Raw genomic sequence first — 72,089 nt, forward strand, 5'->3', positions numbered from 1 at the left:
ACGGAATACTTAATATAAGTATGAATATTATATTTATTATATTATATTATATTCGTAATATTTATTATATTCATTTAATATATATAAATTATATTATATATATAGTTCTGATATTATCTTCCAGTATTGATTCAGCAAGAGACATATGATGTTGTAGCTTTGTGGAGATTCAATACCATTTAATGATCTTTGTTACGTTACCATGTCCCATTATATGGCCATTTTACTAGAAATACCTATTAACATCTAAGATGTTTCTATTATATATTGACCATATAATATGAATTACTTATTCTCTTTAATTTTTACTTCATTTTATTTCTGATCACCCCTCTTCGTCTTTGCTTCAAGCCTAGTTGACAAAATTTTCTGCCCTATCCTATATATAATTCCTTTAGCTGAAGTTAGATCATCCCTACCTGGAGGGACTTCTGTATATAATATTGCTTCCTGGTTTTAAACTCTTTATTTTTACTTTCCAAATAGCACTTTCGCTTTACCTCCAGATTTATTCAGAGCCTTCCATTTGTAAAGAAAATTTTTTCCAACTCTTGCTCCTATTTTATGATATTCTTGCTTTAATTGGCCAATTTCTCAAATAAATGGCCAAACCCATTGCTTATACATCCTGATATCTTTTCTTTCCTAACTCATTGAAATTACTAAGGGAATGTCAATATCTCGGGTTATCAAAAAATAATACTCTTGCAATAGCCATGACCATGTTTCCTCATAATCTTAACATTTATCTTAAGGACCCAGATAGTAGGTTCCATGAAAATAAGTACTGTGTCTGTTTTATTTTTCAAAGAGGCATTATGGAGTAGATGATAAGAGTGTAGGCTCTGAAGCTAGACTCCCTAAGTCCCAACCCTATATATGTACTAGCTGAATGTCAATGGGGAAGTTTCTAACCTCCCTGTTTTTGCTGCCTCAGTTATAAAATGGCAAATAATGATACAGTTCATAGAGCTGTTGTGAGAAAAAATGAGTTGCTATATGTATAGAGTATGTGAAAAGCTTAATACCTAGTAAATGTCCTATATATTTTAGCTACTGTTAGTATTATTTGGCTATTATTTTTGCCACCCCTCCAATCCCAGAAAATAGCACTGTACCTGATACATATTAACTTTCAACCAATATTTTCCAGAGGAATGAGTGAAATGAATTAATGAGTATTACACTTAACACAACTGATATTACATTTTTAAAACATTTATATATTGGGGTGCCTGGGTGGCTCAGTTGGTCAAACTTCCGACTTCGGCTCAGGTCACGATCTCATGGTTCGTGAGTTCGAGCCCCACGTCAGGCTCTGTGCCGGCAGCTCAGAGCCTGGAGCCTGTTTCAGATTCTGTGTCTCCCTCTCTCTCTGCCCCTGCTCTGCTCACACTCTGTCTCTGTCTCTCAAAAAGTAAATAAACATTAAAAAAAAAACCAAAAACATTTATATCTTTTGACTTCCACATCACTAAAATATTACTGCTCAAAATACAATCTTTACCCATAAAACAGAATTCCATTTCCAGATCTTCTATGTTAGTCAGTGGAAAAACTATTCTGCAAAGTTACATCCAGGGAAAAGAGAAGATACGTAGGAGTGGCTGGAGATGAAGTTACTACTGCAATGGTTTCCTCTCCCAACTTCTATTTTTATAACATTAAAATCCATTCTTCTCACAGCAGCCAAAATAATCATGTAAAAATATGTCAGAGCATGATTTCCTCTGCTTAAAACCATTCTGTAGCTTCCTAATACACTAAGAAGAAAATCCAAATTTCACACAGCCTAGCCAGTAAGACCCTGCTTGACCTGGCCCTGACTATTTCTCTGAGCCAGTCTGCAACCATATGTTTTACCTAGCTCATTCCTGCCTTTGACATTTGCTGTTCCTCCTTGTAATACTTTTCCCTTGGGTTCAAACTTGGCTTAGATCATTCAGGCTCTGTTGAAACATCCTTTTCTTAAAGATGTCTTGATCCATCCAACCCCTCCCTTCAACTCTGTTATATATTCCTGTTTTATATTCTCCACAGCACTATCTGAAATTATCTTCTCAATGTATTTTTTGTATTATCATCTGTCTTTCCCATTAGAATGCAAGTTCCATGAGACGTCTGGCTGGCTTAATTGGTACAGCATAAAACTCAATCCCAGGGTTGTGGGTTTGAGCCCAAAGTTGGATGTAGAGATCACTTAAAAAAAAATCTTTAAAAAAGAAAAGAATGCAAGTTCCACAATGAGAGAGACCCTGCCTCTCTGATTTATCATTTTGGCCCACTGCCTGATACATTATAAATTATTATTAGTTATATTAAAATGTATTCATAATTGAGGCTAGAGCCATATCACAAAGACCCTTGTATGCCATGTTGTGGAGATGGAATTGTATCCCAAAGGCAACAGAAGCCATCAGGAGATAGTAAATAGAAGATTGGCATATGCATTTAAGAAAACTTTACATAGGAAGGAATATCAGAATTGGTACCATGAACCACGAGATCATGACCTGAGCTGAAGTCGGACACTTAACTGACTGAGCCATTCAGGTGCCCCTCAAATATATTTTTTTTAAAGTGCTCCATTTCCCACCAAAAATTTCTCAGTAATAGGTATAGCCACAATTTCAAAACTGCTTTACTAGGTGATTTTAAATTTTATCATATACTGATACTGGGTGTTCTGTGATAAACCTAATGGGCATGTTATTCACAGTGGAGATATAGAGATACTAATATTGATTCAGGCACATCTATCAAACTAAAGTATCTTTACCTTTTTAAAAATCTTTGTGAGGGATAATAAATAGTTCTTCTGATAACTACTATTGGCTACGGGAAGTTGTTAGGGGCCCCCACACTATGTAATATATATTACAAATCATCATCCATGTTTATATTTGTAATTTTAAAAATTTTATTGGAAAACCTGTGGAATACAAAATAACAAAAGATTCAAAACAGAACATTCTTTCATTTAAGGGAGAAAAATAGGATGCATGAAGAACTCTATTACAAGAGCAAGGGGATTTTTGGATATATTTATTATGTGTAAAGGAATTTTTTGAAAATGAATGTCCACATATCTTCTAATAAGCAATGTCCAATATAAATTTACACTATCTACAACATTTATTCTAACACTCGATTTAAATTCTCATACAAAAGAGCCGAATGTATTAATTACAGACATCAAAAAATCTCTTTAACACAAATGAAGGCCACTAACTATTTGAAATTTCCCCTTTTGACTAGCACTTTAACTAAAGATTTCAAAAAACAACTTCTTGTTTTCCTAGTTTACTTACTCCATTGCATCAATTTGTTGTTTGGTGTTCCTTTGTTTTGTTTGTTTTCATTTTTTTGTTTTGTTTTTTTTTTGGTTTGTTTTGTGTCAAGAGTTTATAGTTATGATTTCAAATTTAACTTGGGGCTTCTAAGTTTTCTGCTATATTAGTATGGTAGCTGTGGACACAAGATGATCAGTATGCAAAGGAGGAAACTGTTTTGAAAATATTTAAAATCCCTTTATAAAATTTGCTTTGGAGGAAAAAAAAATGACTGTGCAAGTGGTTTTTTATTTATTTTTTTAATTTTATTTATTTTGAGAAAAAGAGAGAGTGTTAATGGGTACGGGCAGAGAGGGAGAGAGAGAACCTAAGCAGGCTCCACTTCGTACAGAGCCCGACATGGGGCTTGCTTGATCCCACGAACCATGAGATCATGACCTGAGCCAAAATCAAGAGTTGAACACTCAACCGACTGAGCTACCCTGGCGCCCCAATTATGCAGGATTTAATAGCATGAAGTGAATGTCTTTTCTTTCCTCTGTTTAGTGCGATCCTCCCTTTCTTCAGTCTCATATGTAGCTGAATACAAAAACAATACCACTGCCTTAGCTCAGGCTGCTATGACAAAATGCTGAGACTGGATTCTTCAAACAACAGACATTTATTTCTCCCTCTTCCCTGGAGGCTGGGAAGTCCAAGATCCAAGTGCTGGCAGGTGTCTGGTGAGGCCCTCTTACTGGTTTGCAGACAGGTGACGTCTTGTTCTAACCTCACAGCAGAAAGAAAGAGGACTCTGGTCACTTCCTCTTCTTATAAGGACACTAATTACATCACAAACCCTCAGGGACTCTACCCTTATGATTTCACTTACACCTGATTACATCATAAAGACTCCACCTCCAAGTGCCATCATTTCGAAAACTAGGTCTTCAACATATGAATGACGACCAGAGTGGGAGGGCAGACATTCAGCCCATAGCAAGAAGCAAGTGCATATTTTGTTTTCTGTTTTACATGTTTCATCCAGTTTGGTTTTTATATGAGAAATAGTGTAGAACCTTGTCCCCAGGAGCCTGAGGATTCTGCCACTGAGTGACATGGTGACCACTGAAGGGATGAGGACAGGCACCTAGCATACTCTGGGCCTGATTCTAATGGAGAACTTTTGCTTTCATCTATTTTTATATTGGGATTTCCAGTAACATGTCATTTAAGTGAAGAGTTTTACTATCCAGGTGAAAAGAAACGAACATTGGAAAATCACAGGTATTGCGGTGTAGTGCCTCATCTGGGATCTGCTCCAGACAGCCTTGCGACTCAAAGTTGTGTGACCTTGGGCACATCTTGGGACCTCCAGAAGCCTGAGTCTTTCCTTGTGGCCAGGCTCTCCTGTAGAGTTGCGAGGGGTGGTAAATGCCTATGCACTTCATATTGCGGTCAAAGAATCAAAGATGGGTACAAAGATGGGTATTTTTAACCAACTCACCAGTCTTATCTGTGTAAGCCAGGTGACTGTAATGAACATGAAGTTGGTATCTGTATCCCTCATCGTTTACTAGGTGTGTGACACAGAGTGGAGGTTTCATAAACATTTTGTGAAGGAATTAGTAAATGAACAGACACAGTTACAGTAGAAATGGAAAATTGCTGGGGTGCCTGGCTGACTCAGTTGGTTGAGCATCTGAGTCTTGATTTTGGCTCTGGTCATGATCCCAGGGTGATGGAATTGAGCCCTGTGTCAGGATCCATGCTGAGCGTGCAGCCAGCTTGAGATTCTCATTCATTCTCTCTCTCTCTCTCTCTCTCTCTCTCTCTCTCTCTGTCTCTCCTCTTTCTCTCCCACCCCGTCTCTTCTCTCTCTTGTTCTCTCTCTAAAATTAAATTAAATTAAATTAAATTAAATTAAATTAAATTAGGGGCGCCTGGGTGGCTCAGTCGGTTAAGCGTCCGACTTCAGCTCAGGTCACGATCTCACGGTCCGTGAGTTCGAACCCCGTGTCGGGCTCTGGGCTAATGGCTCAGAGCCTGGAGCCTGCTTCCGATTCTGTGTCTCCCTCTCTCTCTGCCCCTCCCCCGTTCATGCTCTGTCTCTCTCTGTCTCAAAAATAAATAAACGTTAAAAAAAAAAATTAAGAAAAAATTAAATTAAATTAAAAATTAAAAAAAATGGAAAATTGGGACCGGATACAGACTCCTGGACTTAAAATGCCACTGGGATTTGGATATCCCAAAGTGGTTAGGGGACATTTTACTGCTGTCTCACAGGCTCCTATTCCAGGGGCAGCAGAACTGCCAAGATGTGTAATAGGTCCACACTCCTTTGGGTTTAGGCAGCGGTGAGGAGAATCTGCTGGGGACAGTGACCCTTGCGCAGAGCCCTTCTGGAGCTGTTGTGGAAGGGCTGTTCATCTGTTGATTAAATATGGATGCGGCACAAGCGAAGACTCGGATAAAGCAGGACAATGAGATAATGGGTTAGAGAGATCTGAAAAATATCTTATGCTATTTAATGTGCATCAAGGAAGTTTTCCATCTAGCTAATAATTTTTACGGCTAAGTATAGTTTAAGGTATACTGATTCCCAAATGAGCTCCATCTGCCTTTTGTGGGCCAGGTGAGTGGCTCCTAACTCTGGGAGCACTCAGAGCTTTGTCTTTGATGGTAATTTGCTTTCTGGCTTTTTTCTGGGAGTAGAATTTCCTCTGAACTCTGGCCTTTGGTCTTCTGTCCTCAGTTTGGAGTTCTACCTTACCTGTAATGAAGAGTGTGAACATATTCCACGAACCCCAGCCTCTGATGTCCTCATACATCCTCACTAGTCCCACCCCCCCACCCCACTTCTTTGTCAGTTGTATTGAGTATATACTTCAGGCAACCAAACCAATCATAACCTAAGACCTTTCTGTGAGAACATAACCCCAGATAAAAATTGAGGTCTGAGAACTTACGTTTTTTTACTCTCTAAAATAGACACGAGGCTTGAATCTCATACTCTATTGAATCTACAGAATATAGAGTTATCACTAACAGTACACACCATAGCAGACATTACTAAATCATACATTTCTTGGGTTGCATGTTACCTCTGCTTAATGCTTGAATCAAGATTATCTTTCACTTTTCTTCTTCTCCAAGTACATAAACAGTTTTGTAGTTACCGTCACTATTCACTAGGCATTCCAAATGCTTTTATCAGAATAAAATTCTCCCCCCGAATAACATTTTATCCTTCCCTTTGCATATTCTCATCAGAGTCTTCTAACAGCCATCAGTGGCTGGCATCATCATCGTCCACACTTTATAGATGAGGCAAAAAGGACTTAAGGAGAGTAGACGATGTGTTCTTCTGATAAGAAATGTTGGCTGTGGGCAGTTATTAGGCCTGCCTGTGCTGTGGAACCAAGTATTGCCAAACCAGCATCAAGGATAATACTCACATTTAAAATTTTTATTTTATTGGGACATCTGTGTCATGTAAAGTAACAAAAGACTCAAAATAGAACTTAACGGAGTGAACACTGGACCATGTTCCCTGGTCCTAAAGAACATTCTGGTGTACCTGTCATCTCCTGAAACAACCGTTTTCTGATACGTGGCCAGTTCTCTCTCACTTGCGAAGAGCAGTTCTGTCAGCCCAAGGAAAAAGATCTTTCAGTATAATTTCCTACCCTGACCACCTGTCTTTTTCCATATTTAGACATAATTTGTGCTGCTAAATAAGGTTGCCCCCTGGCCGTTGAGACTAAACTCTGAATTTCAAACAGACACGTTGTTTATCACTGCCTTAAGTCATTAGCTCTGAGGATGACAAGACTGGTTATTTTGAGTATAAAAAAAAAATTGGTAAACAGACGGGAGGAAGAACTTTCCCCTCCTTATTTAATGCCCCTGAGTGAAACCTCAGGATGTTGCCATCTGAATGTCACGGCCACCCTGTCATAGCCTCACCAGATGAGCTTTCTGAGCTTGCTCTTGGATGAAGACTGGCACTCCAGTGCCGTAACCACGGGGCCCACAGATGGCGGCCTGCCAGCGCCACATCTGAGGCGTCCGGGGTTTGCAGGACTCGACTGCTTTCCATTCCTGCTCTTTAGTGGCTTTCCTCCTTCACCACCTCTGAGAAAGCCACAGTGTCCAAAAGAAGGAAGCAGTCCAGCATCAACAGTCAGGGGCCCCCACAGCCTCTCACCACTTTCCCTTCACCCTCTCCTCCATCTGTGAGTCAAGAATACAGAATTAAAAAAAAAAAATTCTTCCATTAGTCCAAGCCCTGTCTATGCTTTTGGCATTTTTGCACACTGTTAATGGTATAGAGAGAACAGTCCCTTGTCTTATCCCATTTCCCTTATTTTTACCCTGCCTTAGACTTACTTTGTCCTTTCAAGTAGTGACCTAACACTATGCACTATATGTAATAATTTCCTCCAGTCCCTTCTTTCCTCCAGCATGGTCTTGCTTTCCTTTGGGAAGCACTTGCTAACATAATGCTAACTAGTTAGCACTGTTAGTGATTGTTTATACAAATATTCATGATGTGTATCTGCATGTGTGTGTACACACCAAAAACTTATACAACTGTGTATGTGTGTGAATACACACATGCTGTCCACAAAAATACACAGTATATATTCATCTTTCATTTTGTTAGATTAACAGCTATTTTTAGCCTCCCTTTCCAAAGGCTAACCTTTGGTAACATTTTTGATTCAATGATGGAGTTGCCCATAACAACCTGCCCGTTTACCACAATGTCATTCCGGTTATTGAGAGAGTGGCACTATTCTAACTTTACTCTGGTGATTTGAAGGTTTAGCAATGATTCTGCCATACTGTTTTATTTTGCGTCATCTCAGAACTAGAAGTTGGAAGGTTCAGAATGCCAAGAGACGATTAAGACTGTAATAACCATTTCCGGATGCATGAGTATGTCAATTCCAATTGTGGAGAGACCTTGTAACAAGGAACCAGTAAATGCGTCTAGAAATAATGGAATAAAATTTACAGGTAGAGCCTGGGTTCTTCCTGCCTATTAGGAAGAGCTCAGGAGTAAAGGAGCCTTGAACATGTTTATACTACATGATTCATATGTAGCCTAAAATAATTGTAATAAATCTGAGAAAAAAATTATATAATCCTAAAAAAAAATACTGAGGGAAAGACAGTAAATGTATGTCTTTCTGACCAAAAAAAAAAAAGAGGAAAGATCCAAACGGCTACTAGAAGTCCTGCTATTAGGCTTGAGAAATACCAAGATGACTAAAATACTGTACCAACCCTGAGAAAGCCCACATTCTGGTTTGGGAGAAAGAGAAATAAATAATTACAATCTAGACACATGACCCAAATTCTTAAAAATGTTGACCAAGAGCCATTAACTCTCTTGGGAAAGTTGTAGGATTTTTTTTTCCAGAAAGGAGTTAAATATAACTCCTTCCTACGTGTGAGAAAAGGAGGTAGGGCAGCACCCTGAAGAAGACATTCCTTCCTGTAGGCTCTACCTTTAGATGTGTCTGTTCACCAGATTCTTTCCTTATGAATGCAGCTTGGAGCAGTCATCTGTGCTCCGGCCTCCAACTCCAGATTGTTACTAATTTTAAATACTTTTCCTAGAACATCATTTTTTCCCTCAGTTATTACTTTTATGTTCGTTTCTCTTGGCTTCTATCCCATTTTCTGAGTTGTCTGCCCACTACAAGCACAAAGTGATAGCTTATTTAATAATGACTTATTTTCATAAAATACTTGTCAGATTTTGATAGTTCTGTATATGTTTTCTATCTTTATGCGTGTGTGTGTGTGTATGTGTGTGTATTAAAACAAGTCTGCTTATTGAAAGGATCTGAAAATAGTAATAACTCTTTCAACATTTAACAAATTTTCAGGATGTTAACAATGTGAAACATGAAGAATTCACTTCAAAAAATCCAGACTTTTCTAGATCATTCCAACATCATGCTACTTTCAGACTTGGTTAACACTTGCTCTTTTCATCTAAATGAATGACCCAGATTCTGAATACCACTCTCTTCTGGGCCCATGGTTGGGAGTTTTGGTTTGGCTCACTCTCAGTTCAAGGAAGGTCAGGCAGGCAGGCCCTGTAACCATGCCCTGTGCCCAGGGGCACGTGGCGAAAGAGCCCACGTCTGTTCCCAACACCAGAATGACTGCCAAGCACCCCACTGAAGGCCACATTTATGGTTTCCATTTGTTTTCAGGGTGATTCTATTTATCAAGCTATTGATCACCTATATCCCAGAGAATGATGTACTTCAATTCCTCAACTCTATTAATGAAAACTGCTTTTGGTGATATTGTTTGATGATGAGCATTAAAGACATGTTGAAACACTGCCAAATCAGAAGGTTTGGTAGAACATGTGGTATATATATCTGGGAATATGATTTGCTCCATGAGCATCTGTAAGGGAAATTTTTTACTTTGAATATTCTGAATCTGAACCATGGTACCAAAAATGTCACAGTTGGATTTTGGTACAAACAGAAAAAATTAATTGAAGAAAAAGACTCTACAGACTAAGTTATCTAACGTTTTCTAAACAGTTAATTTAAACATATATGAAAATTCTTTAACTGCAGTAAATCCAAAGCTGCAGAACCACTGTGTGGTCCTGAGGTTTATTATTAATTCTTCCATCTAGGGTATTTTTGAAACATTTAACTGGGAGAGATTTCTTTTTAAGGCACTGTTTTCTATGTCTGTATGAAACTTCCTTGTTTCTGTGTCCCCACTTGATCTTCTTTCTATGCTCAGTGCCAACCCTTGTGCTATGGTAATCTGCATTGAACTAAAAGGTTGCATGCATAAAATAGTTGATGCATTTGATATATTACTTGCAAAAATTTGCTCCGAGTGCGATTGCTTCAAGCACATGAGTTGTATTTTTTGTTTGTTGGGTGTCTTTGAGTCCTATTAGCTACTGGAAAAAATCCATTTATGTTCAATTTCAAGAGAATTGTCTCTTTTTCAGAGCTTTCTAATTCTTCATAGCAGGTCTTGGTGCCATGGGGCAGAGATGAAAATAGATGTGAGAAGGCATCCTTTATCAACTGCCTTGACAATTAAAGGAAAAACCCTTTATATTTTAAATGAAAAGTCATCCCACACTACTTTGAAAATAACCAGAAAGTAAATGCCTTCAATGCCTGGATAATTCATGGCTATGTAAATGTATTTTCAGCTAGTTTAACTTTTTGCAAATCTAACCTAACTACATATTTTACCTTTCTAATTTTATTTAAATTTTATTTAAATCATCTGTCATAAACTAACAATAAAAATAATATCTTAATACAGATCAGACACTGTGGTAGATATCATCAGGCCCCAGATGATATCCAATAAATTACTCCGTGTATTGTACTAAGTAATGCGACAAGAAATTTGATGAATTAAAACTATTACTGTGGGACACCTGAGTGGCTCAGTGGGTTAAGCATTCGACTCTGGTTTTGGCTCCGGTCATCGTCTCAGAGTTCATGAAATCAAGCCTCGCATTGGCCTCCGTACTCACAATACTGAGCCTGCTTGGGATTCTCTCTCTCTCTCTCTCTCTCTCTCTCTCTCTCTCGCTCTCTCTCTGCCCCTCCCCCACTCTCTCTCTTTCTGTCTCTCAAAATAAATAAATAAACATTTTTTAAAAACTATTATTTTAAACCAAGTTTTTTATTGTAAAACCAATTTGAAGAGAAGAGGTATTTCAAATAACCTCTAGTTTCTAAATATTTTGAAACCTGTGTCAGTCCAGAGGACATGGCTATCCTTTGTGGTTAGTCTTTTCTGTTCCAAAATCATGCTCATTTATGTAACTAAGGACACTTGTCTTAAAAAAGAACAACTATTACAGGATGAGGTCTTTATAAAGTAGAGTGCATTGTTGTGCTTTGTGCCTGATTGCTGTCATGTCTCAAACAAGAGATATTGAAATAAATGCCAGGTGATCTCATGAGGACATTTTGACTTCTGCTTTTGGACCTCTGGCATCCAGCATAACAAAACGCTAGTTGCTTTGATGTTGTGTCAACATGAGAAGATCCTCAATTTTATTGTTTGCAAATGCTGGCCTCTTCCCCAAATACCCATTTTCCCTAATTATGAAGAATTCTTTCACATTGAAATAATCATCTTTTTATAATTGCAAATTAAAATTTAATATGTTTTGAAGATGATACCTCTGAATAGTGTAACAGTGGTGAATGGGAAGATTCTTTTTATTCATCTGTGCCCAACTCAAGACCTTGGCTCCCTGGAATTTAAGACATCTGGCTAAAGAAAAGTTACTTATAGTAATCTGTGCCCATACTTTGCTCATAAAGTGCCTTTTAAGATAAATTTATAATTTACCTTTACTAAATGTATTTTTTTGGGAGTAGTGATTCACCACGGGTTTTCTAGTTATTGGAAATATATTAACTTTAATTTTAATTAACTTAAATTGAATTACTTTTGATATTGAAATGAAGACAGAAAGTATACATTTTAAAGTAAAGGACCCCTTTTTCATAATAAAAGAAGAGATGTCAAGTAGTAGATAATTTGCTTTTTAAGGAACTGCTTTCCTCCCTTGCCAAAACAGATGGATTAATATACGCGGAGAAAACTATCTCCTCTGTTCCAGCAAGTATCTGGTATGCAGCTAAAAGTTGCTTTTATTGAGTTTGTTTTAAAATGTATTTGCTTACAAGTGCTACCTTTCTGATCAGGGCAAAAACAGGGACTTTTGGCATCAAACAAGTTTCTCTAAATTGTGTCCCACCTAGAATTAGAACAGATTTATCTAGAGCAGATTTATTATTCTTTCTGGAATCTGAACATAAGATCTACAATTTGACATCCCTTTTCACTTCATCTTCCTCCCCTAATTTACTCTCCCCTGTTTATGACACAGGTTGCTTCCATGTGATCATTCATCCATAAAGATTTCACAAAGTACCTTACCATGATACTATTTTACAGAGTACCTTACAGTTCCACTGTTTATTTAAACTTCTAAACTTTATGACTGGGATACACTTGTTATAATACGTATTAGTGATACATGGAGGCTTATATTTTAATTCTTTTTTTCTCTTATTTTCTTTTTTCCCTTTCTTCCTTCTTCCCTTCCTTCCTTCTTTCCTTCTTTCTTTCTATGTTTTAGTTATTGACCTTTCAAGTAGAATCCCAAGGAATTCTACTAATGTGAAATTTATTTTTCCTTGCTCGGTTTCTCAATAAGCCTTTTTTAGATACACTAACATTTTTGTTGTTTGACTTGATTTTTTTTATGTTGAAAGTTGATCTTAATATGATCTATTAAAAATATAAAATTAATATTGCATTAAAGAAATTATATGTATGGCTATTACATTTTTAAATGTTGTAAAACTTAATATAGCTCCACTCATTCTATTAGTAGCTTTTAAAACTGAGTTCCTTAATTAAAAAGAGAACATTTTAAACACACCAATAAAAATGCTGAGCATCTGAAAATCTTAAAATGTCTACATGCTTGGCCCTTATTTGCTTGAATAACATTCAAGATGGTTTACATATTTTAAATTGTCGTAACTCTTATTCTTAAACTAGTCATGGCTTAAAAGTAACCTTTATGTTACTTGCTCTGTTGTACTTTGGTATGAAATTCTTGCTACTGGTAAATACCCTTGCCGTTTTAGCTTGGGTTCTCTCTTTGGCTGTCAGAATATTGTGCTTTGGGACAATATTCAGATTTTTCTCAAAACCTTTTTTCTAAGGAGTTGATTTTTAGAAGTTAATCCCTTCAGATTTTGAACTTAATCAACAGAGACCTTTTGGTATGAAAGGGAAAAAAAGGCAGCCATTTTATGATCATTATAAGGCCATTCTGAGACAACTACATTAAATATTATTATTTCAAGAAACTATATGTTCTCACCATTTGAGGATTAAACTTCACCACAAATTCTGTCATAAGAAAAAGCTTATGTCTCTGGTAATGTTTACTTATCACTTAGTGGAAAAATGCATCATATTTCATGTGCTTTAATCACTGCAGGAATGTTTATTCCCAATAAAAAATCAAAATGCCCCTAGGATTCTAATATAATCACATGTTTAAACTGTACCACAGACATCCCAAGTGCTGACTCATTGGTCTTCTGAAAGTCCCCGCCTGGAAATGAAAGGAGCTCACAAAAAAAAAAAAAAAAAAAAAAAGTTATAAATGAAAACACACACACACACACACACACACACATTTGACACTATCATGAAAATCCCTTTAACAAGTATAATCTTTAATCTATAAATTTTAATTCCAAATTTTGAGCAAGCCTCAGAATATGGATTGAAACACTATTACTGATAATCTTTTTTAAAGGCTTATTAAGTAAAAATATCTGAATTTCTTTTTTTTTTTAAATTTTTTTTTTTCAACATTTATTTATTTTTGGGACAGAGAGAGACAGAGCATGAACGGGGGAGGGGCAGAGAGAGAGGGAGACACAGAATCGGAAACAGGCTCCAGGCTCCGAGCCGTCAGCCCAGAGCCTGACGCGGGGCTCGAACTCATGGACCGCGAGATTGTGACCCCGCTGAAGTCGGACGCTTAACCGACTGCGCCACCCAGGCGCCCCAGAATTTCTTTTTTTATACCATGGCAATCACACAGAAATTTATCTTAAAGTCCATTTTTTACAGGCTTAATTATAATAAAAAAATTAGAAATAATCAAAATGTTGGACACTGAGGTTCTGATTAAATACATTGTGGCATTGAACAAATATTAATAATGTAGACTATCATTTTTCCTAATTTTTTACATGTGATATATAAAAAAATGTAAATATCTTTGAAAATTATTTCAAAGGAGAGTGCATTTCATCTTGTAGATATGTATCACTTGTGTAAATGTAACTCTTAACTTTTTTTTAGTATTTATTTATTTATTTTGAGAGGGAGAGAGAGAGCATGTGGGGAGGGGCAGAGAGAGAGCTAGAAAAAGAGAATCCGAAGCAGACTCCGCACTGCCATTGCAGAGCCTGATGCAGGCCAGTCTCCTAAACAGTGAGATCACAACCTGAGCCAGAATCAACAGTGGAAGCTTAACTAACTAACCCACCCAGGTGCCATTTACATGGAGCTGTTCATGCCCTTTAAATTAGAGCTGTTCATGATACCCTAAAATTTCATGTGAATGTAGAATAATGTCTGCTATGCTAAATTTTTTTTGCTTGTTACCGTAGTGTTACTCTAAAGAGCCAACTGACCTTAAGATGGCAGAGGCTATGCTGTATCTGCAGATACGATACACAACCCCGGGTGTGAATCAACCAGCCAGTCAGTATACACATATGTAGTAAGAGTTGGCCATACATTTATTACTGAGTGAGGTGTGGTAGGACCACTGTTGTTTAAAACATAATCTTGCCTTCTGAGAGTTTACAACTAAGTTGGAAAGAGAAGAGCCATAAAATGATAGCAAATTAATATGTAATCTGGATAAACGATGAAATGACTAGACCAAACCAACTTGAGTGTGTCCGTGGAGGCTTATAGAGAGGTAAGGTTGGAAAAAAAAGAGTCTGTTTTGTAAAATTTAGGGAAGTATAGATAAGATATAGACTGTTAATATTTCCATCCAATATCCGTCTTTTTTTTACTGTTTTTTAAATTGTTTTTAAGTTTTTTTCATGTGACATAAACATTTGTTCATCACATTATAACATTTTATTGATTGCCTAATGTTGTATCATCTGTTGCGTCAGCTTTTGGTCCTTGTCATTGAACTGATAAAGAGTTTTGAGAAGATAGTTTTGTTTAACAAAGCTTACCTGTGTACATAGAGGAGATTTCATATGATGGTGGAGATTCATTTATTCAATTTATTGAGCATCTGTTTTATGTCAGATACTGTCCTGGGTCCTGGCAATGCATAATAAAACAAAAAGACAAATTCTCTGTCATTGTGGAGTCTACATCTTAGTGATGGAAGTGAGTAATAAACAATGAGTAGGTAGACTATAACTGTGTGTTAAGTAATGAAAATAATAAATATAAAAAATAAAGCAGGAAAATGGGGGTATAGAAATGTTAGGAAGAGTCTATCCTCAGCAATCAGACAACAAAAAGAAAAGGCATCCAGATTGACAAGAAAGAAGTAAAACTTTCACTATTTGCAGATAACATGATACTCTACATAGAAAAACCTGAAAGACTCCACCAAAAAATCGCTAGAATTAATACAAATTCAGTAAAGTCACAGGATATAAAGTCAACAGAAATTTGTTGTATTTCTATATACCAGTAGTGAAGCAGCAGAAAGAGAATTGAAGGGATTAAATTCCATTTAAAATTGCACCCAAACAATAAAATACCTAGGAATAAACATATCCAAAGAGGTGAAAGACCTGTACTCTGAAAACTATAAAACAATGAAGAAAAAACTGAGGACAACACGAAAAAACGAAAAGACATTCCATGCTCTTGGATCAAAGAACAGACATTGTTAAAATACGTATATTACTCAAAGCAATCCATACATTTAATGCAATCCCTATCAAAATACCAATAGCATTTTTCACAGAAGTACAACAATTCTAAAATTTTTATGGAACCACAACAGGCCCCAAATAGCCAAAGCAACCTAGAAAAGGAAAAGCACAGCTGTAGGCATCACAATACCAGATTTCAAGTTATATTACAAATATGTAATAATCAAAACAGTATGGAACTGGCACAAAAATAGACATAACGATCAATAGGACAGAATAGAAAACCCAGAAATGAACCTGCAACTATATGCTCAATTAGTTTTTGACACAGCAGGGAAGAATATCCAGTGGGAAAAAGACAGTCTCTTCAACAAATGGTATTGGGAAAACTGGGCAGCATCATACAAAAGAATGAAACAGGAACACTTTTTTACACGATATACAAAAATAAATTCAAAATGGATTAAAGACTTAAATGTATGGCATAAAACCATTAAATTCCTAGAAGAGAACATAGGCAGTAACCTCTTTCTAGATATGTCTCTGGAGGCAAGGGAAACAGAAGCAAATATAAACTATTGGGACTTCATCAAAACAAAAAGCTTCTGCACAGTGAAGGAAACAATCAACAAGACTAAAAGTCAACCGATTGAATGGGAAAAGATATTTGCAAATGACGTATCTGATAAAGGGTCAGTATCCAAAATATGTAAAGAATTTCTAAAACTCAACACCCCCAAAATGAATAATCCAATTAAAATGGGCAGAAACATGAATAGACATTTTTCCAAAGAAGCCATATAGATGGTCAACAGACGCATGAAAACATGCTCAATATCACTCATTATCAGAGAAACACAAATCAAAACTACAATGAGATATCACCTCACATCTGTCAGAATGGCTAAAATCAACAACACAAGAAACAACAGGTGCTGACAAGGATGTGGAGAAAGGGGAACATTTTTGCACTGTTGGTGGGAAACAGTGCAGCCACTCTGGAAAACGTTATGGAGGTTCCTCAAAAAGTTAAACATAGAACTGCCATATGATCCAACAATTGCACTGCTAGGTATTTACCCAAAATATACAAAAAACACTAATTCAAAGGGATAAATGCACCTTAATGTTTATAGCAGCATTATCTACAATAGCCAAACTATGGAAACAGCCCAAAAGCCATTGATTAATGAATGGGTAAAGAAGTGATACACACACACACACACACACACACACACACACACAGACGCACACACAATGGAATATTACTCTTGCCACTTGCAATGATGTGGATAGAGGTAAAGAATATTTTGCTAAGCAAAATAAGTCAGAGAAAGACAAATACTGTATAATTTCATTCATATGTGGAATTAAAAACAAAATGAATGAGCAAAAGGGAAAGAGAACGAGAGAGAAAGGCAAACCAAGAAACAGACTCCAAACCATAGAGAACAAACTGATGGCTACCAGAGGTGGTAGGGGGATGGGTAAAACAGGTGATGGGGATTAAGATGTGCACTTATGATGAGCGCTGGATGTTGTATGGAAGTGTTGAATCACTGTATTTTACACCTGAAACTAATCTTTAAAAACATTATTTTAATGTTTATTTATTCTTCTACAGAAGGAGAGAGGCAGACTGCAAGCAGGGGAGGGGCAGAGAGAGAGGGAGAGGTGGAATCGGAAGCAGGCTCCAGGTTCTGAGCTGTCAGCACATAGCCTGATGCAGGGCTTGAACCAACGAACTGTGAGATCATGACCTGAGCCGAAGTCGGACCCTTAACTGACTGAGCCACCCAGGAGCCCCTATATCTGAAACTAATCTTAACACTGTATGTTAACTGTAATTTAAATAAAAACGGAAAGAAAAAAAACACTGTGGGGGGGGGAGGAGAAAGAAATGTTAGGAGGAGAATAAAAATAGTAGATAGGTTAGCTAGTGAGGGCTTCACTGAGGAGGTAACTCTTGAGTAAAAATCTGGAAAGTGTGAGGGGCTAGCCATGTGTATCTGGGAGAACATTCCAGGGAAGAGAAACAGAAGGCTATTTTCTTTACTACAAGTGGCTGTTCACACAAGGCTTGCACTTAGCTTTCAAGGTAGGGAAGGAGGGGGCAAGAAGCAAACACTCATTGCTTAAGGAGAAAGGACTCACTTTCCTTAGCAAACATCTTATTTCTATATTCTAGCTAATGTCGTCTTATATCTAAAAATTCCAGTATTTTAAAACAAAATGCTATTTCATTCCAACCATAAAACTTCTACTGAAAGCTTTTTCTAGAGACTGTGGCAAATATTTCTTGTGTGTGAGTTTGCTTGGTATAGTTGAAAGTGAAGATGAACCAAAATGGTGTAAAAAAATGTAATAGCAACCTGGAGAGTTGGGGTGAGATGATCAAACTTCACTTGTCATTAGGAAAAACAATTAAATTTGCCTCAACACTAAGATATTCTGAAAACATTTCACTTTCTGGAGAGATGGAACTATCCCAACTAAGTAAATTACTGTTTGTGTGGGAGTACCTGATTATAGAAATCTATTAGCAAAGGCTGGTATTTTTGTTTCTTTGTTTTGTTTTGTTTGTGTGTGTGGTGTTTTCTTTTTTTTTTTTTTGTCTTTTGGGGTTTTTGTTTGTTTGTTTGTTTTACAACTGATAAACTCCTAAAACAAACAAACAAGTTGTATTAAAACACACCTCATGCCTTTTTAGAAGAGTATATAATGTTTCGCATATGTTTGGCAATTCTGATCATATACATGAGAAGGGATAATGTTAATATTTAATTGAGAGTGCTGTGAACCAAAAATAATTATGATTATGTGAATAGCCTGATGAAAGTGCCAAAAATCCTTAGCTAACATAGTATGATTAAGATATATAATAGGGGCGCCTGGGTGGCTCAGTCGGTTGAGCGACCGACTTTGGCTCAGGTCATGATCTCACAGTTTGTGAGTTTGAGCCCCATGTCAGGCTCTGTGCTGACAGCTCGGAGCCTGGAGCCTGCTTCAGATTCTGTGTCTCCCTCTCTCTCTCTGCCCCTCCCCCACTCATGCTCTGTCTCTCTGTCTCAGAAATAAATAAACATTAAAAAAAATAAAAAGAAAAGAAAAGAAATATAATAGCAGAGGCGCCTGGGTGCTTCAGTCAGTTGAGAGCCCGACTCTTGATTTTGGCTCAGGTTATGATCCCAAGGTGGTGGGATTGAGCCCTGTGTCAGGTTCTATGCTAAGCGTGGAGCCTGTTTGAGAGTCTCCCTCCGTCCCTCTGCCCCCTCTGCCACCCATCAAAAAAAAAAGGGGGGGATACCTGAGTGGTTCAGTCGGTTGAGCGTCCGACATCAGCTCAAGTCATGATCTCACGGCTTGTGAGTTGGAGCCTCGCGTCAGGCTCTGTGCTGACAGCTCAGAGCCTGGAGCCTGCTTCATATTCTGGGTCTCTCTCCCTTTCTGTCCCTCTCCCACTCATGCTGTCTCTCTTTGTCTCTCAAAAATAAACATAAACATTAAAAAAAAATTTTAAATATATATATATATAGTGGCAGATAGATAAGTAGCTTTTGCCTCAGTCCCTACTACAACCACAAAATAAGAGCATCTCTGTGAAGCACCCAGACGACTACACATTGGCATTGTGAAATGAAGTTTGACAGAGTAATAACGTGTCGTCCTTTCTGCTGATCCAGACCCTAGTGTTGGGTATTTACATATGCTTTCACTTTTCAAGCTACAGAACCATCATAAGATCTGCATAGAAATTTCTACTCTCTTTTAGATCCAAATGCCTGTAAATACAAACCAATTCCAAGCCATGACATAACATAGCCATATTTTATGGATGTACCATGTTGTTGCTGGCTTGTAGCAGGACCTAGAGATCTGTGAAGTACACAGAGATTTTCAAACTGCTGCTCCCTTCTTACACATTAATTTTTGGAAGTGTATCTAGCTTCTTTGATTTTCTATTGCGGTAGAATTTTCTATTCTATCTTAGTGTCTACATCATCATTTACACAATCATTGCCAATGATTTAACCATGTTATAAGATTAATAAAATTCAGGTTTCCTATTAACAAATTAACCTTCCCCTCAGAGAAGTTAGCAGAAGAGGGCATATATGTTCATGATTTCCACCCCCCCCCCCGACTAATTTCCACTTTAAAACCAGAGATATTTTCTCAAGGAGAGAAAATTTTCCAATAGAATTAATTGAAGAAGGTGATATTACAGTAACTACAGGCATGCAGAAATCAAATTGTTTTGGAGAAATCCTCTATTTCCTTACAGACTTTTGTTTAAGCCATTCCATTTTATGTGTGATAGACTTAAAATAAGAGGAAGCAGAAATGCATCTGGTGCAGTTTTCAAATGTGCAGTTCTCTGCAACACTTGTATCACTAGACTCCTATGGGTTTAACAATTGGTATTATCTCCCTCCTCATTGAGTACTGTATTTCTCATTAGCGTTACCAAGGTTCTGATAACTCCTACAGCAAAGATATCTGATTAACCTTCCTTCATCCAGTGTTTACCAAACTTATTTACTGAAGAGATACTTTTTTACATCACACCAATATTAACATGTTCTGAAACTACTGTTTTATAGAGGAAAGTGCTGCTAGAATACTTTAGCATTTGCTGCTAGAATGAAATTCCTATCCAGTTAGCAAAGAAGGTTTCAGGTTTGTAAAACTTCAGTGGGCAGCTTGATGTTGGGTCTAGGATCGTGTAGAGCAATCTGAATTATTGACCTTTTAGAAGTGGACAGTGAATTGTAATTGCTTACTTGCAAAACAGTGCACCTGGAACATATTTTAAGATCTAGATTCTTTGGAATTTTCTAGTACCATTTTGGAGTAGACAACTAAAATGTATATTTCATACTTTTGGTACTATGAAAATACTCTGAATGCAGGGACAGAAAGGTATTGAGCAGTATTTAATAGTACTGGTCCTGAACATGACAGGGGGTAGTCTTTACTTACAAAGCATAATTTTCTGGGAGTCCCAAGGCTCATTAAGCTTCAGACTATCTTGTTCACTCCCTATCACTCAATGAAATTTCACTCCGGGAGCTCTTCCCCTCTTATTTGAATTAGATAATCAAAACAACCCTGTACTTCTCTATCTCGTGACTCTGCTTAGGCTTTTTCTCTTCCCAAAATGCTTTTTTCCTTTATGCCTCCATCACTGTTCATCAGAATCTTCTACTGCCTTCAAATGACCCTGACTCATTTTCTCCATGGTGGATAGCCCAGGCCACTGCAAGGTAATCCTTATGTCCTAACAGGACTTGGCTTGCCTCTTTGTTATAACAGTCTATGAAATACTGCTGTTGGGAAACATGTATAATAGTCTACGAACATTATGAGGCTCTTTTCATAATCAAAGACCATGTTTTGCTTATGATAGTGTCTTGCATATGGTAGATACTCAAAATTGAATGGCATGGCAACTTCAAAATTGGCCTTTATCATCATCTTCACATTATAAAGTCACATAGAAACCAGATTGAAACTTACATTCTGAGTTTCTGTTTATTAGTTTACTTACTGAAATATACACATACTTCACATGTAAACAAGAAATTTCTTTCTCTAGGACCAAAGCATTTTTAGTATATTTCACTCTCTCTCTCTCTCTCTCTTTCTCTCTCTCTCTTTTCAGTTTTAAAGTCATAGACGGTTTATCTTTCTATAATTAGATTAGGAGGAAAAAAAATGACGAACCCACTGGTAGCAGGAAGAAACATGAGTCTTCTAGGATCTGGCATTTGAGGAGATAGATATTCAGTTACTGTGCATTTCCATTGTCTTTCCATGGAAGAACATACAGCAGAGACTTGGGAACATGCATGCCTGAAGCCAGGTTACTCTAATGTTCCATAACTATGTTGCTTGCTTTCAGAGCTGTTGTTGCCACAGTAGTTGACTGTGTCCCAGGCAAATGGGATGCTGGTCTGTTTGCACAGATCTTTATCCTAGTCTTCATCACAAGACGGGTACTGACACGTGCTCCCAGCTAGAGTCCCTTGTTCAAGGTTTCTGGTTTTGTTGACAACATCCTGCTCAATACAACTTTTATTGTCACAGCTTGAAATATGATGAATGATTTTGGGTCAAGGAACCTGGTAGAGGGAGACAAGTAGCCAATTTGTTTGCGACATCAGGATGATTCTTTCTGTTCCTGGTAAGATGATAGGGAAATCTGTGGGCCCTGATCTAGTGGTTTTTATCATAGGGACATTATTATAGCTTTTCAGGGTCCAGGGAATCCATGTAAGTTTCTTCCACATTGGAAATACAGGAGCTGAATCCAAGTGCTTGGTCGAGACACGCTCTCCCCACAGTTGCTTTCTCCCCACATCCACGACCCAGCTTTAGTATGTTTTTCTTATTGTCACTTGGTTCTAGAAACTTTTCAGCTGGTTGAAATTTTTTTTTTAAATTTAAAGCAATAAGATACATATAACTACATAGTCAAATTTGTGTTTTGTATTCTCTCCAGACATGGTTCTTCACTCTTTTCATAGTTAGAAATCTTTCTTTTTTAACTTTTGACTTTAAATAATTTCAGACTTGCAAAAGAGTTTGAAAAATACTGTAGAAATTCTCTTATAGTTTTCATCAGCTTCCCTAAATATTACCATTTTCATAACCAGGATAAAATTATTGAAACCAGGAAGTTAACACTGAGTCAATTCTATTAACTACCCTATAGACCTGGTCAAGTCTCCCTGGTTTTCTCATTAAGGTCCCTTTTCTTGGTCCAGGATCCAATTCTCAAGTCACCTTAGTCTCCTCTCATCTGACATCTCCTCATTTTTCCTTTGTCTGTCATGACCTTGACACTTATAAAGACCATGAGCCAATTATTTTGTAGGATGTCAATTTCAGGTCATCTGATGTGAAAGCAGTAATTATATCCTTTGAGAAATATATTCATGATCTAGGAATATTTGTGAGAATTATTTGGATGGGAAACATTTATTTCTTCAAATATTTGGTGAACGATAGCCTTAGTTTCCATGTGGTATAAGAGTGGATCTTTTTTACTTTTTTTAAGTTTATTTTTAAGAGAGAGAGAGAGAGAGAGGGAGGGGCAAAGAGAGGGGGAGACCAAGGATCTGAAGTGGACTCTGCACTGTCAGCACAGAGCCCAATGCGGGCTTGAACCCATGAACCGCGAGATCATGACCTGAGCTGAAATCCGACGCTCGACTGACTAAGCCACCCAGGCTCAATTGACTTTTAAGATTCAACTTTTAAATTTGACTTTTAAAAAAAGGCAGAAAGTCTTATTTTTCTTCTTTGCAGATGTTTTGTCCTGTATTAGTGCTTTGAAAGACTTACACTGAGATTGTGTTCCAGAGCTTCGTAAGTCTCTATGGATATGAATATGCATCTTTTATCAAAAAATATTTTTAAATATGAAACTTTTTTTAATTACACACATCACATATTTTTCCTTAAAAATTAGTAGTTAGGCGGTATCACACAACTCAAGATGCCAAAATTTAATTGTTTGAAGTGATCTACTCATTGCTCTGCCTGGAAAATTTCAGGCTTTTACTGAGGCACCTCTTCAATGAATAGCACACAGAAACCACAGTTAAAATATAGTACTTTATAATGATATTGTTAGAGGTTTTTTGTTTTGTTTTGTTTCGGATGTATTTGCCTTCCTGTTCTCCATTTTCTAATATGCTTTTCCACTGGAAAAACTTCCCATCCTGCTTTTTTGCTAACTTCTTCACTCATGACTTGATTGACCAGTTTACCCAAGTCAGTCTGCAGTTTCTCACCCCACCGAGTCACTGAACCTGCCCCTTCCACGAGTGCAAATGACTTTCTCATAGCTGAGTCTGCTGCTAGTGTGCATTGTTCGACAATGTTGGCCACTCTCTTCTTTCGTGAAATGCTTACCCTCTTACAGTATCTGAGGTACAATCTTTCTTGGTTGTCTTGCTGCTTCCAAGGAGGTTTTTTTATTATTCTCATCTTCTCTAACTTGTGTTTAACTATAGGCATTCCGTGGGTTTACTCTCTAACAATACTGATGCATAAACTCTGGGCTAGCCCAAAGGCTCCCAGAGCTTCAGTTACCATCTTTGTCTGGATGATTCCATCTTTACCTCTAATTTGGATACCCACCCTGAGCTTTAGATCTGAATTTCCCATAGACTTCAAACTCAGTTAGCCATCAAGCTAAAATCATTAATTCACCCTTGAACTTGAACTTCTTCTTTCTCCTACCCTAACTCCTGGACTTGGGCTGGGGTGAAATCTCGAATTAGATTCTCCCATCACACTTTGTCCTAACCCACATTATTCTCTTAATCTGGATTGTTCTTCTTCTCTTTTCCCATGTGTTATGTGCTGAGTTTTCATTTTGGTACACTTGAAATTTATCTCAGTGATGCTTACCCTGACCACCTCAAAGATAATTAGAAGATGCTCATGTTTATAATTAATTTCATTGTCTCATATGTTATCATTAGTTGTAGAAATATCTGTATTCCTTTCCTCATTGGATTGTAAATCCCTCAAGTGATCTTGGTGGCCCTCGAAAACGAACCCAGTGCCTACTTACATATTGGTTGATTGAACTGACTTAAAATGCATCACCCCTGGTTTGCTGTTGTTGTTATGTTTATTTGTTCTATTTTACTTTGTTTAGTGGCCCTACAAACAACATACTCCTCTTAAGGATAACAATGCTACGCTGTAACACAGAAGCCTTTCTATTTCCTTCTTCCTTCCTTCCTTCCATCATTCCTTCCTTCCTTCCTTCCTTCCTGACATGGGCAGGAAAAATGAGAATGAAAGCAGCTGGCAGTCCCTAAAATAGAATCTATTCCCTCTCAATTACTCAGAGCAATATCTTGGGCAGTTACTAAAGTAAAACTTTTTATCAAACCCAATATGCTGAGGCAGGAAATGCAATCACATTATTTGCAATTTCCTGTTGCTCCCTTAGTTATCTGCAGATCAAAAGGTATCTGTTCTGACACTTCATTTCTGAAACTTAATGTTGTGTTTGTTTAATTCATCTAATTAGGACCTCTTAGCACCTCAAATGGGTGCTTTAAAAAACAACACTCAGCTGTTAGCCTAGGGACAAAAGAATAAATGCAAATTTAGCACTTTTCAAAGGTGAACCCGCACATTTGATGTCTTGACAATATTCAATAAAAATCAAGTGTTCATAGACATAATCTACTAATTTGCTGATTGTTTTTGAGCCTATATCTCTTAATAAATATGAAAGGTAGTTTCAAAAAATTGACCATTTTCTGGGGGAAATATATATATATATATGTATATGTATAAATGCAATCTTTTATAATATAAAAAATAATTTTCAGGAGCTTGTTGCTGCTTCTGAGATAAAGAAAATTCTCGATGTCAAGATTTAAATAGAGAAGAGAATGAGATATACAAAATGGTAAGTGACTTGCAAATAGACGAGTGCAGCCAATTTTCTAATTCTATTGTGTAGTTATCATTTGTAAGTTGCGCACATATAAAATGCATACTTTTTTAAATTTTATTTTATTTTTTTAGTTTTTGTGGAATCTCTCTACTGTTTTCCAGAGTGGCTGCACCAACTTATATTCCCACCAGTAGTTCATGAGGGTTCCCTTTTCCCCATCCTTGCCAACACTGGTTATTTCTTGTCTTTTTGATACTAGCTATTCTGACTGGTGTGAGGTGATATTTTGTTGTGGTTTGATTTTCATTTTACTGATGATTAGTGATGTTGAGCATCTCTTTGTGTGTCGATTGACCATCTGTATTTCTTTGGAAAAATGTCTTTTCAGATCCTCTGTGCATTTATAATCAGACATGTTTGCTTGGTGCAGATTTGTATGAGTTCTTTATGTAACTTGCACATTAACCCCTTATCAGACATGTAATTTGCAAGCAGTATGGAGGTTCCTTAAAAAACTAAAAATAGAAGTAACATACAGATCCAGTTAATTCTACTTCTGGGTACTTACCTGAAGAATGAAAACACTAATTCAAAAAGATATATGCATCCCTATATTTATTTCTGTATTATTTAATAGTGGTAAAGATATGAAAGACACCTAAATGTCCATTGGTAAATGGATAAAGAAGATATGGTATATATACACAATGGAATATTACTCAGCCATAAAAATGAATGAAATCTTGTCATTCACAACAACATGGATAGACTTAGAAGCTATTATGTTAAGTGAAATAAGTCAGACAGAGGAAGACTAATACCATGTGATTTCACTTATATGTGTAGTCTAAAAAATGAAACGAATAACAACAGAAAGAGAAACAAACTCATAGAGAACAAACCAGTGGTTGCCAGAGAGGATAGTGGCAGGGGGTGAAAAAGACAGAACAGATGAGGGGAATTAAGAGGCACAAAGTTAAAATAAGTAAGCATCGTGGCTGAAAAGTATAGCATAAGGAATATAGTCAGAGGTAATATAATAACGGTATATGGTGACAGATGGTAACTACATTTATCGTCATGTTTCATAATGTATATAATTGTCAAATCACTAAGTTGTACACCTAAAACTAGTATAATATTATATGTCAATTCTCCAATTAAATTCTAATACAATTTAAAATGTAAACAAATGCGGGGCACCTGGGTGGCTCAGTCAGTTAAGCGTCTGACTTCAGCTCAGGTCATGATCTCACAGTCCGTGAGTTCGAGCCCCATGTCGGGCTCTGTGCTGACAGCTCAGAGCCTGGAGCCTGTCTTTGGATTCTGTGTCTCCCTCTCTCTATGCCCCTCCCCCACTCATGCACATGCTCTCTCTCTCTCTCTCTCTCTCTCTCTCTCTCTCTCTCAAAAATTAATCAAAAACATTGAAAAATAAAAATAAATAAGTAAAATGTAAACAAATGTATAATTGTGGTTGTCACTATTGCAAGCAGTTGTGATGCATAACCATATTTGAATTGAACTTTGTTTACTACTATAAACTTCTTTTGATAAACTTGGTATAAAAGACACTTGGCTATACCCTATGGCAGGTGATTTTAACTTTGATTTTTAATCAGGGAGAATTCAAGACTGCTTACATGACTAGGACACACATGTTCGTGCTCCTACAACCATGGAATTTTTTAAGTGATATTTAGGATCATAATACTGATTTATAAAGTAGCAGGCAAAGACTTTATAATTTCTTAAAATTTGGTTATTTTTTTATGGTATTCAAACTATTCAACATATATTTTTTTATTGCTAATTTTTTAAATTTAAATTCAAGTTAGTTAACATACAGTGTAATATTGGTTTCAGGAGTAGAACCCAGTGATTCATCACTTACAGATAACACCCAGTGCTCACCCCAACAAGTGCCCTCCTTAAATGCCCATCTCCTATTTAGCCCATTCCCCCACCCACCTCCTCTCCAACAACCCTCAGTTTGTTCTCTATATGGTTTGCTTCCTCTCTGTTCTTATCTTATTTTTTCTTGCCTTCCCCTATGTTCATCTGTTTTGTTTCTTAAATTCCGCATATGAGTGAAATCATATATTTGCCTTTCTCTGACTTATTTCTTTAGCATAATGTACTCTAGTTCCATCCGCATTATTGCAAATGGCAAGATTTCATTCTTTTTGATCACCAAGTACTGTTATTCCATTTTGTGTGTGTGTATATATATGTGTGTATATATATGTATGTATATACCACTTCTTCTTTATCCATTCAGCAGTTGATGGGCATTTGGGCTCTTTCCATAATTTGGCTATTCCTGATAGTGCTGCTATAAACATTGGGGTGCATGTGCCCCTTCGAATCAGCATTTTGCAATTGCTGGGTCATAGGGTAGCTCTATTTTTAATTTTTTGAGGAACCTCCATACTGTTCTCCATAGTGGCTGCACCGTTTTGCATTCCAACCAGCGGTGCAAAAGTGTTCCCCTTTGTCCACATCCTCTCCAATATCTGTTGTTTTCTGAGTTGTTCATTTTAGCCATTCTGGCAGGTGTGAGGTGGTACCTCATTGTGGTTTTGATGCATGCAACAGTTATATAAATATATCTTGATGATTAAAGGGCTTTTGATTGATTTACAAAAGCAAGCTAGCTTTATTTAGTTTATAAGAATTGCTAGTGCCTTGGATTGTTCTTTTCTTGCTATGTTGTCTATAGTGGAACTAGAAGCATCTTGCAGACAACTTCTTTTCTCTTCTCATCCTATTCAGAAGACCCTCTCAAGGGCTTCTCAGAGAATGAGTTGATAGAGGGTTGAAAGAGCATAGGAAAGATAAGAGAGTTCCAGAGTCATTTCTGGAATATGAGTGTAGGCATGCTACTGGCTTTGTATTCTGCCCAACCCCATCCTACCCCGTCCAGTGCCTGAGAAAGTGGTGCATGTCTATGATAGCCATAGTTTTTTATATTATTTATAATTATATTATAATATTTATACTATTTAAATATTCTGCTGATATTGATATCTGTTATATGAATATTGATCACTATTCCCTCCAGGGTTTTGTTTTTGTTTATTTGCTTTATTTGTTTGTTTTTGTTTGCATTTATAAATAGAAAAACCAACTTTGACCTAGCCATAATTTTTCTTTACCTTAGCTTGAGGCTTGGGAAATTATTTGTTCTGCTTTCTGGACAGTATCCTTATCCCTAATAATATGGACATTAGTAGAAGTGTAGACGTTTCCATTTACACTAATGAAAATACTGGTTCTTTGGTATTCCAGTAAACTATTTTGCTTTCACTGAACTCTGTTAACAAAGATTCTCAACCTGTGTCTATACTAACTGACTATTAATTTTATCCTTCTTGCTAAATATGCCAGATATAAAGGAGTAGTCCAGATATCTTGGTAATTTTTTGGTGGGAAGAGAGGGGAGGTTATCTTGGTTTTTGATGACCCCAAGAAGACTTCCCATGCCGGCCATGTCCCCATTTGATGGTGAATGTGTTTCCCACCTAGATGCTATGTGAAGCCTATTAGCTTAAGCCATTACACCAGAAATAATTGTGTAATATTTTTTCTTCTCTTAGTGAATCTCTTTTCCAGAAGAACAAGTTGAAATTTAATAAGATCAATGTAGAAAGCCAACAGTTGCGCTGAGTTATAGTGTTGTTTCTTAGCCAGATGCTTGTCTCTTCTGCCCAGCTGCAAAATTTCTCTGTACACAAGGGTGTCTTTAGTGCCAAGGGGGGATAAGCAAAAAGGAAAAGAAAATATAGCTGCTGCTGCATGGATGACCCCATCTGCACTGACTCCTTCAGTGAGTTTTCCTTAGAATCATTAGAGGGATGCTTTGCCTAACTACCTATCCCAACATTTAGGATTTACTTTTAAGATGGTCAGTTAATATTTCTTGAACATAAACTTTTGGCCAGAGTAACTGGAAATTTGAGTTTATTAAATTTTTACATACTTAACTATGGTCTACAGGGTATATTAAACTCAGCCAATTGGCTTCACATCCACTTTCTTGCCCCCCAATATATTTAGTGTGAAATGTATGAGAAGGAATGGGATAAAGTGACTTTTCCAAAAAATCCCTAGTATCTTATTTATTCCAGATAATAGAGAAAAACAGACAGTATTTCTGTGATTAAAAACTTGCATTGGTAATGACTTGGAACTTAGGTCTCTAAATACACATGGCAATATATATATAATTGTGTGAAAATCTAGCTTGAGAAAATGATAAAATGTTATGGAATAGTTTAATGATTTATAAGATTCCATATTATGGAATATTCTGTAATTTTTTTTAAAAAGACTGTGGTAGGACTGTATGTTCTGGCTTAAAAAGTTTTCCATGATGTAATTTTTGGGGGGAAATGAGATAAATCAAGTAATAGCACGTGTATGATAAGATTTCTTTTCTGATAGAAAAAATATCAATCTTACATTATAGCCTTATGTACATGTATATAGAATTATAATTTTAGTCCATTTATTTTACATAAAGACGAAAGAGTATATATTTGTTCATGCAGTAAAATGTCTTGAAAACACATGGGTTACTAGTTATATCAGGGGAATAGAATGATAGAGAAGAGACAGAAAGTCCTCTTCATTTTCCGCTTTATATGCTTCTGTGTTACTAGATTTTTTTAACCTCAAGAAGGTATTACTTGTATAATTTTAAACAGTCAGCGATGATATTTATTGAACAATTGTTTAAATGTCTCTTGTCTGGCCTGCTAATAGTATTCTGCTTAGCAATGCGTCTTGGAAAGTCCCAATTTATTCAATAGAAACAAATGAAATAATATTGGGTTGGGGCTATATTATTAGATTACATACAGCTGTATTCTGATAAGAATCTAAGTTGTATTTTTCTCTTCCTATTTTATAGCAATTAGGGTGACTGATTTTCTCTTTCACCAACTGGTTAGACACCTGGAGACATTACTTCTCATGTGTCTTTATCTATTCTGTTCGCCATTTCGCCACCAGAGATGTCATTCATAAACTTGCCAAAGCCTGGCTTGAATGGCCCTACCACTAATCTGGACCACCCCTTAAAGGAAGTGATCTGGGAGTAACAATACTTCTTACTGCTCTTCCCAGTTGTAGGATCTCATTCACTAGCCGTCCTCCAGGTTAATATAAGATAGTCTCAGAAATTGTTTGGTTTGCCACATGAGACAGTCCTTAATATCAGCCTAACTCCCCCTTATCAGTCCCTTACCTTCTACCTTCCATCCATTCTTAAAACAGAATCAATATTCCTATATAACTTACTTTTTTTAAAAAAAGGAACATGCATATTCCTGGAGGAGTAGATAGTGCTTACTCTTTTATGTATTCATGCAGTGATTTTTAAATATGACTTACCTATTTATTGTATGATCCTGGGAAAGTCCACGCCTTAAATACATCAAGCCTTCATCTTCTACATCTGTTGAAAGTAAGTATATAAAAATGCCCAAGCCAGTGGCACATGGGTGTCCCAGTTGTCTAAGCATCCAATCCTTGGTTTCAGCTCAGGTCATGATCTCACTCTTGTGATGCTCTCTCCCTCTCTCTCTTCCCCTCCTCCCCCCTCTTGAAAAATAAATAAACTTAAAAAAAAATCTCCAACCCGTAATATTTTTTGAGGATTAAATGAATCGTTGTATGCAAAGTATTTGGAATAGCATCTGGCACAGAAAACCATGAAATAAATATAAACTATTTTGATTGTTTATAGAAAAATATAAACCATGGTATTCCTTCTTAATGATTATTTTAAAGGAAAATTAATCATAATAAATATATGACATACATGTGTTTTGCATTGATGGCCTGATGCAAATATCAATAATTACTGATAAAAGATACCTACTATCCTGGGAAAGACATTCTGATCAATAGTAGCTGTGATGGGTTAAGTATTTGAATAATAATAATAATAATAGTAATAGTAATAGTAATAGTAATAGTAATAGAAATGGCTCATTGTACTTCCAAGTGCACTATTTACATTTTAAATAGGTGACGGATTATTATAGTAGTAGAAAATATAACCCTGAGTAGTAGTTAAATAATTTCTTCGTCTCATTACAGATTTAAAAAGTCACCAGCAGAGGAAAATACTGAGTATAGATACTGCCAATATTGGTGAATGAGGAAGTTGCATTTACCTTGGGAAAGACAGCAAGCATTTGCCTTGGTTTTATTCCTGTCTGGAATTTAATTTATGGATAAGTTAACATGCAAAAAGCAAGTGTCACATTACTGACTCAGTAATGAGAGAGAGAGAGAAATGAGATGTGGGGGAGAGAAAAGGAGAGAGAAAAGAAAGAGAGAGAATGGAAATGAAGGCAGGAAAAGAAGGAAAGGAATGGATGGATGGATAAGAAAAGAAAAAAAGGAAGGAAGCAAGGAAGGCAAGCAGGCAAGCAATGGAGGAAATTTGAGTACAAAGGAAAGACACTAAGAAAGTTTCCAGTTCAAGTCCTTTGCATATTCGACAAATGAGATTGTCAAGAACTCAGCTTCTCAAAAATTCAGGCTATTGGCCATTCACAACTTACTTTGAATTAATTTAATCAGATTATCAAATTAGGATTGTTCTTAGAGCCTGCCAAAAGCAGCAGCCTGAGGAAACTGGAGTTTTCTGACAGGAAGTTTGATTTTAAAACACAGGGCTGCTGCTCCAAGGAGGAGGGGACATTGGCATTCAATGGGCCAGGGGAGCCTAGGACAGCCAAAGGGCAGCATGAGGGCACTGGATGCCTGAGGTCTGATTAAGAGAGTTTACCAAGAGGTGAGAAGTTTCCCAAGACAAATAGCATACTTTGCACTTTGGCTAATGTCCCTGGTGGCCGTGCACATTCTTGATCTCTGCTTTTGTTACATTTAATTCCAGTGATATTATTTGTGAGATTAGAGGTACCTTATGCTCTGAGAGGACTACTGAAGGTTATGGGTTATACCTGCATATCTGCTCAGTTTTACGTCCCACTAGTTTTATTAATAAAATAAAATGTTTTCTATTTTAGACCTTTGCTCCAAAAGGCTAATATTAATCACGTTTTTGGCTGTCTTGAGATTTTAACCCTAAAACCTCATCAGCATTCCATACATTATGTTTCACATGGGTGTTATGAAGTATGGACTAGATACATCAGAACTATAACGGGCCTTTCGTTCCCACAATTGAGCATTTCAGATTTCTTCTGAAGGCTATAAATTTGAAATGTAATCTGTTTCATGTGTGGGGAATGCTGTGGTGGAAGGGCTGGGGGCTGGCCAGATGAAAGTGCAAGTCTGTTTGCCATCAGTGTCTTTTTCTTGAGAGATCTACGTTCCATTTCAATAAGTTTTATACCTATCTTCAAGTTTTAACAACAACGACGTTATTATTAGAACATATATAATGTGTTAAGATATCAAGTTTTTGTTATTGCGATTTGTCTTAGATTCCAAAAAATTGTAATGATTGTAAACATTTAAGAAGTTAAAATTTTAAAAGTCCGTGAACCCAAAGCAGGTGCTTTGGAAAGTGGGGAACCCATAATATAATTCATTGTGATTACATTTCAAGATAAAGACACTTGTATTAATTTGCTAGGGCTTCCGTAAGAAAGTACTACAAATCTGGGTGGCTTTGAACAATGGAAATTTATTTTCTCAAAGTTCTGGAGGCCAGAAGTCCAAAATGAAGGTGTCAGCAAGCCATGCTTCCGTTGAACTCTTTTTCCATGCCTTTCAGTTGGCTTCTGGTAGTTTCTAGCAAGCCTTGGTACCCTCAGTTTGGAGGAAATCCCTTCAGTCTCTGTCTCCATTGTCCCATGGTGTTCCCGTTGTGAATGAGTCTTTACATGGCTGTCATTCCTTTGGGTGTCTGTGTCTATGTGTCTTTTCTTCTTATAAGGACACTAGTCATACTGAGTTAAGGACCCACCCTACTTCTGTATTACCTAATCTTTTTTTTTTAGTGTTTATTTATCTCTGAGAGAGAGAGAGAGAGAGAGAGAGAGACAGAGAGAGACAGAGAGAGACAGAGAGAGACAGAGCACGAGCAGGGGATGGGCAGAGAGAGAGAGAGAGAGAGAGAGAGAGAGAGAGAGACAGAATCTGAAGCAGGCTCCAGGCTCTGACCTGTCAGCCCACAGCCCAATGCGAGACTCGAGCTCATGAACCACAAGATCATGACCTGAGCCGAAGTTGGATGCTGAACTTACTGAGCTATCCAGATGCTCCTGTATTACCTAATTTTAACTAATTACCTCTTCATTGACCCTACTGCCAAATAAGTTCATATTCACAGGTATCAGTGGTTATGACATGAACATAACTTTTTGAGGGACACAATTCAACCCATAAAAAACTCAAACATAAGAATACTCTGGATGACAAAAAAATACTTACCCCATGAGAAAGGAACAAACACTCTAAATAAGAAAATCACTTAAGTGGAGTGTTACATTATTCATTCATTAAAATAAATCTCAGGTCTATTAATGACAGTATGAAATGACTCAAAAATGCTGTCCACTCTCCAGAATCCAGTTTCTTCTTGTATTTGAATTTGTATTTTTCTGTATATTTTCAAATTTTAAATTAATCTGTAACCATCTATATTTTCTGTGTAATTCAAGACTTCTGTTTTATTGAACTTTAATATTCCACTTAGTAATTTTTTTCTTTAAGTAATACATGACACTTAGGAGTGCTTCTCAATGCTAAAGACTGTGTGGGTTACTGAGAGTAGAAATGAGGAAGCACAGTCCCCCATTCTTAAAGTCTTGGGAAATTGAGAAAAGCAAATTACAGTAGATTTTTTTATGTTATTGAGATATAGGTATTGTACTGATACATAGAAGGAATGCTAAACTAGACTTTGGTTAGGAATTAGTCAGGAAAATCTTTCTAATTGAGTTCATACCCATGCTGTCTCCAAATGGAAGAGAGCCAAACAAAGTGCTGGAAGGAAGGGCATCCCCACAAGTGTCCAGAATGAGGAGAGAGAACATGACAATGAACCTAGTTTCATGCACTAATGGGGTAATATGGATAATTCGCAAGAAATGTTATAAAACAGCTAACCTAAACAATGATTATACTACACAAAACACTTATAGAGTAGATGCCTGTTGTATAATGAGCACACAATTAAAGATTACCTTAGAGACAGTATACATAGTGATCAGGAGCCTATGCTCTGGTGTCAGATTTTTTTATTTAATTCTGTTTTTCCATTTATTTGAACAATATTGAACTTCTTTAAGTCTCACTTCCTCATCTATATAATAATAATAATAATAATAATAATAATAATAATAATGTATTAGATTCCTAGGGTTACCATAACAAATTACCACAAATTGGGTGGCTTAGCACAACAGAAATGTATTTTCTCACATCTGGTGGCTATAAGTAAGAAATCAAAGAATCAGCAGCATCGGTTCCTTCTGGAGGTTCTAGGGAAACCATGACTTTCTTCTGGTTTCTGATGATTTTGCCAACAATCCCTGGTGTTCTTTATATTGTAGATGCATCACTACAATCTCTGCCTCCCATGGTCTCATGGCATTCTCCATGTGTGTGTCAGTCTCTAACTTTCTCTCCTTTTTTTATAAGCACACCTGTCATATTGAGTTTAGGACCTAATCCAGTATAACCTCACCTAAACTTGATTACATCTGCAAATATCCTATTTCAAATTCACAGGTACCAGAGGTACATGAATATTGGGGAGACTATTCAACTCAATACAATAGAATGTATTTCACTGTGCTGGAGTGAAGATTTTAAGGAGATTAAGTCATAGGACTAGTTCAGTAGTTAGTGAACAATGCATTTTATTTGCTACTATTGCTCTTTATTTAAGATCACTCACCACTGGTTGATTGGAAGCATAATTATAAGAGGCACATTCTTAGGAACTTGCCATTAAAAGCTATACATTGGGGGGAAGCATCTGGGTGGCTCAGTCAGTTAAGGATCCAACTCTTGATTTCTGCTCAGGTCGTGATCTCACAAGTTCCTGAGATCAAGCCCTGCCTCAGGCTCCACAGCATAGAGCCTACCTGGGATTTTTCTCTCTTCCTTTCTTTCTGCCCTTCCCCCACTTGTGCAGTCTCTTTCTCTCCCTCTCTCTCTCAAAACAACAACAAAAATAAACATTTAAAAAAATAAAGAAATTTCCTATATTACTTTTAAAAAGTTGTAAATTGGGGTTTTCTCAGAAAATACCTGCATCTGCAAGCTTTTCACTAGATCTCATCCTCACTATCGTTCTAGTCCTTTGCACACTTTTTTTATGAAAAAGAAAAAGTGAGTAAAAGAATTTTGGTTTAGTAATTCTGGCACAGTACAAATTTGTAAAAAAAAAAAAAACTAGCCATTATTATGGCTGGTATTGTTATGGCAGGTATTAAGGTAGAACATATCATTCCTATTTTAGGTGGTGATCCAACATTGTGTTATAAAGAATGTAGCATAACAAATCTATTTATAAGTATATGAAAAGGAGAAGAAAAAGAAGTAGAATGACTTAGGGAGGATTTCCAAATCCAAATAGAAAGTTTGGGGTCCAACTTGAGAAAGAAAGACCACTATATTGGGTTCTTTCTAAAATTTATTTTTATTTTTCTCCAGCTTTATTGAGGAATGACAAATTTAAAGTTGTATATATTTAAGGTGTATAATGTGGTGTTTTGATGTGAGTATGCCTTGTGTAATGATTACTAACTAACATCAAGCTAATTAACATATCCATCACCTCCTTTGGTTACCGGTGTGTGTGTATGTATGGTAAGAACACTTAAGATCTACTCTCCTAGCAAATTTTAAGTCTACAATGCATTGATATTTATATTTACCGTGCTGTACATTAGATCTCTAAAATGTATTCATGCTATAACTGAAAGTTTTACTCTTTGACCACATCTCCTCATCAGCACCTGGAAACCACTCTTCTGCCTTCTGTTTTTTCTTTTTTTTTTTTTTAAGAAGTTCTTTGATGTTTACTTTTTTTTTTTTTATTTTTTTTTTTTCAACGTTTATTTATTTTTGGGACAGAGAGAGACAGAGCATGAACGGGGGAGGGGCAGAGAGAGAGGGAGACACAGAATCGGAAACAGGCTCCAGGCTCTGAGCCATCAGCCCAGAGCCTGACGCCGGGCTCGAACTCACGGACCGCGAGATCGTGACCTGGCTGAAGTCGGACGCCTAACCGACTGCGCCACCCAGGCGCCCCGATGTTTACTTATTTTTGAGAGAGAGAGAGACAGAGCATGAGCAGGGAAAGGGCAGAGAGAGGGAGATCATATTTGTTTGTATGTGTGTTCTATGTGCCTCTGTGCCCTTCCATTTGCTACCCCTGGCAGGAAGTTTTTAAAAAAGTTATTTCCATTTTGAGAAATATATATTGTATTATGTTTTATTTTAAATATTTGCTAAGGATCTTCATGGAAAATATTCACATAGTCATTTAAGATCATTTTCCTTATAATAATTGGAGTTTTCCGTGATCACATTCAATTTACACTTGACATTTATTTGAAATAGTTTTTCTTAAGGTAATACTGTTATTAGTAGTATATCTTGCTTAAAGTGAAAGCCATTATAGTGCAGTTTGCTATTTACTTTGGAGAAATAAAGGGCTTTTGTGCACAAGGATTATGTCTTGGATCTTATTATCAAATATTAGCATTTCAAAAGGTATATGGTCTTTCTGGTGTCAACTACTATGGGAAATAATAAAGGAAATGTATACCAAAAAAGATAAGTGAAACTAACAGTCATAATTGCACACAAGCATTGACATACAGAGGTACCTTAAGACAATGTCACCATGAAGCTATGGGGGGACAAAAACTATTTTTGTTTTCCATGATAATGCCTTTCACAGTAACATGTTTAAGTGCTTGCGTGTGTGATAAATATCAATATTTTTGTAGCATTCTGTCACATTCACAAGACCACTGGACATTACCTCAGCAGTCTGTTTCTTAGACTATCTGGAACATGACGTCTGCGGCCGTGTTTTTTATCCCACACACTTAGCCCATGCTCTACTCAACGTGGGCATTAAATAGAAGTTTTGAGAGGATGAGTTGAATCAAAAGATGAATGAATAGTCACATCCTCATGTCAGCTGGTGGGGATCATTGCTAGGTAAAACACTATCTCCTTGCAGTGGTAATTCTAGTCACCTTTTCCTTACGTCTTCTGGTCAAGTGTGTTCATTTAGTATTGACTTCTTTCTCCCTGTACTAACTTTACATGGAGATCTCATTGACACTCATAGGCTGATAACTTAACCAACAGAGCAACCATCTCATCATATTCACAGGTTATACCCAACCTCTGAGGAAGTATTATACAAGTGTACACGAGGGAGTGGGAATCTTGTGGGCAACTCGAAGTTCTTCCTACCACAATAACAAAAGTATTTCTACACTAATCCATTTCTCATTGTTAACTTGTTGCTTTCAACTTCATGTATGTGGGGTGTCCTTCCCTTAATTATCTGGAAAAATATGGTTTCCCTTTGGGATATTCTCATTAATCCTTGACTTGTTTTTATCTTTGATTACCTTCAGTCTCACTTCATTTACCTTTATCCAGACTTTCTTCTACATTTCTCTTCTCCCTTTAGAGCCTCTTCCCTTTGTAAAAGTTATTTGAACTCTCCGCTTCAAAGACTGTCCTTTTGTGTTTCCAACTCTTGATATGAAATTTTTGTCTACTATCAAGCCTTGATTATAATTGCCCATGCATCAAAACTGTCTTACAAAATCAAAGATTTACACGCCATTTTTATTGTCCTAAAGGAAAAGCTAAGCACCTATGTCTTCCATAATTCTTTTGCAAAGCCTGTGCATATAAATTGTGCACATACTATTTTATCATGTACCAGACAATGACTTAAGCACAATATTCCTGTTCAAAATATGAATTGAGAAGTATTGTGGAAGAGTGGCAATTGTATTATATTGTCCTTCATTCTTAACATCATGTATGACTTTTATATAAAATTTTCAGCACACACATAATTTTTCCCCTTTTCTGGAAAATAGTATTATGTGCACTTCCTTCATCTCTTGGACAAAATCAAACACCTGAGTATGGAAACAAATTGTATTCCAGCAATAAGACAATTTTTCACTCCTTTTTACATAGGTATTGTATTAGTTTCCTCAGGTTGGCTTTTTATTTTCTCACAGTCCTGGCAGTTGTAAGTCCAATATCAAGGGCCAGCAGGTTTGGTTTCTTTTGAACCCCTCTCCTTGGCTGCAGCTGGACTTCTTCCTGTGTCTTCACATGATCTTCCCTCTGTATCTGTGTCCTAATCACTTCTTGTAAGGACATTGACTAGTCATTATTGGATAACGGCCCACCCTAATGACCCCGTTGGATGAAGTTATCTCTTTAATGAAGTTCCTGTCTCCAAATACAGTCACATTCTGGGGTTGTGAGAGTGAGGAGTTCAACATATGAAATGGGGGAAGAGAATACATTTCAGCCCATAGCTCTCATGATGAGAACCAACTGCTTTGTGCACGGGCATCTAAGGAGAAGATTGAAATGCAGAACGCAGTATAAGAGAAGTAACTACTGAGATGAACAAATGCTACTACAGGTTCACCATTTTATAGCTGTTGCAGAGGCACATACTTGATAGGTTGTAATAGACCACTCAGAGAAATGTGTTGAATATTTTCTTGAATTGAATGAAAAGGGCACAGAAGAAACAATTTCCCAGCGTTTTATCTGATTCCATAAGAATTTTGAGCATCAAAGTGTACTGTGCTATGTCGGAAACCAGATCCAATGGGAATCTTCTGGGTTTATACATGTATTATTGTCAGAAGAAGGATGGTAACTTACCTGTTCTACAATATTATCTTGACATGCATTTTTAATGAATTGGGTCTTTCAGTTTATGTGCACCCATAAAACCTAATAGTTCAACCTCTCTATAACCATATTCACCACTTCCCATCTGAGGAAATAACATTTTATTATAAAATTACAATTTTTGTAACTTAGATCTCTAGTTTCTAAGATAAGAAAACAGACATATCATTTGGGGGCAGGAATAGAAACAAAGTAAACTCTGCTTAAAACAGAACTTTCTGAAAGCATTCCTGGACATACTTTCACAGTACTTTGAAAACATTTCTTTTCACTCATCTTCTGACTACAGAGTAAACCAATTCAGGTTAAAAATAAAATAAAAGTCTTACTGGCTATTTGACCTAAATGAAGAGACATCTTTCTACCCCATTGCAGCAGCAAAAACTAAAATCTCTAAATGAATTCTCTCACCATTGTTGTCCATAATTAGGGGTTTGGTCACGAGTAAGAATAACTTGGTGACAGCCATGTTATCACACTCCTCTTAACTCCTGTCTCTTCCACACGTTGAATGACTTACTGACTTCTTTTCTCCACATATACAATGTTTGGCTCCTGTCTAGTGTGCAATAGACCTTTGTTATCACATCTCTTCTCTCTGCTACTTCAGATAATTTTGACGATTGCTTAAACTGTACTTCCCTGACTAACTTCTCTTTCCTTTCCACTTGAGATTACCAGTGGGCAAATTTTAATGTTTTACAATTCAGGATATAATTTTTACACTCAGCCTAATAGCTAAATACGCTTAGAAATTTAGGAAAGGTAAATTGGGCCCCTTGGCACTTTTTTATACAAAGAAAACAAACTACTTGTGTGCCTCAGTGTTGCTTCTGGAGGAACTTTCCAGAGCGTAAAGTAGTCAGTACTAACTCTTAGCATGATGTGAGTCTCTCCAGTCTTGTGACCTCAACTTTCTATCTTGCCATTAGGGTCAACAGGTACCATCTTTGTTCTTAGAGATGCATGGGTTAACTTGAACACATCAGAAGAGTTTAGGTTAGAATTTCAAAGAAATGTATGAGTCCTTCAAATCTCAATTCTCATCTATGATAAAATATCACTGTTCTTTTAAAAGATCATTAAAATGATCCCAAATTGTCAGATCCAAATGCTGATGGGCACAGTCGATATTTACCACGAGGAATAGGGTTAAAATTTGCTGTCCAGTGACAAATCCCAACCCAGAACAGATTTCAGCCAGGCAGCTAGCAGAGCTCGCCGGGTGGGTGAACTGAACAGGCCATGGTGGGTGCAGAGCTCAGAGCCGGAAAGCAAACAGCTGCTGTAGCCTGATTTGAGTTAAAATAGTGTGAGTGTTTAGTCTGGCGCACGGCTTCAGGGGAGATTGGCAGCTGGGTCAAACAAAGTCCTTCCATTGGCTCTCTTCCCAGGCAGCTTCTGCTAGTATTTAGGTACTAGTGCAGTGTAGGGCCCTTTTCTCAGGCAAAGCTAACATCTGACCGCACCCTCTTTGCTTTTTCCAAAAAAAAAAAAAAAAAAAAAAAAAGAACAAGAAAGAAAAGAAAAAGAAAAAAAGAAAAAAAAAACCTTCTTTTTCCTTCTTTCGTTAAGATAAATTCTCCAATAGACAACCTCTCCCACTAATTGTGTATTAGCAATGTATTTTATCTTGGGAGCTGACGCACTGGGCTCTCAACGTGGTGTGGAAAGCAGCCTGTTACAGTGCTGGATTCATAAAAGGGCCTTTATGGTTTGTGAAAGAATATCTGTGTGCTTAGGCAGGAAACTTTTTGATCTGCAGAAAAGCCAGAAGACATCTAGGTAAGGCTACATATCAAATCTACTTTTTGGGGGAAAAGTTGGGCAGTAAGAATGATTCCTCACAATCGACATGACTTTGGAGTGTGCATGTTCACTTTTGGAGAAGTTTACAAGGTACTGCGTATTGTTTGCCTATTTTTTGTTTGTTTGTTTAAATCTTAAGGGAATACTGTGGTCTGCATTTTTACGATTTTGTTTTCTGCTATTGAACTGATTATAGTGGATATAGAGTTTTACTATATAGCAAAATCTGTGTAAACTGCCACAGAAAGAAAGTGTATTTAGAAGGGAAATTGACAAGTTTTAAAGAGTAATTGTACAATCATTTAAGGACAGAGGAACACTGCATTAGACTAACAAGGGTTTAATTACCAAAAAAAAAGTTTAATGTTGCTTTGGAAGGAATATTAAGTAAGTTGTCTTTGTCTCTTACTTTTTAGTTTTAGTCGCTGATTTAGCCTGTTGGGTCACATTTTTTGTTAGCGCTGAAGGCTGCCATGAATCCCTAATGAGGCCCCTTTGCACATGATTTTGGCACTTGGCCAAAATCAACTTCCCAGCGGCAAGCTTTCTGTAAAGAACCCGGAGCAAATTTTTTTTTTTTTTTTGATTAGAAATCACGTCTGAAAGCTGCCACAACCAGTTGTGTAGGCACGTCAAAATGACTTTATACAGCTCATATGAAACAAGTGCGTAAAAAAATTTCCTGATATTGTTGCTTTTCCTCGTTATGAATTCCTGCTTGTGGCCACCTACAATAGGTTAGAACAAGAACAGTCTTGAAGAAAATTTACCGATTTATTTTTTGTTTTTCTCAGCAGATCAGAGTAGGGGTGGTCATCTCATTGAGATGTATACCATACGAAAGGGTTATTCAAAACACTTCAAGATAAATAACAGATGAATTCTTAAAACTGTTCATCTCTGTAAGTAATACTCAATGAACAGTAAGTAATGAAGTTTTCTAGAAGTTTCGTTGTACGCACAATTAAGCTTCACATGGCTTCAATAGGAATTTTGTATATTTTAAATGTCATGGCCTTTGGATTCTAAAACATGTTACCTTTTAGTATATAATATTAAAAATTTATGAACACCTTGATAGTATTTCTAACAAATGTTTTAAAGAAATGTTTGTTATATAAAAATGACTGGATAGCTTTAAATGATTGTATTCAGTTGCTTTTTGCAATTAAAAAGATGATTTTTCATGAAAGAAATTCTGAAGCCGAAAGGCACCTTACACCCAATTTTTGGAACTGTTGATTTTGATTTTACTATAACTGAATTTGGTCATTTGAGTCGATACGTTATTTAACACGCCAGTATTTTAAGAGTTAAATTCTTAAGTTGCGATGCAATACTACAGTAATCAGACATTAACAACCTCAGATTTTATATAGCCATTTTCAGCAGTACCTTTAGACATTAAAAGTATACACTGCAGAATATTTAAAAGCAGAAAAGTAGGATCTCAGTTGCTGTTTTTTTTTAAGAAATCCTATTATCCCTGTCCTAAATATTATTTTGCCTTATATGTTCCTCAAAAGTAATCTAGAGTGAAACTTTATTTATTACTTTGAAATAATCATATTTCTCTTTAAAATATTAATGAGAACCCGATTTAGTCCCCCTTTGAAAAAATATGATTTAGAGCTGTCTTAATAGGTATGTTTTCCATGTATGTCATTATGTCTATGTTCCCTTTATTATTACACAAAGGTTGCTAATTCGGGCCATAGAAACAGTGGAAATTAACTTGAAGTAAATTTTAGCATTAGGAAATGTATCTTGATTTCCTTCAGATCAGTTTATGTTTAGATATAATTTATGTTCATATAATTTTTGTGTATATGTTGCTGTGGGCTGAATTATGATCCTGTTATACCTTGTTGCTAGTTGCACTAGGTCAAGCAGTGTTTGAAATTACATCAGTTAACATTAAAATATATAGATATTTTCAAGTGAGAAAAGACAGTACATATCTGCTATTTATAGAAATTTACCTGGAGAAGTTCTGTAGTTCTATGTGAATTGACAGTGGAGTCCTCATTTAATGCAATCTTTGATATTTTTTAAAAAGAAATTAATACATAGCATTACAAAATTTGGATAAAACAGGAACATGTTATCATTAACTATTGTCAAACAGGTGCAAGAACAATAAGGTCGCTTGTCTTATTCAGCATGATTCGGGCTTAAAAATTATTTTTGAATTCTATTTTTACTTTAATCTTAGCTGTCATAACAACACTTTTTTGTTTTTATTTTCTATTATTTTTAAATCAATTATTTCACTTATTTGAAATTGGCAGAATATTTCTCTAAGACATACTAAATTTTCTACTGAAAATTTCAGGTTTTGTTGTTGTTGTTAATTAGAGGTAATAGATAGCAAAGTAAATGACACAAAATATAGAACTTTTAGAGCACACAGATATGTTAGTTTGTAAGTTCAGAAAAAAACTTAATTGTACATGATTACTGAAAAATATTTTTGAGTTGAGGTAGAAAAAGTAGGTACTGAGAAGAATTTGTCATACTCTTTACTAAAAAGACTAAGGAATTTACTTTCTTTTGCTATAGCTATTAATTGTAATTGAGCATTTCAATAGTGTAGGCTTTTTGGCAGAATTATTAGCTAATTTTACTTGGGACCATAAATACAAGATATCTATTACATTGTCTTTGGTGAGTTGACATTTTTAAAACAATATTCTGAATACGATTTCTGGTAAAAATAAAAATAGTTCAATATTTTTGTTCAATGTATTCTATTTGTGAAGAACAACTTGAATAGTCTGTTTCATTTATCATTTTTCCCATCCTTTCGGGAATGTTAAAAACACTTTACAAGTAGAAACTTCTTCACTCTTCAGAAAAAGTGAAATTCATTTGTATTTGTCAATTTAGATTATGGGCCTTTACCATTTTAAGTGTGACAGTTTTGTTTGTTTCAATTATGCAACAGGCACATAAAATTCTTTCTGTCCCCCAATTAAAAGAGAGATTACATAATTAAGTGTTAACTTTGATTTTATATTGAAAAGACAGCTTTACAACTGCAGTATTTTATCCCCAATTTTTTAAATGTGAGAAGTGTCTGCAAGAGAGCATTCTTGATGAGTGTTTCATCATTTAAATGAAATGCTTTGTTCTAAATGGTCTGAATTCCAGCGATGAGATAAATGTGTTGCTACACTAGATACAACATCATTATTGAATTTTGGCACAACTTCAGTGACCTCTGCCATAAAAGATTAGTATATGTGAGATGATCTTGGATTTGCAATAACAAAAGTAAATAAGTGAAACACGTGAGACACTAACCTTTGTTGTTCTGGAGAAAAGTATGTGCAAAATAAAAGGAGATACTTTTCACATAAACTGCCGATAGTAATATTTTCTCATTTCATTAATGCAATACATCTTGAATATTAAAAAAAAAATTACAATCTGTAATGCATGTGGAAGACTTTCTCCATAAAATTAGCTGCAGAATTTTAACTATCCTGTTTCAAAATGACCAACATGTAACTAACATTAAGTAACCAAGTAATTTGTGAAAGGTTGCGCTTTGACTTAAATGTAATTAATGTTGAATAAAAGAATGATGTTTTCCGAGTTTAAGTCTTTTTCATATAAAAGAATGGTTGATTTACACTTGTTGCATTTTTAACTGAATATTGATTTAATCTGGTTAAATACTATCATAAAGTAAATATTGCTATTTGATAAAGTGTTTAAACATGGTAGGGCTTATTTTACAAGCAACCTGACCTATTATATATTTGAACAATGATGATTTATGCCTATCTGTATATTCTTCTCTCAAAGTCATGATCAGCAAAGGGAATCTCCTTTTGGTGCTCAATATTTTTTTCTAAAAACACTGAGTTTTCTCTTGTTTATGTATTCAGGTAGGTTTGTCGATCTAAGTTTCTGCCTATCTCCTGAGATATCTCTCTTATGAGCGTTAGGCTAGAAAGTGTAGTAAGAAGCCCTAAGTTTATTCTTATTCCATATTGCTCTAAATAAGCCAAAAGTTTGAGTATCTTATTGAAGTCTAGTCTGTGTTTGATTCAGTATAGGCAAACACAGTGAATCTGGTGATTGGGATCATTTAAAGCACTGAATATTTAGTGCAAGTGACTGGTCATTTACGTGTTTGAGCGAGGATTCTAGATATTTGATTACTACTGGCTTTAAATAATTACTAATTGATAGAAAATACGAAATTCCATCTTTTGCCTCAAACACTATCAATATTTACTCATTTTATAATTGCCTCCACTTTGCTATTATTAAAATGTTGCATAATAGTTCTCTTTAAAAATACCATGCGACTAAGCGATGCCTTACTTTCTATTTCTCCCATGAACATAAGAAGTCAACATGTGTAGTGGGAGGGAGATGCTTCAAAATATTTTTAAAAAATTTCCCTGCTGGGATTATCAACTACTTTACTATTTGTGGAGATTTTCAAAGGAGCGATTGTATCTTTGAATGGTTATCTAAACATGAGGAATACATGGGCTTTCTGTGGACATCAGTCATAAAACTAAAATAGAAAATAAGATTGAGATTAATGACATGGTATATTTTTATAGCAAATAATCGCAACTTTGTGTTCACACATAAACAACGAACTGGAGAGATGATCAGTGGGCTCAAAGAGCAGCCTTCATTTACTCTTCTCTTAGGAACAGCTGAGAAAAAGGCAGCAAGGGGATGGTTGTGGTCCAGGCTATATGATCGATGGTCCATCCAGCCATTTCCCATGTAAATCCCATAGTCTTACTTCAGAGCTCCACATCACTAATCTCAGAAATTTTTTAGAGAGAGGGGTTGCAACAGAACACGTTCATCGTTATCGTTCATTGGACGGTACGTTGTTGTGGATACTTTGGCAGAGGCAGTGTGCTGTGTATGGTGATTTTTTGAAAAAAATCACCAGGTTGAGTAGGTCAGCTCAATCGGATGACCAAGTCAACATAATAACCAAGCTAACTCACCCTTAGCAAACATAATTAGTTCTTCATTCTTCCCTAAACCTGGGCACTTTCCTGGAGAACACAGACAGTTGTATATGAAAGGCTGAGTTGCTAAAAACTGTACAATGTGTATATTCTACTTGTGAGTTTATAAACTGTCTTGTGTTTGAAATAATATATATCGATATATATTGTATGTCCGAAATATTTAAATGATAGAAGCTATTGTCCTGAAATTAAACTTGTAGGATTCTTTTTGAGATGTCATCTGCGAGTTACTTTTTAAAAGCATTTCTTTAAAAATTTTTCTCTTACATTTTTCATGAAGCATGATGATTTAGATATGTGTACTTTCTGCTAGTAGAGCATTTTTGAAAATTATATCTCTGTTGCCATTGCTTGTTCTTTGGGATCCTAACCCAATCATATGTTCTTTTCTCTCCATTCCTAGAGTCCGCCATTCATAGATATTCTCTAGAGAGTTTTTTTTTTTTTTTAGGTCAAGAGTCAGTCTTAAATACATTCAGGTAGGACGTTCAAAAAGGTTGATGCACAGAAAATTCCTACTCAAGTGTGATTTAACTATTTCTAAAACATCTTCGATTATCAGGAAATGAATCAACAAGAATGTAGAAAGAGAATGATTTGTAATTTTGGCAGATGAAACCCAGCAATAATCAGTTCAGAAATATTTATGGAATGATAACATTTTTCTGTTGACATATTTTTGTGCCAACCAATTTAATTTGGAAACTGCTATTTGTGACTGGAAGGCAGTAATTGACTTTGCTAATCAGTAGTTCTAAATGCCTGATATAAGACAGAGGGCTGATTTATTAAATGAATAGGTCTTAGAAAAAAATGTAAGTTATCAAGCTACCACATATCTGGAATTCGTTTTAATTTTCAATATCCAAATCATTCAAAATGAATATAATTGTATTTACACATTTTTAAATTACAGAATTAGCCATGTCTACCTATGAAATTTGTTCTTTCTTAGATAAGTAAATAACTTAAGGTAATCAAATATCTTATAATCTCCACTTTCCATTTTAAAGTCTGCTCGAGATCAAATGTGGAGTAGCTAAATCACATAGAAGTCTGGATTACTAGTGAGATGAGATTATGTAGCCCAAAATGAAATTATACCTCAAGCACAGGTGTTAACTAGCATTCGTGTGGTCAGGTATACAAATTGCATTGTAGGTTAAGCTTCTCCTTTCTCACTTGAGAAAAGTGCAATTAAAAGTAATTTACAGATGTGCAAATGCACAGCTGTTTTCTTCTAACTAAATTTCACAGAAATGAGCTAAATTATAATGGGTTTAAAAGTCACACATTTTAATGGATTTTAAATTGGATTGGAAGCATCATTACCAGGTTTACTAGATGAAGGAAATTAATACTTATGAATACCTGGGACAATTTCTATTTCGGTGGCAGAACCATTGAAGTATTGGAAATTATAACCCCAGAGCAAAACTTACAGCACGTTTGTGAACATTGATTAGTCAGTATGTAGACCCCCTCTACACATGCTGTGCCTTTATGCCATTTATATTATATAGTCCCTGATGATGTGCAAAAATGATTCGGCTATTGCTGGGAAAAGTGTGTATATGTTTATATGCATGTTCACAAGATGGCGTGCACGTGTGTGTGTGCATGTGTAAGAAATGTTTATATTTTCTTAGCCTAATGATACAAAAAATAACAAGAGTAAGATGTTGGTACATTGGTTTAGATAGGGAATACTGGTAAACTGCTTGTTTGTATTGGATTAAAAACAATAACTATCAACCTACATTTCTGGAAAATCAGCTTTTTTTTTTTTAACTATGCATTTTACTTGGTGCTACTTACATACTTAATAGTGGTAAACTACTGTCATTCATAACTTTTCCGTCAGGTAAAGACCTGTTCTTGACCACGTTTTCTTGGTCTTGAAATAGATTTCTGTTCTTTGGAGTCAGGAATAGACAAGTTTTTTCTACAACTCTTCTGGGAAGCCATATTGATAGTTAAAGGAAGAAGGAGAAATGGAAGGTGAGGGATTGCACTGGACCAGGGAATGAAAGAAGTTTTACTCCGTGTAAGCTCACAGATGTATCATAATCAACTCATTACTACTTCAGCAATAATTTGCTTTCCTAAGAGTATTACTAAAAGAATTTCAAAAATTTGACCTCGGAGGTAATTAGAAAACTGACTCATTTGTTACTACTGTGCTGATGGAACCCTTTTATCCTGTCTAGAACATTTTTTCAAGTGACTGAGCCCTGCTGTTGAAAGTGTTATACAGACCAGTCATTGATGCAATGATTCAGATCCTGTGCAGTTCCTCATATATGTCATCTCACTTACTCCTATAAATAGCCATCAAAGGTGGGAATAATCATCCCTATTGTACAGATGGGAGGCTCAGAGTCCTTAAGTAATGTTTCCAGAGTTTTGGGACTAGTAAGTGTTGATGTCAAGATTTGGACCTGTGTTAGTGGTGCTTCTACATCATTGTACTACGTATTTAATGATCTTGACCTTGAGAATATTAGGAACATTAACTATAACGTTTTGACTTAAATGCTCTTCAACAAAATTATATTAAAGTCAGCCATTTGATGGATAGTAGCGGCAGATACAGGTTTTTTATACAATACGTACTTTTAATATTTGAAGTACTTTTAATATTATTCTAAGTTCAGCAATAGCCAGTGACTTTTGAAACACTTTTGGTCATAAGCAGCTTTTCTCAAACAAAAAACAAAACAAAAAACAAAACAAAACAAGATAAAAAATATATATATAGGCAACAATTGCATTTCTACTGAGGCTCTTTAGCACATCAGTGACTTAACATATTAAAACTCGTGGAATAGCACAATAGGAAGAAATCTCTCAGTCAGGAGATTTCACTAGCTTGTTTTGTTAACATACATGTTATTAAAACCAAAGAGGTGCAATATTTAGAGAGGCACAGTGGTTTTGTCACTGTGGCCACTGATAACCATCCACTGCTCCCAAGCAGTGCTCCATGATGGCATCCCACAGAAGCACTCAGAATCCTTCCCCAAAGTGCTCCACTGCTCTAAAATAGGTGTTCCCCACTAGACAACTCTCTGTGTCTCCTTAAAATGTACAATTTGTCTATATCACATGCTGTGCAGAAAGAAACGTGAAATATATTATAGACCAATTGTTGGTAACTTTTATTTTTTATTATTTTTTAAAGTATATTTATTTGAGAGGAGAGCACATGAGCAGGGGAGGAGCAGAGAGAGAGGAGAGAGAATCTGAAGGAGGCTCCACATTGTTAGCACAGAGCCCCACGCAGGTCTCGAGCTCACAAACCGTGAGATCATGACCTGAGCTGAAACCAAGAGTCCTGCGCTTAACTGACTGAGCCACCCAGGCGCCCTGGGTCACTGTTTTAAACAGTAGATTTTGAACCTCTGTTGACAAGACTACAGCTTAAAAGAAACGAGGATATATATGGACATGATGTATAAAATTGTTTATTTTATTTCAATTAAGTTTCAGATAATCCTGATATTATGATTCAAAATATCTTGATGAACACTGAAAAATTTGGTACAATATCAGTTTTCCAGCACTCAGATATTCAATTCATTGGCTTTTAGAGCTGTGACCATTGAATGATATTTATTTAATTCTCTCATTTTTTTGCAGAAATAATGGTGACTTGAGAAAAAAAATGGCCTTTTTGCTCATGGTAGTAACACTAGTTTCTGGAGGATTGGCTTTGAATACAGATTTTCCTTCTAGTTTTGTATTCCTTCCTCTTACATAAGGGCCTCTTAGCTTATGATCACTTTTACCCAGCTAGCAAATATTATGTTTTTCTTTTCTTTTTTTTTTAACTTTAGTGGTATGGAAGCATAATGGAAGGAGGATTCAGCTTCATTGTTAAATATAGAAAAAGTTAATAAAAAGTATATAATTGAATATAAACTTGCCCATAAGTTATTGTTTCTGTAAAGTCACATTATTAAATTTTCTAGTTTATAATTTTATCTGTGATTTATATTCTAGGACACTCTGATCCTTTAATGAGTTTTGCTGAAATGTTCACTTAGCATCTTTCTGAAAAATGAAGATAGTTCTTTGGATTTTTTCTTTCTTTATGCGATTAAAAGTGTTTTTTTTTTTTCTTCTAATGGAGACATTTAACATGTACAATTCTTAAGCATACAGCTGGGTGAACATTTTATGTATACATACAGATATATATATATATATCTAGATAGATAGATAGATACATAGATACATAGATACATAGATAGATATCTCTGTGTGTGTGTGTGTGTAATCATCTCACAGACCAGGATATAGACATTTCTAAGATTCCAGAAGAATATTTCATGCCCTACTGATATTTCTCACCATAGATTAGATTTACCAGTTGTTTTTTTTTTTTTAACTTCACATAAATAGAATCACACACCATGTATGCACATTTGTCTAACTTATGTTACTTAACATTTTGTCCAGGTAATTTCCACATTTGCATATGTCAATAGGCTGCTCATTTTTATTGTGTAATATTTTTATGTGAATAGGGTATAATTTATTTCTCCATTCCACACTTTTAGGTTGTTTCCAGTTATCTTTTTACATAATTTTTAAAATGTAGATCAGTGCTAAAAAGGTAGTGGTCAGTTTTTCTAATATATGAAATACGAAAATAGGATCATTTTAAGTATACCATTAAAAGCAGTGCTTGCTTTAAGTGATAACTGACTCATGCACACTTGAACCATGGACAGTAAGGATTCAGTATTACTGAGTTATTCATGGAAATATTTTCTTAAAATTTTTTTTTAATGTTTACATTTGTTTTGAGACAGACAGAGACAGAGCATGAGTGGGGGAAGGGCATAGAGAGAGGGAGACATAGAATCCAAAGCAGGTTCCAGGCTCTGGGCTGTCAGCACAGAGCCCGACATGGGGCTCAAACTCATGAACCATGAGATCATGACCTGAGCCGAAGTCAGATGCTCAACTGACTGAGCCACCCAGGTGCCCCTTATGGAAATATTTTCTAAAAATGAAAATTAGTATCCATTATTCTAAGAAGATGCTGAAGAAATATCTCTAAAATATTTAAACTTTTGACCACTATTCCTTTGCTCTTATTATTTATTACATATGTGTAACTATATTATAGGTTGCCCAGATATACATCTTTTTAAACTCAATTATCAATTCTCTTTTTTCTTTTATTGAGCTTGTGTAGATTGCTGAAATGTTCTGGTGTAAAACAAGATAAATTAATTTATCTTTGCTAAAGAATAACTTCGAACAATTCTGAACATATTTAACCTCATAATTTCATATACAAGCAAAATAAGATCCCATATTTTGACAATAAGGGTAAAGACTTCTTTGAAAGTAATGGGAATAGTTTTAGAGAAATTTTTGTTACTACTTTCTATGTTATTTCTGGTAGTTCCACAGTAGCTATGACTCCATATTCAGATTTAAGATGATCTACTCTATTAGGAAAACACAAACATTACTAATAAAAATGAAAAAAGTTTTTATTGTTGAAAAAATAAGATTAAGTAATTTAGATGTTATTATCCAATTCACCTATTGAGCTATTTACAAGCTTTTATTGAGTGCATCCCCCAAGTGCTAATGAATATATTTATTACCTTGGCTATATTGATAAACAGTCTGGTGTCATCATCTGGGTATTATTTACACTTACTAATAAGCAACTACTTTAACTAAAATAAATAATATTAATATTAAAGTAGTATATTAAAATGTAGTTTACAAAGCACTATGACATTATACACACACTAACTGTGGGAATGAGAATGTATCACACGCCTCCACCTCTAACAGTGAAATAATTAGTATCCTATAGCTAGTAAAGACTGGTGACCTGTACTGGGATTTATTTTCACTCTAAATCTTCTGTCTGTGATTATAAGAAACTAAATTTCTGTAAATCATGGAAACTCATATAAGAGGTCCAGGGTGAGCAAGTAGCTCACTACAGTTTTCTAAAATCTTTCCTTTTAAGAAAACTGATTTTATTTGTACTTATTGCACTAAAAAATTCTTTATAATCTGGAAATTTAGCAACAATAAATAACAATTTGTTTTACAGGTTTCTTGGGGGTTATATTTTAAAGACATTATACCCCTAAAAACAATAATACCACTCTCTAGTATTTTTGTTTTTAAATAACCAGTTCAAATTTGGCCAAGGTCAATGGTGCTTGCTATTATTTTTGACAACTAGACAATGCCTGATAATGATCCCATTTCTGACACCAGCTGGCAGTAAGCTTCCCTCTCAGATGAATTCGTAAATGGCCTGTTCACAATTCAAACATGTAATGGACTCTACAAAATTCCACTGCTGTGCTTCTGCTTAATTAGATGTATTTGCATCTAATAAGAAGAGAAAACCAACTTTCTGCAAGGCCGGTTTTTTTCCCCATAATTTTATCTTAGGTGTTAAATACATTTTCTAATGTACATAATGTTTAGAGGTTCCCAAATAAACAAATAAATAAAACCAGTATTAAAAAAGACCAGTTTGTCATACCACCATGCTATATATTGTTGGTTGACTTCAAAGTATTGTTCTTTTTAACTCAGGATGTCACCTTGTAGCAATTGGCCTTTACTGACCCGTGAAAATGGATGGAGTTATTCTGATCTCACTATGGAGAAGGTCAGGTTCACAGCTTGGATTTGAGAACAGCAGAAGGAATTACCTTAGAGGAAGAAACTGATCTTGAAAAAGTAAATGTTTATTTACATTGAGTTCTCAGAAATAGGTAGAGATCAAGAAGGAAACTACAGAATTACTTCAGGATATTTTTAAAGTGCCTCCACTTAGGTATCCTTGTCTAAATATGTTCACTTCATAGCCATTTTGTCATGAAGAATGCATTGAACTTTTCACAATAAGTTTTGAGGATTTTTTACTCCTCACCACATACCTATGTTTCCTGCTGTGATATTTAAGCAATTTTTTCTTGAAGGGTTTTTAGTACTTAATTCATCAGTCCTTATTTCTGTTTTCTTGCAATTCTCTTTGTTTGCTTTAATAAAACTGCTATACTATGGTCATCAGAAATAAGATTTATAATTCATAAGACTAGCATGACTTGCCGAGGTACAAGTAAAAAAATAGTAGAATATGTACGTGTGTTTATTAGTCATGGTATTATATATATATAGTACAATAATTTTGTTTGTATATATGTACATGTACATAAACCTATACAATAATTTGGTATGTATATATGTACATGTGCATAAACCTATACATATATATTTACTGAGTTAAACTTAACTGCTAGAAATTACTTTATGCTTTGGAATTTGTATGTGGAATAGTTTAAATCTCAGGTTATTTTTGGTGGGTGTACAAAGATCTCCCGGAGAAAGCAATAATAAATGATTTTTTATTAATAGTAGTTTATTTTGAAACTATGATGATTATATTCTGAAAACATTTTTTATTTGTTAGTATGATATAGAGCAAGAGGCAGTACATTAAAGGTAATCATTTTTCCCAATATTATTATTTTTTAAAGAAACATGAATTTATATTTAACTATGATGAACAACAGAAAGAGCTAAATATATTTTTATTTTGTCTAGAGTTACTGTAAAATGATAAAGTACAAAATTTCTAGCATGTTAGATGCACAGAATTTACTGTCTACAGTAGCTCTTTTTCTATAAGCATAGTTATAATTGATAATTTATCAATAAGTTTTCTTTTGAAGGGAGGATTTGGTTGTATATGCTATTTCTTTAAATTTTTCCTTGTCTTGATGTAAGAAATACTAGCCTATAGAAAACTAAATGGCAATTCTGACCAATATGGACCACAATGATACCCAAACCCAATAAGAAAATTGCCGTACACGGAACAATGTTCTTCAGTCCTGTAAGAACTATTTATTCTGTATTCACTGTAGGCCCTGATGGCCATTGATAGGAAATAATATTCCATTCTGATGCATGACTAATAATGTCATTTGAGTTGTATTGAAAATTTAAATACAATTCAAGCTATAAGAGATAAAGAGATACAGATTATCCCGTCCTTTTGCATTAATTGTTTGGTTACCAAAGCAAACAGTCTTTTAAGGAAATGTTGCAAATTGACCGATAAGCTTGTCATCGTATGTTATTCCAACATTTTATGGGAGCAAGTTATTGGGTAAATGATTCAAGCAAAGAAATGATAACCGAAGACACGATACATCCATAAACCATACTAATACCTACCTTTTCCCTGGAATAATAAAAATCAATCTGTAATCAGAGTAGTTAGTTAGCTAACAACCTTCCATGTAATGAATACACATGTCTGTACCCTTATTAAGAACACATTTGGGTGCATTTCTATTTCCATGAATATTATAACCTGGCTGGGAATATTAAACGGTAATGAGCCAGCATGTGAAAAATAGAGAATAGACTATATTAAATTAACTGAGCTAGTAGGTTTGTTTTGTTTCTTTATCCTATGCTGTACTTAAAAGAATAAAAAATAAATCAAAGCCAGCAAAAATCTCTTTGAGCAACTTCCTACGAAAAATGAACATTTAAGTGCCATACGAGCCTGTTGAAAAAGGTAACTGAATTCAACAAAAGCATTAATTGATATTCTGTGTAAAATCTATCCTGAAAATGTATCTGGCACCATTCCTATTTCTGTTGCAGAGCAGGAACTGACATACAATGGTTGTTTAATAAATACATGTTGAATTTATAAATGATGAACGTTCATAATAGAAATGGATATTTGTATCTCTAACTGGGTTTCCCATTCTAACACAGCTCATTTCCTTAAAGACAGATTCTTAAAGCTGCCTCTGGAACACTTATCTTTTGATGATTCAGTTACTTTGCAAAGGAATAACATCTGGTGGAAGCTTAAATATTCTGAAAAATCACTCTGATTCTCATTTTGTAATATTATCAGCCAATGAAATTGACAATTTCTGAGGATCTATTTGTGTAGGAACTTGGAATCGTGGCTATATCTGGTCCACAAAAGAAGGAAGACTGTCACCAAAGATTTAAAAATTTAGATTATAATACAATTTAAAAATCAGGTAATAACTGAGATGTAAAACTGTGCGCAGCCTGTTTTTGGCCTCCTTGTATTGTATCATAGTTAAAGTATCATCTTGTTAAATGAATTTGCCCAACTACAGGCTAATGTAAGCATTCTGAGCATGACTAAGGTAGGATAGGCCAAGATACGATGTTTGGTAGTTTGTTTGCATTAAAGGCATTTTCAACTTATGATTTTTTCAACTTATGATAGAGTTTTTGGGGCATAACTTCATCATAAGTCAAGGAAGATCTGGAGATATAGCAGAGGTCAAATGTATGAAGACTGAAGTACTTCACTATATATTTCTAACAGGTATAAAACTCATGACCTTTCCTCTCCTTCCTCAAAAAGAAAGAAATTGAAGAGAGCTGTGGGCAAATAATTTTAACAGCAAAAATAATGCTAGCAGCTGCCAAGACCACCCCTCCCTCAGAGTCTGTATGGGGCTCCTAGAACAATAGAGTATCGTTAAAAGAATGGATAATAGAGGGGCGCCTGGGTGGCGCAGTCGGTTAAGCGTCCGACTTCAGCCAGGTCACGATCTCGCGGTCCGTGAGTTCGAGCCCCGCGTTGGGCTCTGGGCTGATGGCTCAGAGCCTGGAGCCTGTTTCCGATTCTGTGTCTCCCTCTCTCTCTGCCCCTCCCCCGTTCATGCTCTGTCTCTCTCTGTCCCAAAAATAAATAAACGTTGAAAAAAAAAAAAAAAAAGAATGGATAATAGAAAATATCCTATGATTTCACTCATATGTGGAATTTAAGAAACAAAACAGATGAACATGGTGAAAGGGAGGCAAAAATAAGATAAAAATAGAGAGGGAGGTAAACCATAAGAAACTCTTAAGTACAGAGACGAGGGTTGCTGGAGGGATATTGGGTGGGGGGATGGGCAAAAATGGGTGATGGGTATTAGGGAGGGCACTTGGAATGAGCACTGGGTGTTGTATGTAAGTGATGGATCACTAAATTCTACTCTCGAAGTCAGTTTGCACTCTATGTCAACTAACTTCGATTTAGATTTTAAAAAGATGGATAATAGAGGCAGATTGCTTAGATTCAAATCCCACTTCTGCCATTTGCTAGTTATCGATCTTCACTTTATTCTTCTTACCTGCAAATTGGTAAGAATAACAGCTGCTTTAACAGTATTTGTTTAATAAAAAATAATAACCTTTCTTCCAATTAAGTGAAGATGTGTGGAAGTTAATGTGCAGATGAGAGTGGACATGAATCAAATGGGAAAGGAAGCATGTTTTTTTGAGATGCTACTCTTTGCTCATAGAACATCACTGAAAGAGGCATCAAAGTACCCAACGTCTTGGCATCATGGAGGTTAAAACAGAGAACAGAGTGGCAAGTTTCTAACAATATTGGAAAGTAGTTACTGTTTCCTGCTTCATTTTTTTTAATCAACATTAACTGGAGGGTATGCCAGCCTTATCTTCCATTTATATTTTCTTTTGAAATATTTCTTCAAGGAACCATAAGCACACTAATTAAACCAGGGAAAAACTTCAAAGGATCCATTTCACTTCTCATAGTATAAGTATACATAAGAAAAAGCAATTAATTTAAAATCCAAGTTTCATATATTCCCAGCTTTCCAGTTGAGAGATGATGAAATATACATTTCTCAACTCTTCTGTTTCTTTCTGGAATCAATTGTCACTTTCTCTTGGTCTTCTTTTCTGCAGTAACTGGTTATTTTGATTACTGTCAAAAGGCTGGATGATGTTCACAATTATCTTCTTTCTCCTTCTGATGCTAATTCTATTGTTTAGTAAATCAAGGGAAAGGAATACCAGATGAAACCTGGTATAATTTTTTAAAGTTTGGAAAGGAAATCAGTATTTAACTTAATTATTGTCTTTTATGTACAGGGCTGAATATTTACGTTTGGAACAACCCTTAAGCTTAATTCAGCTGTTTAGACATGAAGTAGAGTTCCAAGTCAAGTTAAACAATTTTTCAATAAGATATATTAGTGTCAGTGTATCTTGCCCTACTTAAAAATATTTTTATACTATATGGTTTGATCTATTTAATGTTTGAAAAATTTAATTAGTTTCCAGTGGGGAAAATCTTATTGTCTCTAATCCAATCTCTTTATCCAAAGTCCAAAACGTCAATTTTAAGAGCAGAACAGACCTTTTTCAGATGAGTAGTTATTAGGGGGGAGCACAGTATGTAATCTATGCTGATCTAATATAAATTTTTCCAATCTGGGATCTCTTGTATTGCAGATACTCAAACACCCGTGCTTCTATTGTCTCAAATTCTCACAGAAATATAAACCCTGATGGTGAGATTTTTTTTTTCTTTTTGCCTTCAAGATTTAGCTAGAGACACAAATCAGAAATAAATTAGCTGAAAGTAAAAGTTTAAGAAGGAGTGGATGCTTTGGGAAAGGAAATGATTTGGTGTTGGTACTTTAGATTAATGCAACCAGGTTTCAGAAACTAGAGGGTGAAGTATAACAAAGGATACCCAGAATTCTTGAGTGCAGTAAAACGAACATATGCCTTGCATCTAGGTGTTGCCTGATTTTTTAAAAAAGGATAAAGACTATCTACCAGTTGATCTAGTGATTCCTGAGAACATCTGTGTGCTGTCCATCCAAAGGGATAAGGAAGTAAAGTCTTCTGTCATTTCCTACTGCCACTTTATTCTTGTAGCAATATCTAACTATACCTCCTAAGGAAATTAAATTTGCTTTCACCCAGATTTAAGGTTATTTACAAGACAGACTTCCACCGTGATAATACATCCGCACTTTGGAGCTGGAATGGTATAGCAATTTTCCAACTGATCTCCAAATTTTTATCCCTTCAATTATGTTTTGTACCCTTCCCCTTTTGCCTGAAGTTTCTTTCAAAAATTAAGATCACATCTCCAGAATGGAATGCCTGGGTGGCTCAGTTGGTTGAGCTTCTGACTCTTGATTTTGGCTCAGGTCATGGTCTCATGGTTTGTGGTATCGAGCCCCTTGTCGGAATCTGCACTGACAATGTGGAGCCTACTTGGGATTCTCTCTCTCCTTCTCTCTCTGTCTCTCCCCTGCTTGCAATCAACATAAATCAACATACATAAGTAAATATTTTAAAAAGTTTAAAATTACCTCTTTTCTAGGAACCTTTAATGACCTCTGAAGTTTGTTTCCTCCCAAAAAAACTTTCAGGGGCGCCTGGGTGGTGCAGTCGGTTAAGCGTCCGACTTCAGCCAGGTCACGATCTCGCGGTCCGTGAGTTCGAGCCCCGCGTCAGGCTCTGGGCTGATGGCTCAGAGCCTGGAGCCTGTTTCCAATTCTGTGTCTCCCTCTCTCTCTGCCCCTCCCCCGTTCATGCTCTGTCTCTCTCTGTCCCAAAAATAAATAAACGTTGAAAAAAAAAATTAAAAAAAAAAAACTTTCATATTGGGTGTCATTAACAGATTAATAATACTAAATTGATCTTGGAGAAAATTTCTGTGAGGAAACATTTCTCGGTGTTGTTTTGTAAGTTAGACTACGTAAGGCACATAAGATGTTCCACAGAAATTTTGCAGAAAGATTCTGAAAGATCTTCAGAGGTATAAGGAAATAGGTGAGGAATGAAGTTGAGAGAGAAAAGTGATGGCATGATGTAGGGCAGCCATATTATGTTGAATTTAGTGTTTCTTAATTTGCCTCATTAAGTATCTACCTTTATCCTTTTCATAAATTCCATTTTAAAAATATGATTACCACTATTAATGGTAAAGAAATAATTCAATCTCCAAGAAGACTTTTATGTATAAACCATGAATTGGGCCTCCAAGGTCATTCTTTGACTAAAAACATAGCTGTTAAAATTTTAAAAATTCTCCTCAGAGTCAACCTCTATAAACAGAAATATATATGTAAAGATTAAAAAGAATGATAAACTGATTTTGTTTAGTTACCAAAATATAGAAATTATATGTTGTGGTTTTAAATGCATGTTTATTTTTTGAAGACAGTTTAAATAAGGAGATAAAATTTTCATTTCAATAACTATTTTCTAGTAATCATCTACTCTGTGAAGAAATTATTATTGCTGAATTATTGTAGTACCAATAACTACCACTGTAACATGATATTTATTGTTTGCTCACTATTTAAATAACACCCAGAATACTTTTAAGGAGATTTAAAAAAATAAATTGAGTTTGCTTTTAAAGTATCTTTGCTGAGACCTATGGTAAAATATTGACAATAATGGATTTTAAATGAATATTCTGATTAATCATAGAAGTCAGAGTTTCAGAAATAATACTGGATGATAAAATTTTTGAATTTGTATGTGTCAATTAAAATGTAAAATTAAGAAAACAGAGAAATGAAACTCTGTAGTATTAAACATCTATAAAAATCACTGGCTTAACTTTTTTTTTTTTTTTTGCCTTACTATCCTAGACTGTCACATTTGTACATTAAAGTACTCAGTGCTATAGTTCTTATGCTATTTGGGGAAAATGGTGTTCTTCAGAAATTATACTTGCTTCCAACAAAAAGAATAATAATAATTTCAATAAAAGCTAGCTTGAATAATGACAGATTTCTATATCATGGTCAAAACAATGCCGTCACCTCCTGCATGATTGTTGCATGTGACTTTTGAGAACAGTACAAGTTGTTTTATCTACCTTTTGGCTATTGAGAGCTTTTGCTGTCTAAATGCAGTTGTAGTAATATGCAAATGCAGGAGAATTTGGGAATTATATGTTAGAGCTAAAAGCTGTGTACTTAATGATATGACCAATTTCATATTTAATAAAACGTCACCTGAAAATGAAGATTTCAGAACATTAAGCATTGTCATTTGAATCTAGAGGTGGTATTTTTCTTATTTGCTTATATTGTAGTTTATATGCTTCCTTCAAAAACAAGAACCCTTCAGTATGCCTATTTTTAAATGTCAGCACAGCATCAAATACCAAATAAAAATTTTCAATTTAATTGAGTTTCAGATCTCAAGCTGAATTAATATTAGACACAGTTTAGTGATTACATATATTTTATTGTTGAAGTTAATCATACGCACCAAAGTATAGCTTTTTAAAAAAAAATACAAAACCTGCTTTAGCATGAAGTATTAGCAGTTGAGCAAAAGAATGATAAAAATACTTACTTGAGATGCCTGAGTGGCTGGTTGGTTAAGTGTCTGACTCTTGATCTAGGCTCAGTTCATGATCACGGTTCGAAAGATTGAGCCCTACATTGGGATCTGCACTGACAGCATGGAGCCTGCTTGGGATTCTCTCTCTCTCTCTTTCAAAATATATAAATACAAAAACTTAAAAACAATACTTATTTGGAAGGACTGGGAATTGGACAAGCAGTCTCTTCTTTGCCCCACAGAGTGGTGGGAAAATTGTCTACCCAATATCCAGCTTGCTTTTCTGCTTCCAGAAGAGCTCTGATGATTTTCTACATTTGAGTTTGGTGAATGACTTCAGAGAGCTGCCCTAAGACACCCACCTAGCTGCCCCATATGACAAATCAGCTCATAGGTCTCCATTAACGTGTTATAGACAGAGAAGTGGATTGTTTGGAGATGTACACAGGAAGAAGTTATTTCTGAAGATGTGATTTTTTTTATAAAAAAATTTTTTTGACCATGCTTCTGCCCTCTTACATATCTCCAAGGCAAAGACTATTTCTTATTTATATCTATCCAGAATCTTCTTTTTTTTTTTTAATTTTTTTCAACGTTTATTTATTTTTGGGACAGAGAGAGACAGAGCATGAACGGGGGAGGGGCAGAGAGAGAGGGAGACACAGAATCGGAAACAGGCTCCAGGCTCTGAGCCATCAGCCCAGAGCCCGACGCGGGGCTCGAACTCACGGACCGTGAGATCGTGACCTGGCTGAAGTCGGACGCTTAACCAACTGCGCCACCCAGGCGCCCCTCTATCCAGAATCTTCTATATAAAAGTTGCTTTCCCCATGAATGTCACAGAATAGAATTTGGCATTAGGAGCAAGAATGACCCTTTTGCTTCTTGTTGTCTGCAAAGTAAAGGTAAAGCTCGTGAGAGAAGTCTGGTTTTATGTTTGGTTTTAGTTTTTCTTTGGTGGTTTTTTTATTTTTATTTTTTGGATGAATTATGGTATAATAGAAAACAAGCAAGCAAACAAGAGAACAATGGGAAGGAGGACAAGAATTAAAGAAAGCCAGTATATTCATCCATGCATTTTATTTCAGCTTAGCATTTAAGGCCTTTATAGCATATGATTCAATTGGTGTGAAACTCATCAGTTTTTTTTTATAGAATTATACATTTTCACATACTATTTCTAGTATTTCACATACTATTCTACATCATGAAAAATCCTTCCTTTCTTTTCTTTAAATTTTTTTTTCTTAACGTTTATTTATTATTGAGAGACAGAGAGAGACAAAGCATGAACATGGGACGGGCAGAGAGAGGAGGAGACACAGAATCTGAAGCGGGCTCCAGGCTCTGAGCTGTCAGCACAGAGCGCAACGTGGGGCTGGAACCCATAAACTGCGAGATCATGACCTGAGCCAAAGTCGGACGCTCAACCAGCTGAGCCACCCAGGCACCCCCCCCCCCCTTCCTTTCTTTTCTACCTGAAACTTGTCTGCTGGTCTTCTAATACCCTGACATCTCTTTTGAAAAATTCTTCTCTTACTCTCCCAGGCAGTTGATTGTCCCTTTCTGGGATGCTGCATATCTCTATCACAACGCTTTCACGTTGCCTTACAAATATTCACTTACATACATGTCTGCTCTCAGACTAAACTGTCAGCTCCTTACAGCCGGGACTATTTCTTCCTCGTTTCTGTATTCCCACCATCTTCTGTTCTGCCTTTCATAGTTGGCATTTGATGGAAAGCTAATTGATCTTTCTAAGAATTAAACCAGTCTTTTAGAAGAATATATTTACGATGAGATGATATATGATCCCAAACAGTGGTTTATGCTCTCTGCTGCCTTATTTTTGCCCTGAAATTAAATGATAAAGAAAAAATGACAAGAGAGAACCAAACTTAGGAAGGAAATAAGATTTGCTTGCAAAGTATGAATTTGAGTAACTTGAATAAAATATCTAGAGTAGTATGACTATTGTATTAAGAGACATTGAGGTAACAAATAATGTTTCTAAAAGTTTCTCAGTTGTTTCTAGACCATACAATATTAAAATAGAAAAAATTGAGTAGATGCCATCTTACTCAATTACATTATAAGTGTAGATTGAATAAATAAATGAACGAATGAAGCCCAGAAATGTTAAGTGACACATACTCAAGTCATATCTCTTAGCATCAACGCTAGGACTAGAGCTCAGAACCCAGTGTCAAGTTAAAAGTAAAATCTTGACTTACAATGCGATGATTTTTAAAAATATTTTTTGTTTTCAAATAATTTTAGACCTACAGAAAAGATGCAAACATAACACAGAGGATTCATGTATATGCCCTTCACTCAGTTTTTCCTAATGTTGATAATTTACACAACTATAATATAAAGATCAAAACTAGGAAATTAATATCAAATTCAGAAATCCTTGTTACCTTTTGTTGTTGGGTCTCTTTATGCCCTCAGTATTTTATAGTTTCTCAGTCTTTTATGACATTGACACTCTTAAAGAGGACTGCTCAGTTATATTGTAGAATCTCCTTCAATTTGGATTTATCTGATGTTTTCTCATGTGTACATTGAGGTTGTGCTTTTAGGCAACATGCACCATGTCAGGGAATGCATGGTATCGTGTGTCTTATTACTGATGATATTAACCTTCATCATTTGAGGCAGGTGGTGTGGGTCAGATTTTGCCAATGTAAGTTTATTATTTTTCCCTTCATAATTAGTATATACTTTGGTGAAGATACTTTTAGACTAAGCCAATATCCTGTTTTTCTTCAGTCTTTTTGCCCACTGATTTTGATAATTGTTAGTAGATCTTTCTTGTCTCTAACAATTATTACTAATGTGTTTGCGTAATGAGATTTTGTATGTTCCTCATTCCATCCACATTTATTAATTAGAATTCTCTTAAACAAGGTATATCCCTTCTCCCTTTTGCTTATTTATTTAAGTACATATTTATATTAGTGTGGGCATATGGGTATTTATTTATTTTAGGGGTTATAATTCAATAATATTATTATGTATTTTGTTCAAATTATTCCAGCTCTGGCTGTTGGGAATTTTTTTTCATTCTGGCTTCAGTGTCTATTTGACATTCCCCCCTTCTTTTTGGGGGCACTTTCTTATATTTTGGTAAGATATTCCAGATTTGCCTTATTTTTCCTGCTCATCCCTGAAATAAGCTACTTGTCCACAGAGTACTTATTCTTTTAACTGGAAAATGGTATTTAGAAACCAAAATCTGGGTGCTAGGTATCCTTGTTGCTCCTGGGGTGTTATTGCTTCTAGCCCTCTTTAATAGAGCTAGGAATGTATGTGTGTATGCTAATCTGTGTATGGATTTACCCATATTTACCCATATTTATTTCTATGTCTGTAAATATATGAACATTTATGAGTTAATACTGATGTCTCTAATTCTAATGTAATACAACAGGGTTGTAGCCTCCAGCCTTTCCTTGTTTGTCACTTTTTTCTCTAACAGTGAAAAATTTATCTCCCACCATCTGTAATACACTTAACTTATATGTTCAGTCCTGATACACATACCAAGTAGCTACAAAATTGACAACCCTTACCCACGTGAGAAACTGGTTAACTAATCAGAATGAGCTAATTGAGTACCATTCTTTTTGCCTCACAGTATTTTAAAATATTTTTTTCATAAAGTTTCTTTGGTTCATGATTTTCTTCTCCATCCTATTCAATAACGTTATGTTATTCATTTATAACACATCTAGGTTCATTTGTTTTTCATATGTTCACCTCATATCCTGGGTTATTTTCATTTTTAATTAATTTTTAAAAATTTTATTTTTCATTAATTTGGAGAGGGGAATGTGAAAATTGCTGTAGTTCTAAAAGGTGCTATAGTTCTAAAAAAAAAAAATATATATATATATATATATATAGAGAGAGAGAGAGAGAGAGAGAGAGAGAGAGAGAAGCATTCCATTCTTTAGGTTCTTACTACCAGGTTCTCACTTCCCCTTCCTTCCCACTCTTTTCTTTTCCATTCCCTGTAGGTAACTTTTTTTTTTTTAACTACTGGCTTATCCTTTCTGTATCTCTTTTGTACCAAGGCACAAGATAGATACATGTTTATTTTCTTATATCTTTTGCTTTCTTGTAAGAAAAAAAAAAGGTAGCTACTATAAGTACTCTTCTGCAATTTGACTACTTCATTGAACAAATTTTCCTGGAAACTACACCAGTTCACTTCACAGAGATCTTCCTCATTCTTTTATATAGGCTGCATAGTACTCTGTTGTATTGCTTTAATAAATGCAATGAGTCTCCTGTGCATGAGTACTAGGTTGTTTCTTTTTTTTAATGGTTATTTACTTTTGAGAGAGAGAGAGACAGAGAGACAGAGAGAGAGAGAGAGGGAGAGAGGAGATGGGGAAGGGGCAGAGAGAAAGGGAGACAGATCTGAAGCAGGGTCCAGGCTCCGTGCTGACAGCAAAGACCCCTATGCAGGGATCAAACTCATAAACCATGAGATCATGACCTGAGCCAAAGTCAGACACTTAACCGACTGAACCACCCAGGTGCCCCCATTAGGTTGTTTCAATTATTTGCAGTTAAAAACAAGCCTGCAATGAATACCATTGTGTATGTGTGGTTTCTAACCATTGGAGTCATAGAAATTGGATTGCTCAATCGGAAGGTAATTACATACATAGTTTTGTAAAGTATTTTATCTCCCAAGAGTTGGACCAATTTTTATCTTTAACAGTAATAAATGGGAGTGCCGGTTTCCCCACATCCTTGTGAACAGAATGTGATGTCAATTTTTGCTCATCTCAGAGTTAAAAAATGATACATCAGGTGTTTTAATTTGCACTACAGTGACTGTGACTAAATTCAAATATTTTCATATACTTGGGGATTTTTTTTTTACTTTTGTGTGAAAATAGTTGGTTCAAATGTTTTTCCAACTTTTATGTTTTGGGTGTTTGTTCCTCAGTTTTGGGAGTTCTTGATAGATTGTGGATATTAGTTCTTTGTGGTTTGTGTCATGAATATTGTCTTTTTGGCTTTTCAGTTGTCTTTTGACTTTGCAAATTCTCTCCTACATACTTTTAGATTTTTTAAATTTGTTTAAATTTATTGATATTTTTCTCTTTCTAGTTGTATTGACATATAATTGATGTACAAAACTTTGTGAGTTTAAAGTGTACAGCATAATGACTTGACATTCATACATTGTGAAATGTTTACCACAGTAACTTTAGTTAACAACCACCACCTCATATAGTCACAAAAATTTTATTTCCTTGTGATGAGAACTTTAGGATCTTTTCTTATATTGCTTCTGGATTTGATTCATATTTTGAAAGCCTTTTTCTAATCCACAACTAGAGGTATTCATTCATGTTTTCCTCTAGCACCTATATTGTTTCATTTTTCAATTTAGATCCCTAATTTATTTAGTGTTTATTTTGGTGTATACTATGAGATATAGATCTAATGTTTTTACGATTTCCAAATGACTATCCAGTTGTTTTAGCACCATTTATTAAAAGTTTATCTTCACTCCAGTGATGGGAAATGCCACTATTAACATGTGCCAAATTTTAGACTGTCTGCATTTTATTTTTCTGGATTATTTATCTACTTATGTGCCAGTACTACATGTTTAATTATAGAGGTTTTCTAGTATGTTTTAATTTTTAGTAGGGCTAGTGTCCCTTAGTTTTCCTGACTATTGTTTTATGTATTTTAGTGTCTGGGACGCCTGGGTGGCTCAGTCAGTTGAGCGTCCAACTCTTGATTTCGGCTCAGGTCATGATCCCAGGGTCATGGCATCAAGCCCCATGTCGGGCTCTGCACTGAGCATGGAGCCTGCTTAGGATTCTCTCTCTCTCTCTCTCTCTCTCTCTCTCTCTGTCTTTCTATCCCTCTGCCTCTCTCCCCCATTCTTTCTTACTATAAAATTTAAAAAAAAATTAATTTTAGAGTCAACTTGCCTCAACTCCATAAAATAGCTTGCTAATGTTTTTATTAGGCTTTCACTGAGTTTATGTATTAAGTTAGGAAGAATTGCGTCTTTATAATGTTGAGTTGTCTTAGTCAAGAACAGGGGATGTCTTTCACTTTGTCCAAGTCTGTATTTATGTCTTTAAAAGGTATTTAAAGTAATTTTTAAATATCCCATATTTCTCATTAAATCAACTCCTAAATATTTAATCTTCTTTATTATTATTATAAAATAACTATTTTCTATTTCAGCTATTTATATACTGGCATTTAAAGCTATTTTTGTATGTTTTCTTGCTATGCTATCATATTATCTACAAATAAAGATAGTTTTACTTCCTGTTTGTTTTTGTGTCACTAATTAATTTCTGTCATCTAATTGCATTGACTAATATCTTGAATACATTGTTGAATAGCAGCATAAATAGTGGGCATGCTTACTTTGTTCCCAATTTTACTGGCAATGCTTCTACTGTCCTCATTAAAAATGATGCTGGCTTTTGGCTATATATATGTATGTGTATATATAGATATAGATATAGATATAGATATAGATATAGATATAGATACACATAAATATACGCACATAAAATATCCTTAAATTTCTAATTTCTTATTGTTTATTTAATAATTAAAGAGTGTTTACTTATTGTGATGGCTTTTTCAGCATCTAAGAAGACAATATGATTTTCCCCCCTTAGATATAGCATAATATGTGATAGTAATAACTTTTTATATATTGAAGTGATTAAACATTACTCAAATAAAACCTATTTGGCCATAGTGCATTATTTTCTTAATATGGTACTAGATCCTATTTGTTAATATTTTATTTATATTCTTGAATTAATTATGAGTTCTTCTGTTCCTTTGTAATGTCTTTATTTCATTAGATGTCATTGTTACGCTTGTTTCATAAAAAGTATTATGAAAATTTAATTCCTTTTCAATGTACTGGTATAATTTCTAGAGTTTAGACTATGTGGTCATAGGAACTAAGCAGATATATCTATATATCTATATCTACATCTATCTATATCTGTGTGTATATATATATATATCTATATCTATATATATATATATATATATATATATATCTTCTGTGAAACCATCAGAGCCTAGTGCTTTTTTGTGAAGTAATTCCTAGATAACTTGCTTGTTTTTTTTTTCCTATGGAATTTTTTTTGTTTAAGATTTATAATTCAAATAGAGTCAATTTGATAATATCTATCTAGTTCTTCAAATTTATTTAAGTAGAGTTCTACAGAGCAGTTGTGTTTGTGTATACGTGTTTTAACTTCTTTTATTTCAATGGCTTCTTCCCTTTTATTATTTATTTGTTTTTAATGTTTATTTTGGAGAGAGAGAGGGAGAGAGAGAGAGACAGAGCATGAGTGGGGAAGGGGCAGAGAGAGAAGGAGACACAGAATCAGAAGCAGGCTCCAGGCTCTGAGCTGTCAGCACAGAACCCAACATGGGCCTTGAACTCACAGACAGCAAGATCATGACGTGAGCCAAAGTTGGATGCTTAACCAACTGAGCCACTCAGGTGCCCTTCCCTTTTATGATTTATTTTACATCCTCTTCTTCCTACTTTCTGACTGCTTTTTCTTGAATCAGGTTAGCCAGTGCTTTTTCTCTATTGTTATTAAAAAATAAGATTTTAATCAGACCTACTGTTTTTTTGTTATCTTACTCTCTGATCATTTTCTTCTTTTATTTTATTATTTTCATCCTTATGATACTTTATTTTTGTTTCCTATTTACTCTTTTTTTGTATTTAGAGAAGGGAATTAAATTTATTTACTGTCATTCTTTCTTTGTTATTAATGAAAGTGTTTAGTGCAGTGATTTTTCATTATCAGTTGTATAATGCTTTCATTATCATCATTTTTTTAATTCTATAACTTCAATTTATAAATTCCTCTTTTACCCAAGCTATTTAATAAAAAGGTTTTTCAAAAAATGTCCAAGTAGAACGGTCTTTCTTGTTTGTTTTTAAATACTATATATAGAATTTCTCATTTTATTGCCTTATAATTATGGAGTATTATTCATAATATTTTATTTTATTGAAGTCACTGATATTTTATTTGCAATTTAATATGTGATCAGTTTTTGTGAACATTCTTTAGGTACCTAAAAAGAATGTGTATTCTCAATTCTTAAGGGTAGAGTTTAATGTATAGCCGTTAGATCTATCCTCTTGGTTATGTTGGCTAGATCCTCTATCTTTTGTCTTACTTTTTGTTCATTTGTTCTGTCTAGTGTTGAGAGTGGCAAATTTTTTTCCTCCTCTCACATCTGGTGGATTTTGCTTCATAAATACAGTGTTAGTATTTCATTACACTCTTCCCAGCTGTCTGACTCCATGGATGATTCATAAATCTTTCTGATTTAACAAAATGATAGGAGGCATTGGAATTACCTTATTGGTCTGCATAAAAATAAGATCCTATTAATTCTTCAGTATATAAATCCCCTTGACAGAATTCAAAACAGATCTATCCTACATCAAAATGAATTCTATACAGGGGCACCTGGGTGGCGCAGTCGGTTAAGCATCCGACTTCAGCCAGGTCACGATCTCGCGGTCCGTGAGTTCGAGCCCCGCGTCAGGCTCTGGGCTGATGGCTCAGAGCCTGGAGCCTGTTTCCGATTCTGTGTCTCCCTCTCTCTCTGCCCCTCCCCCGTTCATGCTCTGTCTCTCTCTGTCCCAAAAATAAATAAACGTTGAAAAAAAAATTAAAAAAAAAAATGAATTCTATACAAACTCTGTACTGGTTATTAATATGAGAATTGTCTATGTGTATTATTATGAAACACTTGGTCTAAAAAATAGATTTTTTAATTGTAATTTAGCCCAGTGGTTCCCAAACCTGGCTGTGCATCATATTAAGAGTTTGCCACACAGATGCATGCGCCCTAGCACTGAGATTTTGGTTTGGTGTGTCTGGATGTGGCCTGAGAACTCACAAGTAGAAAATCTGGAACTACATAAGGAAACCACTGATGTAGCCCTTTAGTTTTGTAAGTGTTCCTGTTAATCAATGTTTAGTTCCTAACCTAATCACTTTGAAGTTGAGATGTAGTGAAATGTATTATGGTGCTTTGCTGGTGAATGTCCCTGTTCTTGACGTTTGGGATTTTGACTTGATGATCATGGTATATATCCAACCATTTATTTATTTTTTGAAATGTTTATTTGAGAGAGAGAGAGAGAGAGAGAGAGAGAGAGAGAGAGAGGGAAAGAGAGTGAGCATGAGCTGGGGAAGGGCAGAGAGAAAAGGAGAGTGAGAATCCGAAGCAGGCTCTGTGCTGCCAGCACATAGCCCAATGTAAGACCCAATCCCACAACCCGTAAGATCATGACCTGAGCCAAAGTAGTCAGACTTTTAACCAAATGAGCCACACAGGTGCCTCGTATTCAACCATTTAGAACATGCTTAGGTAGAAAATGGGCAATATTAAAAATCTATCTTGGATAAAATATTAAAATGTCTTTAAATCTATCATTCTTATCTTCCCAGACAAAATAAATCAGAGGAGCTGTACCAACATCTAAAATAACCATTATAAATAAAGCCAAAGGGTGTAATTGTTTACCAAATTTGTTCACAATAAAAAAAAAACCACAAAAACAAACTTTGTATACTGTAGCTATCTGGGCACTTAATAAAGATAGTGAGTGATAAGAAAAATACCAAGAAGAAACATGAAAAGAGATTATTGGAAAATCGTGCAACCGAATTATCACCATTAAAGCCATTCAAGGAACAGAAATATTAATTGGAAGCCAAGCTCTAATCGTTTGGACGTTTCCTAAACTTCAAAACAACTAACATCACTTCATGTCAGGTGGGGCAACATGCAGAAAAGTCTTTGTTCTGAGTGTTTTTTAGTTGTTTTGCTAAAGCCTCAGCCTTCAGTTTCAACTGGGCCTACTGTACAAAATTGTTAGACCAAAGTCTCATCCAAACTGACAAATGAAAGTGTTCCATCCCTGCAATTCTCCACAAATTACAAAGGATAAGAATAGGCAGTATTACTGTGTGGATTGCATTTGGCTGGTAGTTTCTCTGTTAAGCTGGTAGGTGAATTATTTATCATCTCTTTCGATTGGAAACTAGATGCAGTGTAGTAATTCAGAGGTTATTCATATATCCTTTAAGATTGATACTACGTGTTTGCACATTGACATTCATTTTTGCAAAATTATTCTGGTGTAGCTAAGGTGGAAGCCTGAAAGTGTTGGTCTTATTTTTTCAGTGGTGAAATAGAGACAGAGTTAGGGAGCGCTGTGCCTCAGGCTATCATTATGAATCTCTGAGAGATCTAGAGGCTGGAAAAGAAATTCAAATCTGCCTTCATTTTCCAGGCCAAGATTTCGCTACAAAACTAATTTTCAATTTAGGTATAAATATAACCGTTGATTTCCCTTCATAACTTGTATAAACACAGAGCCTCCTTTGTTCTGATTTCCGAGTTCCTCACCTTCTGCCATTGGAGGCAAAGCAAAAGTCAGGAGAATTACACTAATTTGAAAAATGACCAAATTATTATTGCCCTGGAGCAGGGCACAGTTGGAGTTTATCAGTGAGTCATTTTATAGCCTCTGATAATGTTTCTGTCTCCTAAATCTATCCTCTGATAATATTCTTATATCTTCCAAAGAAACTTTATGGAAGAATTATGAGCCAAATTGTTCTTACTCAATAGAAGCACCTTAACTCATTGAAGATAAAGCAAGTTTTGTCGATTTGTACTCCAAATCAGAAGATAAAAAAAATCCAAAGAGATTCAAGCATAACAGATGTCAATATTAAACAAAAGAAAAACTATAAGATCTTTCCATCTTTTGAAATAAAATGAAATGTCCCACCACTATTTTATTAGTCCTTACTATAAATAAAACTAAAGGAGAATCAATAAAATTATTTCACTTAAGAGGTAATCATGCATCTCCATAAATATTTAAATATCAAATTGAAGTACAGATGTTTTGCTGTTCAACAGATGCCTGTTCAACAGTGACATATGCAACATTTCCAGAGATATACGCAAACAAAAAAGGCATGTATTTCAGGCATGTATTCCAGAGATACATGCAAACAAAAAAGGCACATTCAGTTTTGAATGTGTCAAAAATGCCCTGCTATATTGCTCGGTACTTATAACCAGTGGACAGTTATTTGCACAACTACTGATTTGAAGTGAGATCATTGTCATAAGATCCCGATTCAAAGAAAGTAGACACTGTAGTTATAATAACACTTATACACATTTTTAACAATATTTAAAAGACCAATTGTTTCGAACATTGTATTTGGTGCAAAGGCCCCATGACAGTATCTTTTATGCCCACTATCCTTTCAAAAACAAACATTGGATAAACTTTGGAACTAAATTTGGTCGTGTAAGAATTATTCTTGAAACATTAGTTTGGTGAATAGATGTTCTGAATTTATAAGAAGTGCTGTCTATTAGAGGATAGTTTCAGGGTTTGTTGTTGTTGTTGTTGTTGTTGTTTTTACTTTACTGGAAAGGCACAGGCAAACGTTAATGACTGAATTCTGCTGTGATCATACTAAGTAAGTTGTCTGATTGTACTAATAATGCTAAGAATAATAATGTAGCAGCTACCATGTATTCAATATTTACCTCATACCAGGCATGTTGCTGTACCCTTTACCTTGATCTTGGCTTTTAAAAATCACAACTACTATTATGTTGAACATTTTGTGTAAGCAGAGGCCTCTGAGAAGAATTAGGTAACTCCTCCAAAGTTCTATTCCTCCATAATTTATGCTCCTCTCTACAGATGTCTTCTCTCTTGGTCAAGCTAAATCTTTGAAAATTGCCTTGATAGTACAATGTAATCATGATATAGTGCAACAAATAAGAGTAATGCTAACTCTTTGAGCTTTCTGAGTCATAGTGAGGATGTTATGCTTTACTTGGGGACATCATTTGACCC

General features: G+C 35.4%; 1 pseudogene; it reads right to left on the reverse strand.

Moving 5' to 3' along the window:
* Nucleotides 1-21,554: 21,554 nt before the first annotated feature.
* LOC125174530 (gametocyte-specific factor 1-like) lies at nt 21,555-23,791 on the reverse strand (annotated as a pseudogene).
* Nucleotides 23,792-72,089: the final 48,298 nt, after the last annotated feature.

The sequence above is a fragment of the Prionailurus viverrinus genome, chromosome C2 (assembly GCF_022837055.1).
Source record: "Prionailurus viverrinus isolate Anna chromosome C2, UM_Priviv_1.0, whole genome shotgun sequence".
NCBI lineage: Eukaryota > Metazoa > Chordata > Mammalia > Carnivora > Felidae > Prionailurus > Prionailurus viverrinus.